This window comes from Chenopodium quinoa, unplaced genomic scaffold (genome assembly GCF_001683475.1).
Source record: "Chenopodium quinoa cultivar QQ74 unplaced genomic scaffold, ASM168347v1, whole genome shotgun sequence".
NCBI classification, from domain to species: Eukaryota; Viridiplantae; Streptophyta; class Magnoliopsida; order Caryophyllales; family Amaranthaceae; genus Chenopodium; species Chenopodium quinoa.
Window position 1 is genome coordinate 3,812,998 of NW_018745523.1, and position 72,089 is coordinate 3,885,086.

Sequence of the window (72,089 nt, forward strand, 5' to 3'; positions counted from 1 at the left end):
ATATTTTTATTTGTATTAGATGATGTCAAAAGTGAGAATTATTGTAACAAAAATTGAGGAAGTACTTAATTAACTAGTTGAGAATTATTTTATGCTTACTACATAACAAACTTGACAATTGTTAGTGAGATGCGAGCAGAGAAGCAGAGATAATTGTCAGCATATATAGTAGATAGCACATAAACCCACCACTTGCTCCTAGGAATTTGTCTTTTCACATTTTATAATTTTCATTTTTTTTTTCAATCAAATAATGTTAATTCAATAATATAGAATATCATGAAATATCATGATTATTATTTGTATTAGTATTATTCTTTTTCCCTCGGTCCCAAAATAATTGCTTAATTCTATTTTATTTGTAAGGCAAAAGCTAATTAGCGCCCCCGGGGCGTTAAATAAGAGAATTAAAGTGGAAATATTAGAGTAAAATTAACATTAATATAATTACACCGAATAACGTGTGATTTTGTCCTGCATTCCTAACTTAATACCATTTCAACCAATATAATTACTCCTTATCTAACGCTTTGGGGCGCTCGTTAGCAAGATTCAAAAATTAACAAATTAAATTACAAATGGGGTGGAGATTGGAGAAATACATCCGACACAAACCCACAATTAATCTTTATCATTAGTGTAATAAGGTATACCTTGTCATTATAATTAGGAAAATGATAAATGTAGCTTTTAGGTTGCATATATAAAAAAATTTTAAGTAAAAGTTTAAGAATTATTAGGCATTAATAATAATGATCGGTGTGATTTTGCATAGATTTTCTTAACTTCTGACATTTTAGAATATGATTTTAATGCTTATATGGATCTTGCTAACGAGCGTTTCGGGACGTTTGTGTCGGATGTATTTCTCCCATCTCCACCCCATTTGTAATTTAATTCGTTAATTTTTTGTGACTCATTCAGATTAATGAATTGCTTTTCTTATTATTATTAGAGGGGGAAAAAGCACAAATTGGGTAATTTTGAGGTGATTCACGTTTCGGGATTTGTTAAACATCGCCCACAAATTACTACATAAAGCCCACAAAATTCACTTGGTTTGACAATATTGCCCTTGACCTAAAAAAAACACTCACACTCTCATCGCTCATCTTCTTTCAACCTCTCTAAAAAAAAAAATTCAAACAACGGCAATGTCGAGGCGGCAAGGCAAGGAATTGGCGGCGGCGGCGGAGGGAAGGAGGTCCCAAGGAGGCAAGGTACAGTTTGTAATAAAAAAAAAAAAAAGGAAAAACCGCCGTGACGGAGGTGGGGCGCCCTGGCTGGACGCCCAGCCAGCGGTGGTGGCGCCAGCTGCAGACGCCGCCACCAATAGGCTGGCGCCTGGGCTGGACGCCATAGCCACGGTTGTGGCGTTTATTCAAGGCGCCGCAGCCGTGGCTGTGGCGTCCAGCCCAGGCGCTAGCCCACTGGTGGCGGCGTCTGCAGCTACCGCCACCACCGCTGGCTGGGCGTCCAGCCAAGGCGCCCCCCCCCCTTTTTTTTTATATATATTTGTTTTAAAATATTGTTTTTTTTTTTGTGTAATATATTTTTGAATTGTTTTTATATTTTGTTGTTTATTTTTATAATTTTTTTCAATTTTGTTGTATTTTTTCTATGTTTATATTTTGTTTACAATTATTTGTTTGTTTTTTTTGTACATTTTTATTTTTATTCTCTATTTTGATTTGTTTTTATATTTTTTTTTTGACTTTGATATTGTTTTTGGTTAGTTAATTTATTTTAAATTTTATTATTGATATTGTTTTTGGTTAGTTAATTTATTTTAATTGGGAATGAATTATTTATGTTTATATATATTCTTCCGTGTTGGTTTTATTTCCTTTATAAGTGTATTTTTTATTCTATTATTTTTATTTAATTGTTTTGTTAATTTCTTTATTATGTTAATTTGTTAGTATGTTTTTAGTTTATTTGATTTGGGTAGTGGTAGCTATTTTTCGTATAAATTTTTGTATGTTTATATATTTTAAAATTTTGTATAGAATTCACTGGGTCGTCATGGTGCGGGGAAGAATGTAGAGCTTCTTAGTAGAAGCTATTCAGTGGAGAGGTCGGGGCATAGACGTGTCAGATCCCGTGGTATTTCGGCCTCAGCTCGTAGAGAACGGATCCACCGTCGGGATGAGGATGACGATGACGATGATGATGCTGAGGAGGGTGACCAGGAGGAGGAGCAGGAGGAGGGCGCAGATGAGGATGAGGATGTGGACGATGGCAGTAGACCGTATGATGATTACGGTCCATTCAGTCAGAGGGTTGATGACATGTACGAGACACATATGGTGAAGGTGTGTAAGGGTAGGGGTGGTAGGTTTGTTAGTAGATCTGACACATCATCTGCGTCCACTGTATCTGGGGCAAGCAGGAAACGGTCGAGGGCCGGTAATGATTCTTGGGTTGTTAGGAGTGAGGTGCCCGGTGGGCCTGTTGACGGGAGTGTGATTCCTAGCTTTCTAGGACACATAGCTGCCCGTATTTGGGAGGACCAGGAGAGGCCTTCAGTTACGAGGTTGTTGAAATGTCATACCCGGGAAAAGACTTGTAGCTTTTTGCGTACATGGGCTGAGGCTTGGCCGGCGGAGAGCGAGATGTTCGAGCGACTGGAGGGCACTGGGGTGAATCACGTTCCTGCCACCATGCACGATAAGATTGACAGTACGCTGATCACGGCTTTCATTGAGCGATGGCAGCCGGATACAAACTCTTTCCACCTTCCGTTCGGTGAGATGACGATCATGTTACATGACGTCAAGGCCATTCTGGGGATTCGTGTTGAGGGTAAACGACTTTGTGTTGTGGCTGATGCGGATCAGGCAGATTTGCTGGCGGAGTTGTTGGCGGTGGACAGGGCTGCACTGTACACCGAGGCGCTAGGTGTTTGGGAACACGGAGGTGTGAAGATCGCATCAGTGTTGCAGCGGTGTTTGTACCCCAGTGCACGTAGGACGCACGACGCACAGCTGAGTGCTTATGTTTTTCTACTCCTCAGATGTACCTTGTTTCTGGATAAGAGCGGCGGAAACAAGCTCAGGCCACGCGACATAGTAGAGGCGTGTGACCCCGACAGTGTAGGCCAGTTTTCCTGGGGATCGGCTACGTTGGCGTATTTGTATCGCCAACTAGGATTTGCGAGTCGGGCTGACGCGACAGGTATCACTGGGTGTCTGACTCTATTGCAGACCTGGATATACGAGTACTTTCCTGCATTGCGACCACATCGTGACCCAGTTCCTATTGATGAGAGGATGCCGCGTGCTTGTGCGTGGAGTCCGCGCTCGGAGAAGAAGTCCGTTGACCGCCTCCGATCGATACGGTTATTACTGGACAGGCTGTCCCCCTTAGAGGTAACGTTTATAAATTGTTTCTACATTTTATTATTTGCACATATTATATTCATGTTTTTAAATTTTAAAACTATGTGCAGGTGAACTGGATGCCTTTCGGCCCGAACCCTAGTGTTAGGGTACCCAGGACCCTGTACACGGGACTCATTCAGTATCGTGAGATCGTCGAGGCGTACATGCCCTAGCGTTGTCTTCGCCAGCTTGGATTTGTCCAAGTTGTCCCTCCTCCCCCGGCATGCCCGATGAAGGCGGTCCGACCTGCATCGTCGAGGGACTACGTCGTGCAATGGCCGGATATCATGACCGGGACGTGGGACCAGTTTCCGATGGTGGCCCGCTTATGGACTGCGGAGTTGCAGCGGCCGCCCTCTGGGGTTCCTCCCATGTGTGACCATTACTACATGGAATGGTTCAACCGGTATTCGCACCCGAGGTTGATCGCAGATCTCGACCACAACGATGATGATTATGTGCCACCGCCTACTGCCATGGAAGCGGTATGTCTTATATTATATTTATCGTTGTCTTTTAATTAAGTTTTATATGTTGTTATTGTATTTCATCTTTTGTTTTTTTTTGTATGCAGTGGATGGGAAAGATAATGCAGGACGTACAGAAACTCTCTCTTGAGAAGGACAGCATGAGTGCAACAGGGAGAGCTGTTGTTGATAGTCTGGAACAGACCCTTGCGCAGTGGGAGTCGTCGTCGAGGAGGGATTACTGATGGTTTTGTCATTTCATTTATAGAGCACTTTAAACATTATCGTTTTAATTTATTAAATTGGACATTATGTTGTAAGTTTGTAACATTTTAGATTGTTCTTTTAGCTTCCAACTTAAACATATTATCATTGCTGTTTTTAAATTTTGATATAACCGTTCGTGCATCCGCGCAACTTACAATATAAGAGCAACGTACAAATAAGATTACAATATAAAAGATTAATGTTCTCATTAAAAGAGCAACGTACAAATAAGATTACAAATAAAGAATGTAAACATGAAAAACTAAAATGCAGCTAGGGTGTTCCATTCGTGGATCCGGTCGTGATATAGCGCATCCCAACCTTGTTAAGTCTATCGAACAGTGTATCCAAAGCAGCGGTCGATGAATCAATCCAGTCCTTGGTAGCTCTATGAGCGCTCTCAACTCTACATGTTGTAGTGTTCCCAAAATGAAGTACCTGGTTTGTCCAATATTTGACAAACTTTTCCCTGTGAGGGACCCATTGCTGCATCACATAGTCCACCAGTGCCGGACACCACTGGTACGAATCCCTGAAGTTAGCCAATGCTCGCTCATACGCTTCCTCTGTGGTAGCCTGTAGGATCTTCCGCCACTTACCATTCACCAATCTCTCTGCCATTTCCAAATTCTTGTTGAAAAGGTTGTAGGCTTTCACTTTCACGCAGTTGTTGATGTGCCATGTGCACAATAAGTGGTTTGATTCTGGAAACAGCTCTGCTATGGGGGCAAAGAGACCTCCCTCACAGTCGCTGACGATGGCTGCTGGATGAACATTAGGCCATCTCAAAATGCGATAACGGTCACATCTCAAAATGCGATCCATTCTACCATCCCGTTGATATTTATGAGTTACTACTACCAAGCAAAATCCAGCTGCAATTGCAACCTGTTTTGCCCAATCAATTGCCTGTTGAGCTTCTTCGAATGGACCATCATGTCCAAATATCCCACTGTAATCATTTCCGTCTCCACCATAATCCTGCATCAATTATATATTACAATAAATACATTTAACGGATAATACATTTAATTTCTATATTTACACAGAATTAACACAAAAAAAAGAATAATTATATATAATCAAACTTAATTTTTATAAAAACCCAATTCGAATTTTCAAACTAAATTTAAAAATATACCATTTCGAATTTTCAAACTTAATTTTAAAAAAACCTATTTCGAATTTTCAAAATTAATTTAAAAAAAACCCATTTCGAATTTTTTTAAAAAATCATTTTCGATTTTTTTTTTAAAAAAAAAAATAAAAAACAACAACAAAATCAAAAAAGAAAAAAAAAATTAATTTATAAGGGTGGCGTCTGCCAGGGCTGCCACATCCACTGGACTGGCGCCTGGCAGGGCCGCCTCAGCCAGTAGAGTGGTGCCTGGCCAGGACGCCAGTCTGGTGGTCTCGGCGTCTGGGCTGGACGCCACTCTGGTGGTTCTGGCGTCTGGCTTGGACGTCCAGGCTACGGTTTGGGCGTCCATCCTAGGCGCCGGAGCCACTCCGACGGTAAACCGTGAATTTTAACGGTGACTTACCTCGTTTTCCGTCGACGACGACGTACCTCCGGCGTCCCCCGCATCTCCGGCCTGCCCTCCTGTCTCCCCCGGCGAGCCAGTACGGCTCCACATTTTTTAAACCGAGATTATTTCAATTTTAGAAAATGGGCATAATGGTCACACCAAATCATATTTGTGGGCCTTATATGGTAATTTGCGGGCGATGTTTAACGATTCACGTTTCACATAGGAATGTAATTAAGATCCACCCCACATGCAAGCCATTACTATTGGTTACAGCTGATTTTGATTAGGTGACTTGTCTTAATTTGCAACTTTGGAAGAATTGCAACAGATTTTGTATATTTATAATTTTATAAATGCAATTTGTTGTTTACACGACCTCTCGACCTTCCAAATTATCAATAGTCAACTCTAAGAGTGTTTCTTATAAGGATGGGCCATAAAAGTGTCATTAGATTATTTGAGTTAGTCTAACTATTACTTTGAGTTAGTCTCATTAATAAAAGCATGTGACAATTCTTGTGCCACACCAAGGGTGTGTTCTCTTTGGCTCATCTTTAATCAATTCATTTCACTTCCTAATTTCCTTCTCATAAACAATTTATTTCAGCTCAGTTCAGTTCAGCTCATTTCAGCTCCAATTAGTTCAGTTCAATAAGACAGAACAGGCCCCAAGTGGTATATACAAGGACAATGATTTCGTGCAACTTTGTTAAATTGGGCCCTTAATTCAAAGGTACATATGGTTTTTATTAACTAAAATTCGTTATTAAATTATCAACTTAAATAATGACAAAATTGAAGATTAAATAATTGGTCAATAAATTTTCTCTTATGAATATTGAAAATTTTTCCTTTTTTAAAAAAATCCGTTCACAAAATATCATAATTTTAAGATCCCTTTTTAATTAGGGGCCTTGTATAATCGCCCACCTTTTATCAGCTCATAGCTAACTTTAAAACAAGTAAATTCTTCTCGAGTGAATTTACTATTAGAGGCCTTGGTAATTATTAATTATGTGTTGGTTGCTTCCTTTAATCATATTATGTCGGTTTTAAGATTCCTTCTACTATCTGTGATCGAGTGAATTCGCTTCTTGCTCGATTTTGGTGGAAATCTAACAAAGATTCCAAGGGTGTAGCCTTGGCATCTTCTGCGGCGATTCACCTCCCTAAGGGTCAAAGGGTGTGGGTATTCGTCATCTTCGTTCGTTTAATCTGGCCTTGCTAGCCAAGGAAACTTGGAGGCTTAGGCTCAATCCTCAGCTTTTAGCATCTCGGGTCCTCAAAGCTAAATACCCTTCCTTGTTTTCCTCTAACCCTTCTATTACTTGTCATCGTCCGTCCTGGGGTAGTCGTGGTTTGGCGGAAGGGGCTTTAGCTCTTCTCAAAGGGTTGGCTTGGAAAATAGGCTCAGGGGAAAATGTTCGCATTCTTCAACTGTTGGGTGCCTAATGTCAAAATTGTTTTTAAGGATTGTAACCCTGAACAGGATCGTCCGCTGTTAGTTGAGTTGTTACTGCCAGGATCAGGTGCGAGGGATGCATCTAAAGTTAGGCATTTCTTCCCTACTTCTGTAGCTTCGGTAATTCTTAGTTTGGAGAGACCGCTACAGAAGATTGACGACTTTGCGTATTGGAAATACACAAGGGATGGTTCCTTTTCTACTAAATCTGCCTACTCCTCTATCCTTGCTCAATCTCTACCCCTGTCTACAACTTCCATTCATTCTTCTTTGTGGAAGAGGTTATGGGGTTTTCCTGTGCTTCCAAAATGGAAATTACTGGCTTGGAAGGTCTTACATTATGAGCTTCCTACAGTTGAAGTTTTGATACGTAAAGGCGTTTCGGTTGATTCAGTGTGTGTATTTTGTCATGATTCATCAGAATCGGGGGCACATTTATTTCGGGATTGACCCTTCTCCAGGCGTCTGTGGGATTCTATTTCTTGGGGTTCACTTCCTAGACCTGATGATCCTCTTCCTTTTCATGTTTGGTTTACGGGTCTCATTTTAAGACATGCTAAAGCAAAAAATTGGCCTGATCTTGATTGTTTTTTCAGGATCTGTTGGGCAATCTGGTTAATAACCTGGAATAATATTAGGTTTCGTTCGGCGGTTTATTCTCCAGTGTATGTCTTGGAACTTGCTTTTGATTGGACTGATAGAAGTAGAAAGGCTTGTGATTTATTAGATTATTATGAGAAACTTCCTCCTGGGTTTACTTGTTCTTCGATAAGTCAGATTCTTTATGGCAATCTTCAAACGCTTCCTGTGATATTGTTGTGTGCTTTGATGGTGCTTGGGATTTTGAGAATCATAATGCAGTTACAGGGTGGTGTTTATGGGATCCCATTGGTTCTCAATATGTGGGGGGTGGTGCCTGGGCTTGCATGGCAAGCTCTGCGGTTCATGCTGAGTTGCAAGCTTGCCTTTGTGGTCTTAAACTTGCTTGTCATTGGGGCTTTACGAGAATTAGTCTTCTTACTGACGATCATTTCTTGGCTGCTTGTTGAGTCTGGCTCTTCTGATATTTCGGTAATATAGATTGTTCAGGAGATCAAGAAAACCTTATCTTCACTTTCTACTTGTCTTATTCGGAAGGTCTCACGGGATATCGGTGCATGAAGCTCATTCTCTTGTTGTTGCTGCTAGGTGTAGAGATTTACTTTATTTGTTTTCTAGTTTTTCTAGTTCTCTCTGTAAAAATAAAAAAAAAAATAAAAAAAAAGGAAATTCTCCCGCAACTAATCCCCAGCTAGTGTTGTGCTAATTTTCTATCCTTCCATACATTTCTTAGTCTTTCAAGCTCCACAAATTTTCAAGGTATCATCTTATTTAATGTCTAAGCTTTACCCCAAGTGAAATTAAAATGTGTTAATAGACCAACTCAACCAAAAATTTAAGTTGATTGATAGTTGAAGCTTTGCACAAAATATTTCACTTAAAAGTGGAGGTGGATGAGATTTGAACCTGTGACTTTTGTGTCACGTTGGCTCTGGTATCATGTTAAAGTATAGATTCAACCAAAAACTTAAACTGATGGTTGATACCCAATTCAGAATTGTGTTTTATCATCTATCAATATGTATCATTTAGTTTGTTTCACTAAATTTTCAAGGGTGTTGTTTGTAATTTAAGGTGGTTCCAACAATCTATCCAGGGCCAACAAGAGTAACGTACGGTTACTATTTTTTATGAATTTTATAATTTTAATTGAAGATAAGCTGGTATATAAGAGATATTATAACTAGTATTAACAATTTAACAACTTCGTTTGTGTAAGGGTCTTAAGCTCTTAATTAAATGACCCAGTAATAATGTGTAGCTTATGTTATGTTTTTTTACTTTGTGAACTCCTTCGGATTAACGTAAGATCGAGCTAATAAAAAAAGGTCAATTTTATCTTGTACTTTCCTTCAATATTATTTTGCAAAAAACATAAGCATATCTCTATAATCAGTAATATACTCTACACAGTACACACCAGCTTTATTTTATGATTTTATAGGTTTGAACTTTCATCAAGTACTTAATTTTTTAATTAACTAGATAGCCTAAAGTAATACTCCGTAAAAGAGAAAAGGAGGACATGTGACGAATTCCATTATCCATAAACTTGTGACGATTACTTTTGTACTTGCACACATTGATTCTAAATACAATTATACAAACATACAAAAGTATATGGTCTATGCTTCGTATAGAGCTACGGTTGATTACAAGTTGAGCTGTCAATTCGGGTAAACGGGTCGGGTTTGAGTCGGGTCAGGTTAATACGGGTTAATGTCATAACATATGCGGGTCGGGTTCGGGTTGGGTCATGCTTGAGTCAGGTCACGTCGGGTCATACATCTTATCGGGTTTGGGTCGGGTTAGTAAAAGGTCGGGTTACATTCGGGTCGGGTGAAAAATAGGTCGGGTTATATTCGGGTCTTTACGAGTTAGGGTCGTTCTCGGGTTCGAGTCGGGTTCGGTTCAAGCCAATTATTTACGAGTTATAATCAGGTCGGGTCATTCTCGGGTTCTAGTCGAGTTCGATTCAAGTCAATAATTTGCAGGTTATAATCAAGTCGGGTCATTTCCAAGTCAATAATATTAAGCTTTTTTTTAGTTATTTCATATGGCACAATGTCCATCTTGAATTTTAATTTCCTAGAAAACCATATGTCATATTTCTCAATTGTTTCGTCCCTGAAATTCGTCCCTAAAAACATGTTGTGAAACTAACCTCTTAAAATTCAAAGTGAAATATTGAAGGAATAGAGTTAGGATTCTATTTTCGTTCCAATACCAATATGAGATAACGACCTATACATATTGATTCAATAACAAGTCGGGTTGAATTTGGGTTGGGTTAATAACAAGTCGGGTTGATACGGGTCGGATTGATTCGAGTCGGGTTTGTAACAGGTCGGGTTGAAATTTGAGTCGGGTTTGTAGCAAGTCGGGTTAAATTCGGGTTGGGTTAGGAAAAGATCGGGTTGAATTTAGGTCGGATTAGGAACAGGTTGGGTTGAATTCGGATTTTAACGGGTTTGGGTCAATTTCAGTTCAGGTCAGGTTCGGTTCAGGTCAATAATTTACGGGTTACATTCGGGTCGGGTCGTCTCTAGGTTGGTTAATGTTCGGGTTCGGGTCTCAAATACTCGGGTCAACTAGGGTTGGTTTCAGGTCGGATTAGGTCGGGTTCGGGTCACCATTTTATTTGGGTTCGGACGGGTCGGTTAATAGGTCGGATTATGGTCGATATTTCGGGTCGGGTCAGCTTTTGACAGCTCTAATTACAACTTTCTTTGAGAAGTTGGGCCTAAAGGGTGCGCTATTGAATTGCACAATTTAAATTAAAGGATGGACTTAATGGACATTGAATTCCTAAAAGGGAATACGTGTCAACTAATAAAAAAAGGAGGTAAGTATTATTTTATTAGTTGACACATATTCCCTTTTAGGAAGTTTTTTTTTAGTTGACACGTTTTCTTTTTGAGTAAGTTTTATATCTTGCTTTTTAAAAGTGTTCTCCACTTGCTTTATCATTCTCTCTCACTCTCTCTCATCTCCTTAATATGTGTGCCTAAATTAAACGTGTCAACTAAATAAAAACGAGGAGGTAACTTTTATCAAACAAAAAATGCGTCATCTAGAAAGATCATAATTCATTATTGCAAAGATCATGATCGGATGGAGCCATTTATCTTCAATTACATATGAAAAGAACAAAACAAATATTATTAAGAACACGAAACATACTCTTTAAGTTAGAATTGTATGTTCTTTTTGAGTTTAAAGTTCTTTTAGTATATTTCTTTTGCGGCTATTTTACCAAATGCCACTGAGCACTTTAGAAACTCACCAAATGCCATCGGACTTTTTAGAATTCACCAAATGCCACTGAGTTTATAAAAAATTCACTGAGTGCCATTAATGACTAACGGCAGTTAACTCCGTTAGTCATTAAGGCTAATTATGCCACGTGGTGGCTTATAATTGGTTCATTTTATTAATAAAAAAATTTAAAAAAAATTAAACTCCAGGCACCACTCTTCCCACCGCACCACCGCCCCTACGCCAGCCCATCCCCTTAAACCACCATCCTCGGCACCCTAAAACCCCAAAATTGAAATCTCCAAAATCAAAGCCCTAAATTTTGATTTAAAGGTTTTCGATTTTGGGGTTTAAGCGAGGTAGTTCAAAGGGTGGAGATGGGAGGGGGAGGGCGGGTTTGGGTTCGCCGGAGCGGGGAAGGGGCTTCGAATTAAGGGAAATCGATATTGGGGGTTTAAGGTGTCGAAACCCTAGATTTCGATTTTTTGGGTTTTTAATTTAGGGATCCGGCGTGATGGTTGAAAGGGTGAAGCTAAGAGGGGATGAACTGATTTGGGTTCTCCGGCGTGGGGGGGGGGAATTTGGTCGTCGGCGGTGTGGAGGGGCGGGATTGTTGAGGGAGAAAGAGAGTTAGTGAATTGCGGTTGGGTTGCGTCGTCGGCGTGGGCTGGCTAGGCTGGGTTGCGTCGTTGGCGCAGGTTAGCTAGGCTGGGTTGCGTCGTCGCCGGTGCGGTTGTTCAGGGTTGGGTTGCGCCGCGGTGGGGACTGGCTGGAGGCGGAGATATGGTGGTGGCAGTGACAGGCGGTGGTTGGGGCTAGGTCATGGTGGGTGTTTTTTTTTAATAAAGTTTTTTATTAAGTAATTAATTTACTAATTTAATAAGCAACCAATCATAAGCCACCACGTGGCATAATTAGCCTTAATGACTAACGGAGTTAACTGTCGTTGGTCATTAATGGCACTCGGTGAATTTTTTATAAACTCGGTGGCATTTGGTGAATTCTGAAAAGTCCGATGGCATTTGGTGAATTTCTAAAGTGCTATGTGGCATTTGGTGAAATAGCCGTTTCTTTTATCAATGTATACTCCATATTATATACTTCTTTTGGTTTTTTTAGCTGTTACATACAGTTTGACTTTTATACTATTTTTTTTTTTTTTTTTTTTTTTTTTTTTTTTTTAAGAACCATAATGATTTATTCTTAAATAAAAATATAGTCATGTGGAATCTTGTTAGATTTGTCTCAATTTATACTATTTTATTATCAAATGTGTATAATTTTTACACATTGGTAATTAAAGATATTAACGATTGAAAACATGTATCGACAAACGTAAAAAGAAAAGTGTTGCAACTATAAAGAAACGGAGAAAGTATGTTCTTTGGGGTTTGGATTATTACATGATCCTATATATAATCAAACAGCGTAGTATTTATTTTTCGTGATTTTTAACTATTATACTACCTCTGTTTTTTAAAGTTACAACTTTGGGGTATTATTTGTGAAGTATAAATTAAATATTCCAAAATTGCAACTAAAAAATAATAAGAGGTAGCATACTCTTTTCATTACAATCTATGTAAGATTGATTAGACATACATGCCTTTTGAGGTTTAAACAGTATTTTCTTTATATTTGATAGATATTTTGTACTTCCTCCGTTCCTAAATTACATTCCTATTTCTGTCATTTATTCCTCACATAATAGAGAAAAACAGGAATGTAATTTATGGACGGAGGGAATAGCTTTTACTTTGAACTATATAAGGTAATGTAGTATCATTAGTATGTGTACACATTTTTCATTTCACATGCATTTTGAGTTCTTTGTATTTGTTAATGGCTCTTCATCAAGATATATATTTTCCATATTTTTGAAATATGATATGGCTTAGCCTTTTGTTTTTGGTTCCCTTCATTTTCAAAAACTCTCGCTCCTAATTACAATAAATTTGAGTTGTTGAACATATATTTGAAGAGTTTATTACAGATTTTGGTGACAATTAGGGTTTCAATATATGCAAATAGAAAAAATGGAATGGAATAGAGAACAAACAGATGTTGGTTTGGAATACATGTTTTCCTTTCCTTTCCTTTTTTTTTTTTTTTTGGGGGGGGGGATAAGGTGCCAATATTTATTTATTTATTTATTTTTTTTACAAAGGGAATTTCATGTTGTTAAATTAACTAATATTGCCTTTATAAATAAATGATATTGTACTCTCATTGATTCCAAAGACTTTTCCCCTTCTTATTTGTAACAAATTGATGACATAGGGAGATTAGTTGCACGGTTCGACGAAGAAGTTAAGCGTCGGAAGACTCATGATATCTACTAGTAATTCTATATATGGATCGGAGAAAATTCAATTATATTACTTGTAAAAGATTATATTTAGCTGTAATTCTGTAAATAGCTAATATAGTATCCAAATTCCAAATAAAAAGAACTTTTGGAAATGGAGAGAATATGTTCCATTGGGCATATAGTACACACTATGCCCGATTGGGTGTATAAATGAAGCTTTAATTTTTAGGAGTTGAATGTAAAGAGAGTGGGTGTTTAATAATTACATTCTCATAAAGCTTAGTTTCATGGCATTACAAGATAATAAGAATTTATGATTTTTGCATAGATCAAATACAGCAAAATATCTTAAATTCTTAATAGGTTTTTTTTTTTTCCTTTTTTTTTTTCCATTCTGTAATCAATTTTTTTAAAAATTTGCAACAAATTTTGTAAAATAATAAGAATATAGTAGCTGGATACATGTTCATTATAAGAGTAATATCAAATCCAACTACCCGGTTTATATTTAAGTAAAAATAATCGACATTTTATGAAAAACTACCTTATGAATTTTTTTATTTTTTTTTATTTTTTTTTTTTTTTTTTTTTTTTTTGCAAGAAACTACCTAATAAAAAATGTTGTAAGAAACTACCTTAGAAAAGGATAAGGGCATGTTCTCATTGACTGAACTGAACTGAACTGAACTGAACTGAACTGAACTGAATATTTTATAAGAGAAGGAAATTAGGATCTGAACTGAACTGAACTGAATTGAGCTGAACTCAACTGAACTCAACTGAACTCAACTGAATTTTAACGTAAGAGAACATGCCCTAAGTGTTGTAAGAGACTACCCTTGGTCGAAAAGTCATCGTTGAGGCGTTGATCATGTCACGTGTCAATTAAGAAAAATGGAGGGAAAGGGTGAATTAAAAGTCACGTGATTAGCACGTGATGTGGTTAACGCTGGAAAATGAAAGTCAATAGTGACTTTCTACCAATGATAGTCTCTTACATTATTTACCCTTTGTATTTTCTTACAACTTTTTTTAAATTAGGTAGTTTCTCGCAAAAAATGCGTTTTATAAGCTATTTCTTACAAAATGTCCAAAAATAATACTAAGTGTCTAACACTCTAACTAATAATTTGTGACCATTAGTTTAACATCATAAATAGAGTATATATCAACTTAATATGAATGTAAGATTTCTTCCGTTTTTAATTACATGTTATTCTTAATTTAATAATGATTGTTTTATTATTGGTAAATGGAAAAAAAAAACATAGTATATATTAAGAAATGTAGGGAATTCTTAAAATGTTTGTTTATGTATGGTATATGCCTTTATTGATATGATATAATTATTTTTAAGCTTTTATGAATAGTGTTTAGAGAATTATATCCTCTAATATGTTTAATACTTTTTTTTTTTTTGAAATATGTTTATTACTTATTTGTCCTCATTATTAATGTTAATTGTCATTTATTTAACTTTTACGAATAGTAAACAGACATTTATACCCTTAAAATATACCGATTTTTTTTTTTTTTTTTTTTTTTTTATTATTAAAACTTATTTCTCTCATTATGTTGTCTAACAACTTTAAAAGAGTTTTTGCATATGACTAGATATGTACATTAACCACCATAGCTAGTAGGTACTCGGATTTAACTAACAACAATTACGGAGTAGTTAATTTAAAAGTAGATAAACAAGTCAATGGGGGTAGCAACCTGAGCAGGTGTACTGTAGTGATTATTCCAATCAGCATAAATTTTTGTGCAACAATAATTTCCCATATGCAATTAACACTAGCAATTTTCAATCACGTTAAACCTTCTAAATTATGCTTTACAATACATGTCCTACCTTCTACCTGAATTTTCTTTCACTTCTCTTTTTCTTGTGTCTATTTAAAAATTTCATTTAATTATTAAAGGAGAGAATAATCATGTTGATAACGCAATGAAAATTAATAATAAATTGATTGGGTAGTTGGAAAAAAAATTGTCACGTTCAAGGTTGGCATGATGGAAACATACAAATTCACTTAAAAAAAGACAATAGGCAATAATCCATTGATTTATTTACAAGTTTGTGGAATTTGGAAAACTACAAGTGTAAATGATATTTCCTCTTAACTACTAGCAAAAGTTTCCATGTGTGCATGCATTTATTCATCATCTTATTGTCAATGAGTTTGGGGTGAATCTAGAATTGGACTTGCTTGTTTGTAATCTAGTTTTTCTCGGCTTCATCACGGGTTGCGTGTTAGTTCATTCATTAATCCGTAATCCAATACACTAGTAATATATACTTTGCTTTTGATGCATGAATAAGGAGGGCCCATTTATTGATGATTGCAAATTGCAACGGTGTAAATTTGACTATTTATATGAAATACATTGAAACTAATTCGACGTACCATAAACATGTATGGTTGCATATATTGGTGTATCATAAACTTATATCATGCAATATTGTAATAGGAGATCATTGTACATAGACTACATACCAATCATTACTACCAATCTACCACTAACTACTTAGATTCAGTTATACTTTACATATAACTAGATTAGATAATAAATTAGAAACATATACACTTAAGATACATTAACACAATCCATACTTTACATATAACTAGATTAGATAATAAATTAGAAACATATACACTTAAGATACATTAACACAATCCATAATCGATGCTAAATTTGAATGTTGCTTTTAAATGAATTCAACTCAATTAACATGTGAAACATTAAATTTATCTTGTTACCTAAACTAGCTAGTTCACAATTGAGGTGAATACAAGTACATATGATTCAAAAAATCCAATAATAATATATTTCTCAAATATAACTCGAATTAAATTCAATTATAATAGCCCATCTTCAACGCACACCTCTCTCTGCCTCCCTTAAAACGAACTTAGGGTCTATTCTCTTCAGCTTATTTTCAGTTCAGCTCCAATTAGTTTAGTTCAGTCCAGCTCAGTTCCTAATTTCATTTTCTCATAAAATATTCAGTTAAATTCAGTTCATTTCAACTTCAATCAGTTCAGTTCAATTTATTTTAGTTAGCTGTTCCAGCTGAAATACTTGGAATAATTCTAGTTTAGTAAATCAGACCCTATACAATGTGAAACTAATAGCTAACTAGAAATCTAGAATCAATAGTGACCGGCCATCATAAATACGAAGTATTATATCATATTTATAACTAAAATAAGTCTTCATTATACCATAGTATAAGTTACATTTTTAATTTTCCCGCGTTATAATGAATATGAATCTACAACAAACAGTTGAACCCCAAACTAAAAAGAGTTTTAACAGTCTTAAAACCTCGCCACTTGCCCTACCACAGCGTTACTACAAAGCTAAAGTGGGTCCCACATTACATTGCATAATTACATTCTAGATTTATTGCCCAATCACACGTGAACATCAGCCGTTTTGCCTACGTGGCTTCCTATCATTGGCTTAAGGGCTGACTTTCACATGCTATAATTTTTATTTTTAATTATTTTTTTACAATAATTAAAAAAAAAAAAAAAAAAAAAGAAGAGCACTGATAGAAAAGAGCTGTAAAATTGGGACCATCTGATCTTGTTGTTAGAGAAACTGTGATCTGATGATAATCTGAAAACTTCAAGTTAAGAGTATCAATCTCAATATTTTAGATTATCCTTTTTATGTTTTTTCTGGCAAAAAGGATCGGACATTTGAATCAGCTTCTTTGTTTGTTTGTTTTTTAATTTCAAGTATAATGGCAAATTGCGCAAACTTTGATATCAGATTGGATGAATTGCGTGAGACCAACGTGAGCATTTCTGATTGAGCTGTTATATATGAAGATGGAATTGCTAGAAACTTGTACATTTATGTGTTCAAAGGTCCGTGTATTATTATTGTTAAGAAAATAACTTATGTATGGATTTAGATCAAATTAGTTGTTTTACATTGAAAGTTTAAAAGAGAATGACTAATATGTAAGATTGATGAGTTAGTCCACTTATCACCAATTAGTTTAGGATATATGACCAGGAGTGCACCATACATATGGTGCACCTACTTATAAAAGAAAGGCGAAAATAACATATAAATGTTTGAAAAAGAACATATAAGTGTTTGACAAAGAACATGTTGTGTTTGACAAAGAACATGCATTACCAAAGAACATTAAGACATTACAAAGTGAATATGATAAAACTTTATTAAAATTTCATGAAAAATTACACATTAATAGATTTATTATTTTTTTTAATTTCTTTTTTTTTTTTTTACCAAAGATATAATTTCCCCAAAAATAGTTTTTTTTTCTCTCTAAAAATTCAACTTTCCATAATATTTTTAGTTTTCACTCTCAAAAATTATTTTCAACTAAAAATATTTCAAAATTTTATTTTCAAATTTTAAAATTCAAAATCACATATGTTAAAAGAACATAAGTTATCCTTGTATAATTTTTTTTTTTTTGGTGAAATACTCTTGTATAATGTAAAGAACATATAATTCAGATCTAAACAACACACTGATCAAACTCAAACAATATATGATAATAAAAATAATTTAAATATATATGATAACAATAAAAAAAAATACAATATGTGCGTCACTCATTACCTCAAGGAACGTATGAGCCAAATTCAAAGAACATCTTAGCCAAGTTCAAAGAACATACTTTGTATTATCGAAATTCAAAAAACATGTTTAATCAATATATATATATATATATATATATATATATATATATATATATATATATATATATATATATATATATATATATATATATGTTAAAGAACATAAGTATAAAAGAACATATTATCACACATATATAGGTATGTTCTTTGTCAAACATAAGTATATTCTTTGTCAAACACGTTATATTCTTTGTTCAACCAAATTATGTTATTTTTGCCTTTTTTCTTATTTATCGGGTGCACCATGCACATGGTGCACTCTGGTGTACTATCCTATTTTCAATAAATTTTTAATGACCGGTACATTACCCGGGCCAATAACTAGTTTATTTTAAAATGAAGTGGTACATTAAGATATATACTTGTGAGAAAACGGTTTTACCGTAGGTTTTATAAAGTTAAAATAAGACACAACTTTGGACCAAAAAAAAGTAAGAGCTTGGATATTATAAAACCAAGAAGACGTATTATAATTAGTCAATAATTGCTCCAAAAACTTGTGGTTGGTTTAGTTTGGTAGAACACAATCACGAATGTTTGACAATTGACAATTGGATTTGAGGTTTCATGTGGCTGTCAAAGTTTGACAAAAATAGAAATACTCATACTAGATGCCAATTTTATTGGTTGATCATCAAAAGATTTTCAGTTTATAATTTTAGGTCCTAATAATAAGGCCATGAAATCTTGAGTACGGTTACATACTTACATGTTGATGTCCCACTTTCATAAAATCATCATATGTAACAATACCTAAAAGGCAACTAAGCGATTCCACCACTTGTGCCTTGTTGCATGCACTTGTTCTTTTACGTTGGAAAAAAATCTTGAGATATAGATAGCATGATGGACATGCCTCCCGGGTTCGTACCTCATCATCTATAGTAAAGGTCCAGGCCGAATTTGATGTACTTTGAAAAAAATATTAGTGAAATACATTTTGAACCGATAATCATATAATGTAATTTAAATAGACAATATTATTGAATCCGAATATCTGATGAGAGGGAGTGTAATACATGGTGTGGCTGTTTTGTCGTAAAAGGAATTGAGGTTGAGAATAGGAGGGTTTTGATTATAAATTCATCACATGCATTTCTGTAATGAGAATGACTTTGACCTTCGAAAAATAACATTAAACTTTTTAGAGCACCCGGGTACATAAAACATCAGGTTTTAGAGGAACTTTTAATTACTTTTGGGTATAAATTGCTTTAGGGTAAAATGTTATTCTGTAATATTTGAAACGGCAGTATTTCAATTCCTCCGTTTCTAATCAGTTGTTGACTTTACTCCATGTGTACTTTCTACTTTATTACTATAGGTTTTAGTGGTGAAATCTAATTTTTATGAAAATAATTTTGTAATTATCAATAATCTTTTAAGAACACCTTGGCCTTATATAAAAAACGGGGCAGACAAATAAAGACAATGGGAGTATAAATTAACCACTTTCAATTCCCTTAAAAAAATTTACTTGATTCTTTTTTAATGCCCCTAGTAGTTAACAGTTGCTGATAGTATATGGTCCGATATGGATTAACCAATTAATTGATGCAAAGTATATGCGTATATAGCATTTCCTTGAAATTGGGACATAGTTCATAAATTGTGGTCCCTTACAATGAAGAGGAGCATGCATCTATATTGCAAAATTGAATCTGTTGACTTCAAGTCACTAATTAATTTGGATGAGACAAATGTAATAAGTTCCTACTTTGTATATGAATCAATATGATCATTTTTTTTTCTTATAAATTAGTGTAAATAAACAATTGAAGTTTAGTCATATGATAAATCCGGTCATCAAATTGGTGGATGAAAGATGAAAAAAAAATAGCAAACAAAAGAAAAGAGTTTTATTTAAACATAAATGATCTATTTTATTTTATATAAAATTATAAACATAATTAAGTTGCATCCCATTATATTTTAGCCCACCGTCTATAGGGTTAGATGGTCCAATATTCACATGCAACCACGCACCATATATGTGATATGGCATCAAGCATACACACGCAATGAAAAGGAAAGTCTACGAAAACTATCGTTTTGTATTGCTAAGCCTATAACACAATTCCATAACTACAATTTGATTGTTCTTTGTCGTTCTCAAACTAACATTATCAGCGGACGATTTGGACACTGCTTCACTTTCATATTCAATTACATTGTTGGAGTAATTGAAAGCCTCATCTAGCTAATCCATTTCATACAACAAATGGATTTCGACAAATGAAATAGACTTAACATGGTCAGATGCAGATGTAGAACGATTGATATTTTATTTTACGCCTAACCAAACATAGCACTTAGTTCTTCAGTCAATGGAAAATAAATCTAAAGTAGGTAACTCGACCTTGTAAAACTGAATACCAAAATTTAAACTATAAAGAGCGAGTATAAGCAATTGCCCAACCTTTTTTACCTAGGTTATAAAAATCGATTGCTTCTTTGTATTAGAACAAAAAAAAATATCGATTGCTCCTATATATGAACTAAAACTCATTAGAGGTTTAAAGGAATATGATGAAAATTGTCATATGAACTCATATCTATTCTCGTCTAATTAAAATAAAAGAAACTAAGACAAACCAATAATCTAAGGGAGAACTAATCAATAGTCATGACAAAATCCACATCTCTAATTTAATATCCTCATCTAGAATTCTATAGTATCTAATGGGACATCCTCTAATACAAAGTACATAGTGTATAAACTTTATTTTCTCAAACAACACCATGTATGTACTTTATTTTCTTAAACAACACCATGATTTGTCATTGACAAACAAATCTGCTACACGGTTACCTTCCCTATCCACATACACCATATCGACTATAAACTTTAAATACACAATCCAAATCATCATTTTCCGAGTAGGACAAAAGAGGAGCAACCGGCAAAGGCGATGTTGAGGCCCAACGGTACAAGAAACGGGGTATAAAGAAACGGGATGGGAGGGTGTAAATGAAGATAGAAGAGCTGGTGAAAGTGATGTATCTAAGAGTAGTAGAGTGAGTGGATGCGAGGTTTTTGGTTTAAGTTCCATGTACAATAATGGTACGTACTTGTCACCATCAAAATTTTACACACAAGACAAGGGAATTGGATCCCTACACAAGGCCACAGTTTATCTCTTGGCAGACTGATTCGTTACTTCCCCACCACCAAATTTAAGTACTAGTAGTTCCAACCTGTATCCGTGTGGTCTTCCTGCCGACCATTGCTGACATGGTCCGCAGATGCCATCTAGGACGCAATTTTTGTAACCGTCAAATCCCGACAACTATTTACTCCCTCTGTTTCTGAATAATTGTAGCAATTTAACTAGCAGAGTGGCATAATATATGCAATTTTGATGTTGAAAAAATGTACATTGTGATTGTTACAATTGTTAAAGCAATAAATTTGCTTTTAAGTAAGAAAATATAGTCAAAGTCAATGTATAAATAATGTAAAAGTAAACTGTTACAGCGGTGAATTCCTACTTTCTCTTTACTTGATCCTACTCTTTAGAGACGAATTAGTGGGGAATTATGAATAAAACTTGTACTTATTCATTTCCACTCTATCTAATAATTTTTCGGTTTAATTTTATTTGCAATAGTTTAACACTTTGTAACAATGCACATTTTCTATTTGATCATATTTAGTTGTGAACCTTGTGATTGGTATGTACTGTAAAAAAAAATAGTAAAGTGAAATCTTGTAATATTTAACTCAATGCATATTTTTAATAATATCAACTTTGTATAATATATAATATTAATCAAGTTGAAATAATGAATTGACAAACGTAAAAGTCAAACTGTTACAAGTAAAATAGAATGGATGAAATATTCTGTAATATGAAAATCTGTTTTAGAGGGTAAAGGTTTGAGACAAGTTAATCAAGAATTGAAATCTAATCTAATTTACTACATTTGCACCCAAAAAATCTTTACAATTTGTCAATTTTATAGTAGTTTATACTAGTAAAAATTTAGGGAAACAAATTTGCCAGACCAAGACACCTCATTATTATTTTGGTAAGTAGATCTGCCCTTTGATGGTCCAGCCTTTGAGTCTCGTTTCCAAGCACACCAAAAAACCATATTGTGAGTTGTGACAAGAACGAAAACAACACTCATTTACAATCTTGTAACCACATCCTTACGTGTATGGTGCATCTAAGCTCAACACACCATCATATGACAAGAACGAAAACAACACTAACCTGATGTCCAAGACAATACAAAACACCAATATTGTTATGTATAAAAAAATAGCCGACCAATTGGCCAATCATGTCACAATATATACAAACCAATCTCAATAATTTTGGATATTCAAATTTTATCGTTTTATTTAGCTATGCACCTTGCTCTTTTCATTGTGAAGTTCATCAAAGGGTTAATAAGTTTAGGTGAAAAGAACGAAGCTGAAGTCGCATGTATTCTTTTCCACACCACATACACTGGTGCAATAGCAGGCATCGAATTATATGTCGTATATCAATAATTTCTTGAACAATCTACGCTTTTAATCAAAAACATACCTCTTAAATTGTCATGAATAAATGTCATCCACATTGGAATGCAAACATATAACTTTTAGCATGAATAGGATAAGAAATGAGCTGATGATTTCCAGCTCTATGCTGGCTGATCATGGCTCATTGAAGCAAGTTGACTTATATCTCTTCTCTACAATTTTCTTTAATGTCTACAAGTTTCAGAATACTTGCAATAAGTTCAGGATTTAAATGTTAGGATCTAAGCCTAAATATCACAATCTACCGTTCATTAATACTCCTAGCATTTTGGAACTCTTTTAGATAATAATCATCTTTTATTTTCTTTCTTACATTTTTTCATAATCATGGATCAGTTATGTGCTACAGCCTATGTAAAGCGTCAATTAGGAGGGATTTGCAAGTTAGTGATAGATACTGCAATATTAGTGAATGCACCAGCTTGAAAACTGGTCAGCCACACATCCTACCTCTTAGCATGGCTTCGGCCTTCCTCACTTGTCTTGTTGGTCCTATGATGAAGACCTGCATACATATATTTGAGATCAGATTAACACCAAAACAACAATAATTTCATGTTTTTTGTATAACATTGACTCCCAAAGGCCACAACGTTTCACAACAATTATATTTAGCTCAAGTATCCACTACAAGAAGGGGTATGGGTATGGATACATGAACTCTTACATTCTAGCCAAAGTGCAAGGTTTTCACAGAAAGCTAAATACGCTATCAACTTGGGACGACATATTCAAGCAAAATAACAACAAACAGAATGCTTCACACATGTATTTCATATAAGGAGAGTAACCTTGGACACGTTATGAATCCCAAGCACTCATACAGAGTTTCTGCATCTTTAAATAGGAATTTCCCATGTCAATACTCTAGGACACATACCTGAGTCTGACGTTTGTATTCACGATGGAACATAATTAGAAAGAACAAAAAACTGTTGGGATGTTAGAGGAACGACAACAAGTTGTATGACTTATTTCTCAGAATACGGAGATCATATAGTTTTCACCTCTAAATTAATAAGAAGTGCCCAATACTAGTAAAATATGGGACGAGTTATGCATAATAAGCAGCTACATTCCCAATTGAATAGTTAAAGCTTTGGTGTTAAGATGGGTCTTACATCACTTATAGTACATTTCTAATGACTCCTATTGTTAGGCGCTTATTGATGTGCCATGACCTGCAGAGTGTTGATACTTTTAGCTCAGAATACACTTTAGCCCTCTTATAGTCCAACTCCGCCAACTTTGACCAGGCTTACCGTTATAAACCATCAGTTCCCTATATTTCCTTCGGAAAGCATTCCTGAGTTAAATTGTTTCTTTTGGTACAGTACATTACTTTTAAACTTCAAAATAATTTTATGCAGAGATACAAGGGGTCAAAAACCACCTTGATATCATTAAAATCAACAAAAAAAAACTCTAGCACAAAGGTAATGGAGAGGGAAGAGGGGGTATAGTACTAGACAGAGCCTCATCGGCATCAGGAATTCCCAACATTGTCATCCTTACAAGTGAGAGGTCAGCATTATACAATTATAAATTAGGCTAGATCTTCACATTATTGTGATACAGATGCCAGTACATTGTTCCTCAACTAGATTTAACAGGCCAAATTAAGTCTAGTCTAGTCCCAACTACAACACAAATCAACAGCATCAATATACAGTTATTCAAGAAATATACAGACTAATCTTTAAAAGTTTAAATATACAATGAGATGTACATCATATTTTAGGAGCCTTGAGCCCTAAAGCTTGCATTGCCAACAATATTCAATATTTGTGGCTCACTATCCATTTAATTTGCAGAGGTGAATGTTAGGTGCAACCGTTTCTCTTAGACAGCATTTGGGTACGAGTAAAACGTTTACCAAGAAAAGTAGCGTTCTTTCCTCAAAAAAAAAAAAAAAAAAAGAAAGAAAAAAGTAGTGTTCCGATATCCTATGTTGTATGAGAGTATTCGATCAAGTTAAGATCTTGATAAAAGTTCTAAAACCATATGACCTTACCATGAGAAAGCCACCTGGCTTCCCTTTTACAAGAACTGTTACATTTTTTATTTATTTATTTATTTTTTTTAAAAAAAAAGCTATTGAACATGCTAAAAGCATGAAGATGTATTATGTTGTGAGTTTGTGACAACCACAATTGCCTTGGATCAGATATGGCACTTCAACACTACAAGCTGACCATAACAATCACAAAGATTCACTAACCACTATAATCATCTGTAATTCAAACTCTATAACATTGCAAAAGAACTACATAGGGCTCAAAAAGGTATTTCAACTTGTAAAACAACAAAGTGGAATGTTTGTAATTTGTCAATCCATGATAGTTGTATAAATCTTAGACTAGTAGACTGTTGTGAGCACACACAAAAGAATTTTGCATATACTTGCAGACAAAATTATAAATGTAGAACATGAGAGAAGATTAATACTGAAGCTTACTTTGTCAGAAGGACCTCTGTCACCTCCAATGAAAATTTCTGCATTGCAAGCAATACATGAAGGAGCGTTTAGAATGAAAAAAGTAAAGAGACAAAAAAGAAAGAAAAAGAAAGATTTCAGTGAAAGCATGGAATTCATAAAAGAGAAGGATTATACTTGCACGATTCTTTTATGAACTGGATTGTAGCTCCCTTTTTTCCAATAATGCATCCCATTTTCCCGGATGGAACATCAATCACAGATAGTATCTCCTGCTCAGGAACTTTTCCACTTGGAAAAAAGTCACCTGACAAGAAATGGAATTTAAGTGAGACTGAATTTGTCATATTAGATTTCTTAGAATTTGAAGCTCATTAAAATTTTACCAAGGGGAAAACAACTAGTGGAATCAAGCAAAGTCAGTTCAATCCAACCAAAGAACCAATACACATTTCTTTTCGAGGAAAGAAATCACATCAAAGAAGAAAGTGACATTTCACAATGACCTGGACTACTCCCAGGAATCTTCCAACTAAAGGGAAAATACCACAATATACTCATATAAATGCAAGAACCCCCACATATATCAGTCTGAAGAGGCCAAGGAATAGCTCTATCTCAATCCGGTTACTATTCAAAGAATGAAAAGTAGATGCCTGTCTCCCTTAGTCCCCCCTTCTCCAAAGCCGTCAATACAAAGTTACAAACTGTCAAGGAGGCAGCAAATACGAAAATGTAAATATAGGAGACTTCTAATCTCACTATTGAGACTGATCTGAGAACACATATCAGTACAGCAAAAGTAAGGGTACAGTTGGTTAATAATTCTACAATATATCATCTGTAATGAGTTAATTCACAACAGTAAGACCTAATTTTATGGGACCACTGGCTCTACAAAAATTAAAAAGAAAAGAAAAAGGGAAAGAGAAATTTCCTAGCCCAATAATCACTCAGTAGCAGGTGGAGATGCTAAAGAAGATCTGCAGTTGTGAATCAGGCCTCGAGAGTAGCCCCATACAGCTTTAGTTAAGCAATGGCTCAAGGTCCCATTTGACATTTAACTCATTTCCTAAGACTTCACTTCTTTATTCTCAGGAAGCTTAAGAAGTCCAGCTCTTATTTTTCCAAATAGTTTCTGATAAGCCTCAAGTAGGTTGTGGGTTAACTAATGTCTCAGGACTCTCAGCTGCTGCATGTACTCTTAAGACAAGTATAGTTTCCATCCTATTTTCATGTTTTAACTGTGGTGGTCCAGGCTTAAGGGGATGTTATGTGATGGAATTGACTACGATCGAAGATGACATTGGATAGAGTGTAGTCAAGAGATATTCAATAGAAAACACTGACAACATAGAGGTAAAAAATGATTAGTCATGCCTCATTAAGTTTATGTTATAACCGGATTATACCAATAACCAATTGAGTAATTAGACAACAGACACTTGCATTAAAAAATGTAGATTATTACATGTAAATTACATATAGATGACCCAAACATAACATTTAAAGCTTGGCTAGTCTTCTGTTGAACAAATGAACAGTCCTCAAAACATGTTTAGGCCATTCATTTACTACATGAATGACATTTGACTGAGCTTATATTATGAGTTGTTCACAGCTGTATTGATCCATATACTTCAGTTATGTTAAATTCCTTCAGAAAACTCAGAAAATTACAGAGAATAGAGAGAAGAAGAGAGAGCTTGTTTTGATTTCTTGTGTGAAAAGTTAGAAAATGAATTACAAGCTGGAAAAAAAGAAACTATTACAATTTATATAGTATATTACATGACAAAAGCATGCTGAGAGAATATAACAAACTCAGGAGTTTGTTACAGAGAATAATCCAGAAGAAAAGTTAGTTATATCTAACTTTGGTGAGCTGGCAGTAGGATATTATGGTGGATATAGGAGCTTGTAATCAGATACTTCAATACCCCCCCGCAAGCTAGGGGTGGTGTCAAGCATACCTAGCTTGGAACACAGATAAAGATGTTGCTGGTTGGGAAGAGCCTTTGTAAACAAATCAGCTGGTTGTTCTGCAGAAGGTAAATAAGTAAGCTCCAATAAGCCTTCTAGCACCTTATCCCTGGTGAAATGACAGTCCAGTTCATTATGTTTAGTGCGTTCATGTTGAACTAGATTCTTGCCAATCTGAATAGCTGATTGATTATCACAACAAAGCTTCACAGGCTTCAAATTATCTATTCCAAGTTCTTGTAACAACCTGACAAGCCAAGTGACTTCATAAGCAGCTGCAGCCATTGCCCTGTATTCTGCCTCAGAAGAAGATTTAGAAGTTGTACCCTGCTTTTTAGACTTCCAAGAAACAGCAGACTTGCCTAAAAGCATGACATAGCCAGTTATAGATCGTCTGGTAGACACACATGAAGCCCAATCAGAGTCAGAAAAGGCTATGAGAGTGAGCTCATTATGAGCTTGCATTAAAATCCCTTGACCCAAAGTGTGAGCCACATATCTGAGAACATGATGCAGGCAGCTTGATGAGGCATTCTTGGTTGTTGCATGAATTGACTCAAAGTCTGCACAGCATAGGACAAGTCAGGCCTAGTGTGAGTCAAAAAATTTAGCTTCCCCACTAACTGTCTGTAAAGAGAAGGATCAGGACAAAACACCCTATCATGAGCCAGCTTCAGATTTTGTAGCAAAGGTGTTTTTGCAATTCTAGAAACATCAAAACCAGAATCAGCAATGAGTTCTTTGGAGAACTTCCTTTGTGTGAGAACAATGCCTTGAGACAAATAAGTAACTTCAATCCCCACAAAATAATGAAGTCTACCAAGATCCTTGATGCTGAAAACAAGATGCAAATGATTCTTCAAGGCATGAATAGCATCAGAATCAGTGCCAGTGATTATAATATCATCAACATACACAACAACAATGATGATATGAGACTGATCTTGCCTCAGAAAGAGAGAGTAATCATTCAAGGATTGAGTATAACCCTGAGATTGCAACTCAGCAGTGAGCCTAGCAAACCACTGTCTAGATGCCTGTTTTAATCCATATAGAGATTTCTTTAATTTGCAGACAAGGTTGTTAGGATTAGACAGTCCCTCTGGCATCTTCATATAGATATCTTCAGTTAACTCTCCATGAAGGAATGCATTGTTGATATCAAGTTGATGCAAAAACCAACCCTTAGAAGCTGCCAAGGCCAAAAGACATCTAATTGTAGTCATCTTCACCACAGGTGAAAAAGTTTCATCAAAGTCCACCCCAAAAATCTGAGTATAACCTTTGGCTACTAATCTTGCTTTTAATCTCTCAATAGATCCATCAGCTTTGAGTTTCACCTTAAAAACCCATTTGCAGCCTATAGCTTTCTTCCCCTTAGGAAGAACACAAAGATCCCATGTTCCATTTTTCTCCAAAGCTTCAATTTCTCTTTGCATAGCATCAATCCACCCCTGATGTTGAGAAGCCTCAAGAAAACTTGCTGGTTCTGTAATTAATGCTGTTTTGGTGATAAAAGCTTGAGTAGAGGAAGGAAGATCAGAATACTGAACAAGATTGCACCAATGACAGTGACTGAAGCAACAGTGATATAATCTTTGTGCCAGATAGGTGGTTTAACAGGTCTGTGTCTAACAGGTTGTAAAAATGCAGAGGTTGGAGTAGGTGATATGGGAGAAGGAGAAGATGAAGGTATAGGGGGAATATGTGGGATAGAATGAGCATCAGAGTCATTATCTGAATCTGATGAGAAAAGAAAGGGTTCAGGAATAGGTTGAACAGGATCAGGGTTGTGAGGAGTGGTAATTGGTAAGAAAATAAGGTGTTGTTTAGGAGTAGAAGAAAAATGGTAGGGAAAATGTTTTTCATGAAAATAAACATCTCTGCTTATGATTATTTTATTAGTGTCTAAACACATCAACTTATATGCTTTCTGATTGGGTGGATAACCAAGAAATATGCAAGGAGCAGCTCTTGAATCAAACTTGCTTCTGTTACTTTTCAAGGTAGAAGCATAACAAAGACATCCAAATATTCTCAAATGATTCAAGTTGGGTTTAGTTCCAAAAAGAAGCTCAAAAGGGGTGCTAAAAGCAATGGAACTCAGGGGCATTCTGTTGATTAAATGAGTAGCACATAGCAAACATTCTCCCCAAAGAAAAATAGGAACATTAGACTGAAAATAAAGAGCTCTGGCAGTTTCCAAAAGGTGTCTATGTTTTCTCTCTACCACACCATTTTGTTGTGGTGTGTCTGCACAACTTCTTTGGTGAACAATCCCAAACTTATTATAAAACTGTAAAATAGGACCTTCACATAATTCTTTAGCATTGTCAGACCTTATGCACTTAATAGAAGCACCAAAATGATTATGTATCATTATTGCAAAATTCTCAAGTACAGATATAGCTGTAGACTTGGACTTCATGAGAAATGTCCAAGTGTGTCTAGAAAAGTCATCAACTATTGTGAGAAATAGATTACAACCATCATGTGTATAAGCCTTATAAGGACCCCAAGTATCTATATGCAACAAATCAAAGCAGTGCAAAGACTTAGAATGACTGATGGGGAAAGGAATCCTAGTTTGCTTTGCCTTAGGACAAATCTGACAAATTGTGTCATGACCAGAACAACTAGACACATTGCTAAGTACATGATGGATTTTATTGAAGGGTAGATGACCTAATCTGAGATGCCACAGTTTTGCTTCTTCAGATTTATTATCAGACTGAACAGTGTCAGCTACAGAACCTTGAGCAATCTGCAAACTCTTATGCTCATTTCCAACAGTTTACCAAGAACCAGAATACTGTTCTGAGAAAGATCCTGAACCAAGCAAGTATCATGAGTAAATTTTATCTCACAATTCAGATCTTTACACAACTTGTGTGTACTAATCAGATTAAAAGTAAAGTCTGGAACATGTAATACATTTTGCAGCTCTATGCCATTATGAAATCTGACAGTACCAACATGTTAAATATTCACTTGTTTACCATTAGCAACTGTGATAGTGTTTGGCATTTTAGTGAATTTATCATAAGAAGTAAACAAATCAATATTGCAGCAAATATGATCCATAGCCCCTGAATCAATAATCCACTTAGAATTAGAGCAAGAAAGCAGACATGTACCTGCCATGTGAGCTGAACTGTATGTTGAATGCACAAGATTCTGTGCATTCACAGATTCAGCAGGAGCAGTATTCTGAAAATCTCCTTGAGTATGCATCACTTGCATCATTCTGCTGTAATCCTTAGAAGAGATATGAGCTGTTTCAATAGGCTTCTCAGAACCATCATCAGCTTCATCACTATACACAATAGCAGCTATCCTTCTTCCTTTGCCTTTATAAGCAGCATTATTAGGTGGATAACCATGAACTTTGTAGCATATTTCAACCGTATGACCAGACATTTTGCAATATTCACAGAATAATGTAGAGAATTTTCTGACAGGTGCACCTCTACCAAAACCAGAATTATTAGAACCAGTCTGAGAAGATTGAGAAAACCGATTCCATGTGTTAAAATTCTGTGGTCTAAAAGAAGCTGAACTATTATTCTGATAAGAATTAGGTCTTCTATTATCCACTGCAAAAGCCATGTTGTTTGCAAAATTCTGAGTGTCTGATAACAAACTTACTTGCCTTTGCTTCGGTAATGGCTGCATCATTAAGATATTTGTCCTGACATTAGTATATTTACCATCCAACTTCATCAATAGCTGAATTAACCTCTCCTCTTGCTGTTGTTTCAGAAACTTTTGAGTTAAATTGCAAGTACAATTGTTGCATGAACATACAGGAACAGGATTGATACCAGAAATCTGATCCCAAACAGCTTTAATTTCAGTGAAAAATTCAGCTACACTACTTGAACCTTGTGACAAATCACTCAAGGTCTGTTGTAGTGAATATAATTGAGCACCTAACTCTGTGAATAACGATCCTCAAGATCTTTCCAGATTTCTCTAGCAGTACTAAAATAAAGAACACTTCTAGCAATACCAGAATCAAGAGAATTCAGAATGTAAGCAATAATCATTGCATTACATCTATCCCAAGCTTGAGATTCAAGCAAATCAGAAGGTCTAGGTAAGGTTCCATCAATGAAACCGAGTTTATTCTTAGCAGCAAAAGCAATTATCATGCCTCTCTGCCATTCATTATAGCTATCACCATTGAATTTAATAGAAACAAGAGGATTCGAAGGATTTTCAGAAGGATGTAAGAAATATACACTAGCAGGATTTGAATTCAGAGAATGAACATTTCCAGAATTTGCAGCCATAATTGAAAAACATCGCCAGAAAAATTGAAATCCAGAACTAGTAATCAAATTGAAAAATCAATCACCAGAAAAATTGAAAACCTAAATAAGGAAGATGAGAAACAAAATCTGAAAGAAGAGAAATCAAACCAGATTTGCAGCGAATCATCAATCGATCGATTGCTCTGATACCATGTTAAATTCCTTCAGAAAACTCAGAAAATTACAGAGAATAGAGAGAAGAAGAGAGAGCTTGTTTTGATTTCTTGTGTGAAAAGTTAGAAAATGAATTACAAGCTGGAAAAAAAGAAACTATTACAATTTATATAGTATATTACATGACAAAAGCATGCTGAGAGAATATAACAAACTCAGGAGTTTGTTACAGAGAAGAATCCAGAAGAAAAGTTAGTTATATCTAACTTTGGTGAGCTGGCAGTAGGATATTATGGTGGATATAGGAGCTTGTAATCAGATACTTCAATAAGTTAAAAGCCACAATTATGGTTTACTAGTAGCATATGTCTTGATGCCCAAAAATCATGGACAGATACACAAATCAAGTTTTTGAAAATTTGTACAAATTATGAATTTGATATTCAAACAGTTTATAGATCACTAAGTATGTCAATAGTACGAGTCTAGAGCAAACCTGCAACAGAAGGGATAGATGGCCAATCTGCATATCTATTGTTGACAATGCAGAAACAGCGACAGTGTAATACACCTCGAACTGCAAGTTTCCACAGGGATTGTTCATTCAGTTGCTCCATTATCATATGGTATACATAGAGAAGGAAGCGAACATCATCTACAGCAGAATTAATCATCTGTTCTGTAAAGGGCCTGTACGTCCAGTACATGGGATCCTGCACAAGCCAGTCCAGAACATCTCAATTTTCTATGAAGCTCATTCACATAAACAGCTATAATGTAAAACAAGGCGATTCAGAAGAATTACAACTAAGAAGCTGGCAAGCTATAACGTACAAAAAATGAGCTTCATAGCTGCTATAGTTTCCAATACGTCACAAGAACTTCACAATGGACACTGACAGGCATTTAGTTATTTCAGTTCATGTTCAACTTTTAGTCAATTGTTCATGACATAATTAGAGATTCCATTGTCAAATATCACTCTTACTATGATTTTAATAATTAACCCCCACTCTAGACACCAGAAAGTTCAAGCAAGCAAAAATCTTCTTGCCATGAGCTCATGACTTCATGAGTTCTAAGAACATTAACACCATGTTTGAAAGGAAGATACAAGGGAAAGAGAAGAAAGAAAAGTGAGGGATACATTTTACCTTATTTTAAGCAAGGGAAGGGAATGAAAGGAAATGCAGGGATCCATTTTAGTTCCCATTTTAATAAACTAAATCCCTCCATTGTTGGAGAGATTTGGAAGGAAAATGGAAGCTCACTCTTTCCCTTCCATTCCCTAACCTCCAATTTTCTTACCTCTTTATTCTTCACCTCTCTTTTTCCCCTAATTATCAAAACATAGAGTAATGATAATCCTTCCACATGAACAACAGCAGTATAAAACCAACTCCTACCTAATACTGACCTGTATTAGGAGGGTGCGTATTTCTTTCTTTTCCAGATAAGATATCCCTGCGATTAAGTACAAAGATCAAGCACAAATAAACAAAACTGACACATTATGAGACCAACCTTTCATAACATTGTCTTGCCAAGCACAAAAACATGTTCACCATTATATTCTGCAGAGATATAATATAAATTTACAAGAACAAGTTAAAAGGAAAAGGAGCAAAAATGACTAAATCCAGAAGTGAAGCAACTAGTGTGACTAAATGTTTACTTGCAGCATATTGGAAGTCAAAGTTTTAAAATGGTATACTTTTCTACTTAGATATGCCAAATAAACTAAATTTGAGTTGAAAGCTTTGACCGCATTAGATAGCAATTTAATCCAAACACCTCACTATACAACAACAACAACAAAGCCTTAGTCCCAAAATGATTTGGGGTCGGCTAACATGAATTGTCCTAAGGAACCTTCCAATATAAAAAAGGGACATAGCAAGTTAAGCAGTTGAAAGACTTTGAAAAAAGGTGAGTAAAGTGAGAAACAGAAAGAGCATCTAAGAAAAATAAAGAGAGTTTAAAAGAGAACAAAAAAATAAAATTCAAGAAAGTTTTAAAGGGTAGTTAAAACGTTTAATATAAATAATATAAAGGATTGAGTAAACTTTAGCAAAGGAAATCAATATAGTTCATAGAACACTAATGGGGTAAAATTATAAAAGTAAGTACTAAGATAAATTTAAAAGGTATATATATAATCATGACACTTCGTTGACGTGAATTTTCTAACTCCACACCGCCCTATCCAACGCCATATTTTCCTCAATCCCCCCAATGTACTCATTTCACTCTCAATCACCCTCTTCCAAGTTTTCTTAGGTCCTCCCCTACCTGTTACAATCCCAACACTTGCAATTCTCCAAGCCACCTTACCAGAGAGTCACTTTGTCTCCTTCTTACATGGCCAAACCATCTTAAGCAATTCTCCCTCATCTTGTACTCGATCGACATAACCCATACTTTCTTCATAATTATCTTATTTTTCAACTGATCCTTTCTTGAATGGCCTGACATCCATTGCAACATACGCCTCTCCGCTACATTCATCTTATGCACATGGCGATGCTTTACGGCCTTACATTTTGTACCATATAACAAGCCTCTTCCACTTTAACTAACGCGGTTTGATCCGATGAGCTACATCTCCATCCACTTCTGTATCCTTTTGGATAGTAGATCCCACATATCAAAAGACCTCATAACCTAGGACAATTTACACCTCACACAAAAAATTCTATATTTTTATTCAAGTAGCAGAAATTTTGTTCTATTTGAAGCAATAAGCATAGAAATTAGATACATTAATACCTTCTCATTGCAAGCCTGCAAGGTGCCTTCATTAATATTTTTTATAAGATGACATTCCTGTTCTATACAAGGTTGGTTCCTTATAACGATTCATGTTAGCCGACCTCAAATTATTATGGTTGTTGTTGTTGTTTGGCATACTTTATTCCAGGCTTAAAATTTTCTAATTGCATTAATTACAAATGCCAAGCACCATATATGCAACCTCATCATTTTTAAATCCCTTTGACATGCTTTATTTCTAGGCTTTGAGTATTATTCAGGCTTAAAAATTTCTAATTGCATTAATTCCAAATGCCAAGCAGTATACATGCAACCTTATCCACATCTTAAACTTTGGAGGTCAGTTCCTTAGGTGGTCCTTAAAATATATTCCTAATTCCTCTCATTGTTACTCCTAAAAGTTCTTTTTTTCATGTAAATTAAACATAAAGATAAGAGAATGGTGCCACTCTAGCACGTGAGGTATTAACCCCTCAATCACTATATTACAGAAACTGAATGGAGCTGAGCGGAGCTGAACTAAAATAGTAAAATGAACTGAGCTTAATAGAGATGAACTAAAATGAACTTAAAAGAGCAGAATGGAGCTAAAATTTAGAAAAATTAGTCCAAAAGAACAGGGCCTTAATATTAAAGAAGAAAGGCATTTGATATAATTTAAAGCAATGATCAAATTACATTTCTTAGCCTTACCACAAAAGCGATGATCAGCAAGCAGGCCAATGAAGGAAATGCAATCATCTAACGGTTGTGCCAAACCTTCTTGTTCTTGAACAAGGGCATATGCAATCTGTGCGGAGCAGAATCAGATGTATTAAAGAACAATAGTCTACTAATCAAAACACCATAAACACCTCAGATTACAAGTTGATCAGCTCAAAGCAACAAGATCTTCATTGACGACAGAATCCAACATGCATTGTTTAACTAAAAGATAAATATGAGTATGCTAATGTAGGTAGATAGACAGATGATAAACACAAAGAAATTTAAAAATAATTAGAAGATAGTTGACCCTCCAACCCTCTACTCTTCTATAAATCCTTTTTGACAGGTACTCTAAAAAAGTAGAAATCAACGACAGAGACAGGCATTTAATTTCTAGTTGTGTGCTATGAAACAAGATTTTTTTTAAAAAAATTTAAATGTCGAACAACAAAGTACCTAAACTTGGATCTGATCAAGCTATATCAAATATCTTAAAATCAAAACTAACAACGATAATTATAACCATGCATGCAGTGTAAGGCTGTGGACTAACCAACTATAGACTTAGATATCCAAGGAACTTATATCCGTAATTAAGAAAAGAAAAGGCCTCAAAAGGGTTAGTGATAAGTATAATAACCTTAATAAGATTTGTCTGTAATACATTATGTTGAAGATAGAATTACTTGACACTGACCTGTGTATCCACTACATTATATAGCTTGATGCCAAACTGATGATATAATGCCTGCAAGGCAAGGATAAAAGTTAGTCAGCTGAGAGACATAATGACTAGCAGTAACGAGACATCTAATCTGTAAATCAAGTTTTGGGACCTCACTGTCTCGTTTGCAATCATGAATAACTTTGGTGACATAGGCAGACTCAATAGCTGGTTTACAAGCATTTATTAGCTCCTTGCCTCCTACGGTAACATCCACAATATATATGGCGTTTGATGTGGCAATCTGGAAGGTAAAAATTGATAGTATTTAGTTAATTTTACCTGAACATCAGCTGGCACAGGAAGCTAAATACCATGGAACCATTAGTTTTGTAATCATATTTACCAAATAAAGCTATCCAATCACTGTATAAAAAAAAAAAAAAAAAAAAAAAAAGGAACTCCAATTTGGTTGAATCATGCAGTATGATTCAATCACTGCAAGATTTATCCAGTGATTACTCCCTTAATAATTTAATGCGATTAGCAAGAATGGCAAGCCTAAATCGTATTGGAATAGAATGTTTCTAGAATCATGTACAGTACTTAAAGATTAGCTCTGCATAAAACAGATACAAATTCTATATCACAAAAAAAGTTTTTCAAGGAACTTGATAAAGCTTATACTTTAAATTTTGAAAAATGAATGACAAAGAGAACCTGTATAATGCAAAGAGCTCCATGATGCGAGAGATTTACACCTTCACAATCGAATCCAATAACCAACTGCCTATCAGGAGACGGATGCAAAAGCTCCTTGGGAAGTTGAGATGCATGGGTGACAATATAAATCGGAACTGGTAATGTGAAGGTGTCATGAATTTTACCATTCCCTACAAGTAGAAGAGAATAAGCTGGCAAGTTTTAGCAAATGTTATGTCATGCGCAGTGCTTAATCGATATAGAATGGTTTATCAGCAGAAAAAGAGACAAAATGAAATAAGGTGGCATAAAGACCTTGGATAGAAGTGTGTTGCAACATATTTGAGATTTTGGAATCAAAATCTTTATGAACACACTCATGATCACAATATAATAATAATTTTTTCCTAGGTTAGGACTCTACATATTACCTTAGTACTTGACTCAAACATGAGTAGGACATTCCAACCCTTAATTCTGGGCCAAAATCAAGAAAATTAATCACACCATAGTTGAGTTGGACACTTGGACACGTACTCATGTCAAACATGAGAGCACTAGTCGAAGCAGCAGGGATATTTTGTTATATATTTGGTGGTTCCATCGTGAATTAGAAGGGGATCAGAGGGGGCAGCTTAAGAATAGCAAATTTAGAAGGTTTGTGAAGTTCTTTATAGGGTGACTTTACCCAAACAAGAAAGGGAGGTGAAAAGTTCAAGTTCCCAGAGTTAACATAAAATATGGCCTCAGTGAAAATATCTATCAGCATGGAAAGGGGGGGGGGGGGTGCAAATCTGAAAGGCAAAGTACCAATTATGCATACATGATACGGTGACTTCTGAAACAACATAAGATAGATCAAAATTTGGGAGGCACAGAAAGAGCAAAATTGTTCAACTTCCTGTACTTTATTAAATAGTAATTATTGTATTGAAAAAAAAAAAAAAAAAAAAAAAAAAAAAAACTATCGCTCCCTTAAGATTATAGTATTTTCCAACATTGGAAATATATAATTCACTAAGAGGGGTAAAGAAAAGAAATCCTTTCATTTCCCTTCAAAAATTTCATATTCGCACAAAGAAAAATATATTATTTACCTTCAACTCCCTCCATTTCGGCATTTCTCTCTAATTTCCAAATCCATTCTAAAACAAATATTTTGTCCTTTTATTTTTACCTATTTCATTTAGCACGATTGTCAACGCATAACTTTAACCATCAATATTGGTAATTCTCAATAAACAAAAATGATTACTACCTTTGTTTCGTATTATGTGCAACATTCATCAAATATGGTTGCTACACAATATGTACAACAACTATTTTCTATCATTTTTTAAATTGTCATTTGTCTCTATCTCTCTTCTCATCACATACATCTTTATCTTTCTCTCTCCATTCAACACTCACAAACAAATTTTGCCTAAGAGTTTCTGCAAGCTCATTTGTTTTACATAATATGAAACAGAGGTAGTAATCCTCCGTTTTTCTAAGTTATACGCACTTGGATTTTATGCGGTCTCCAATGTACTACTGTGACCATTAATAACTTTAGTTGTACATTAGTAAAAATTACGAGTATATAAAATTAATATATTGAAAATTCATAACAATACAAATCTAATAAGATCCAACTTGATAATGCTTTTTCTTATATACACACAATTAGGCAGGGTCAAAATTTTAAAAATTTGACATTATGAATAGTCTGGAAAAAGCAGGTAATATATGTTAATGATTATATTAATTTAGTCGATTCTAACTGGAATTCACACATGATTATGTCTTCCCTAACACGTAAAATCACGAAAGATGGTTGAAGGAGGGTGTGTGAACATTGCAAAGTCAAACTAAGTCGGTTAATACATGTGCAAGCTCGATATATAAAAGATATAAGTATTAAAGGTTGAATTACTAATGAAAATATAACTCACTTTCACTTCCCTACATTTCCAATCCTTCATTAGAGTTCTTGAGGATTCCATTTCCAAAAAAAAAAAAAAAAAAAATCCCGAAATGAGTTCGTTCAAGAATACTTCCATCTTAGTAAAGGACTACTCAGTAGTCATTGAAAATATATTTAAGGTGTAACGCTTGCATACATCTAAATAATTTCTCATCAAACCTCCAATTGATGATCATTGTTATGGTTTTTATAACATTTAGTCTAGTCATAATAAAATTATACACCAACAACTAATAATCAAGTAGATATAAGGGGAAGGGCATGAGATGCAGCAACTTTTATCAAGATATTATTAATTGAGACAATTCTAAGTGGAATCCACATGATTATGTTTTTTCTAACGCGTAAATCACAAAAGATGGTTTAAGGAGAGTGTGAATATTGCTGGAAGTAAAAAAAAAAAAAAAAAAAAAGTTGAGTTACTAATGAAAATAAATAACTCACTTTTAATTCCCTCTATTTCCAATCATTCATTAGAGTTCTTGAGGATTCAAAAAAAAAAAAAAAAAATTCCCGAAATTAATTCGTTCAAGAAATTAGATACTACCATCCTAGTTAAAGTACTAGTAATCATTGAATATATATATTAGGTGTAAAGATTTGCATGCATCTAATTAATTTCTCATCAAACCCCAAATCAAAGATCATTGCTATGATTTTTATAACATCTACTTTAGTTAAATAATAAAATGATACACCATCAATTAATAATCAAGTAGATCCAAGGGCATGTAGATGCATCATTGCAGCAACTTTTACCAAGCTATTCATTCAATCATTCGAAATTCCATTGTTGTTCACAGATCATATCCTAAATTTAGGTGAGAAACTTCTAGACCAAAGCAGATAGTATCTCAAACCCCACAAAATCCCAAAATCAACGAAAAATTAGCCGAAAATCCGTGCTTAAGAACACATAAAAATGCAGATAATTGACAAACATAGCATAATCAAAGCAGATAATTCATCAATTACCAGAAAAAAAAATGCAAAAACCTAGAAAAATTATATAAAGAAGCATAAACCCAGAAATAATTTACAATTACAAAATAAGCTAAAAACAGAGAAATAGCAAAATTCAGACTAAAAAACAATAAAAATAAAGGGAAGAAATGAAAAAAAAATTGGTTGAAATAACCTGAATATGCTGGTAGAGGAAGGCCAGTAGTGTGTGGGGAAGGAAGGGGCGCCATTACAGAGTAAATTTGCGACAGTGAAGCATAGCAAGCTACCAGTGCAAGTGCCCAACAGTTAGGACAACTTATAAATTTGAAACACAAATATTTTTTTTTTTGGAAAAATTGATTCTAAGAATCTCATTCGCTATTAATAATTCCGTCTTTTGATTATTATTTAATAATCCCATTTCTATAGGTGATTTTCTTCTATTGGTCCCTAAATTATTGATATCCGATTTTGATAAGTGAATATGCTACGTGCCACTTTGTAGTTTGTAATGGGTAGAAAATTTTAAATTATAAAAAAGAAAAAAATACAAAAGAAAAAATAATAATAATAATAATAATAATAATAATAATTAAATGTCTAATGTATAAAGTATTAGCATTAAATTAAATTTGAAAATTGAAAAATTTGTATTGGAATTGGGTAAATATTTTTATTGTAAATATGATTAGTTGCATCGATAATATGCAAATATATTAATAAGTCGGGATAATTGGATGAAAAGTATATACTACCTCCGTTACATTTTATTTGCAACGGTTAGACATTTTCCCTCTCTACTTTATATCAAATCGTTGCAAATAATATGTAACGGATGTAGTATATATAAGAGAAATGTTTTTTTTAAATAAAAAATTTGCAAATTGCGGCCATTTAAATTTTTTTTTTTTTTTTTGCAAATTGCAGCCCAAAAGTTCGTATAAATTGTAAATTGCAGCCCAATTCAACTTTTTCATCGGTTAACATGTCAAAAAATCTTCGTTTATGGTTTTAGGGGTCATTTTATATCTTAAGGATCCGAATTGAGCTCGGAATTAGCAAAAAAATAATGTAAGTGTCTCATTTTTACAGTTTCCCACAAATCGATATATTTTTTACGCAAAACGAGGCACTTATGTTATTTTTTTTGCTAATTTTGAGCTCAATTTGGACTCTTAAGGTCTAAAATGGCCCCTAAAACCGTAACCGAAGATTTTTTGACATGTAAATCGATGTAAAAGTTGAATTGGGCTGCAATTTACAATTTATACGAACTTTTGGGCTGCAATTTGCAAAAAAAAAAAAAATTAAATGGCTGCAATTTGCAAAATATGATCTTTAAATGGCTGCAATTTGCAAATTTTCCAAAAAAAAAAAGAAATAATTGAAAAGTTTAACAAAATACTTAGATATTGCATTTCCATCCCTTTTTTTTACATGTGATCAAGAGTTTGAAATTATATGATAGCAAATTTTTTTGGGTGTTCCACCCTTTGGGCTAATTCAAAGTCAGGGCTCATTTTTGAATGGTTAGGCTCTATTCCCCTCTCAATTGTTGTTTCAGGAGATCGAACACGCAATGCTCCCAAGTGCAATCTCAATCACCACTACACCAATAACCAATTGGTATGCTATAGCAATTTATCATGATGCATAAAATTTCTCAACCACAATTTGAAATTATGTGATATCAATTTATAATATTCTTTGATAAACGGGTATGGGCCACACCCGATACAACTGTCCACTTTATACGACCAAGAAGGTTCCACCTCAAAACCATATGACAATTAGGGGAGTGACCCTTTAGCCTTATAAAGTGGACACATCTTTCTTATTTCTTCAATGTGGGATACACTTCCCAATACAAACTCTTACTTATAAACTAAACCAATGTGGGATAATACATCACTCACATGCGGGTTTTCTCATGGGCTTAACACTCCCCCTCACATGTGAGTTGTCCATAATATTGGCCTAGATCACAACACAACTTCACCTGGCTCTAAAACCATGATAAACGGGTCTAGGCCACACCCGATACAACTGTCCACTTTATACGACCAAGGAGGTTCCACCTCAAAACCATATGGCAATGAGGGGAGTGGCCCCTTAGCCTTATGTTGCCCTTGATGTTTTGATGATAACACAAGTCAAATAAGTGGGCTAATGATTTCTGTGATTCTTGTGGTTTATTTATAAGTTGCAGGAAACACTCAAGGCAAAGGAACACGAGGAGCTAAAAATAAAAGAGATCAGTTGCAGAGTTCCTATGAAGGAACTAAAGCTTCGGAGCAGAAGCTAAGGAAAGAAGACTCGGAGCAGAGACTTCTTAGAGAAAATAAAGTCTGAAATATTTTCTATTTTAGGTTTTATGTAAGTGAAAATTAATTAGGGATTAATGCTTAGTGGAATGCGTTTAAAAAGATAAGTATTATTGGCTTGCTAAAAAATAGGATAGTTTGTTTGGAAAAATATCTTTTCTGATTTTATCTTTTAAAGTTGATATTTTTATTTTCAGAAAAATATCTTTGAAAAGCTAACTCCCTAAACTTGCGCAACTGATTGTTGATTCAATCTTCACCACTTACGAATACACTGCTTCCTTGAGGCTCAACGTGCCCTGGTTTTTAGGACATGATTGAAATATTTGGAAGTGGTAGAGAGTAGTGGCGTTGATATGCAGCAGTGGTGGCGTAAGTAGTGGGAGGTGTGGAGTTTTCACCAAGCAATGTTTTCTTATAAATATCGAAGTTATTTTCTGGATAACTTCACCTTGCTCAAATACTTTTATCTTTCTTTCTTGTTTTCAAAAGATTCAAGAGTCGCATTCCACTTAAGTGTTTTTCTTAATTACTTTCACTAGAGTTTTATATTTGAGTTGTATTTTGGGAATTGGGAGTTTGAGTGAAATCTAAGAGAATTCAGTAAAGAAAGAGAGAGAAGAGAATAGAGAAGAGAAGAGTGGCAAGTAGTGGGACTTGTTGCTGGGAACTTCAAGTTCATAGAGGAACTTGAAGATTGATTCTGTAGTTAGTAATAGGTTGTTTGCCCTGTTATAGTGAAGAATCTTTCCTAAAATCCCAAGTGGTCGTGGTTTTTCCTCTTGTTAGGGCTAAGAGGCTTTCCACGTAAAATCTCTCTGTGTTTACTTTGAGTTCCTGTAGCTTAGTTATTTCAATTCCACAAAAAGTTAGCTCAATTCTCACCATCTACAATTCACCCCCCCTCTTGTAATATTCTTCTAAAGTAACACCTTATAAAGTGGACGCGTCTTTCTTATTTCTTCAATGTGGAATACACTTCCCAATACAAACTCTTACTAAATCGACCTTTGCCTCATTGACCCAAAATAATTCCACCTTTTAATTATTTATTATAACGGTATAATATGAATTGTTCAAATTCCGAACCCCCCTAATGGTATAGTATGAATTGTTCAAATCTTGAACTGGTAGTTCATGATTTCTCCTTACTTTCATTGCAAAATAAAATATAATTATACAACAACTTTTAATTTGCGTTCGACTGGCCATACTATGTGGCCACCTAGCTAACACTTGAATAACCTCTCGAATAACCCTTGGCTGAGGAACTCGAGTAAACCCTGACCGATTAACTCAAGTAACCCTTGATCGAACCCCTTAAGTTACCCTTGGCTAAATAACCCCATACCAAACCCCTTAAGTAACGCCTGACTGAGTAACCCCTGACCGAACCCCTCAAATAACCCCTGACTAAGTAACTTGAGTAATTCCTAACTGAATAACTCGGTAACTCCGTCTACACAGGGTGACCAGCAACATATAAAAATTTGTAATAATCACTAGTGGAAAAAATCTTATTCGTAACAGGCTATTTGTAACAGGCAAAGCTTTGCCCGTTACAATTAAGATATTCGTAACAGGCAAAATAGTTCCGTTATGAATACTTATTTATTCGTAACAGGCAAAATAGTGTCCGTTACGAATACGTATGTATTTGTAACGGATAAATTAGTGTCTGTTACGAATAAATAAGTATTCGTAACGGACACTATTTTGCCCATTACGAATACTATATTACACGTAACAGGCGTATTGTGACCGATACAAATGCCCAAACTTGGCCAACTGATGAGAGCTTTTTAGGGTTTCACCTAAAGCCATCATTCACCTCTTTCTCTCTCATCAGTCCCTTAATCCCTCTCTCTCTCCTCTCCTCGTTCTCCTCCTCGTCATTCACCTCTTTCTCTCATTTCAAACTCAAGCCCTTTCTCCTCTTCTTGAATTGATTTCTGGGCATTTTAGATAGTGAGGTAAGAAGTCCTTCAATTGTTTTTTCCTCTTCTTGAATTGATTTCTGGGCATCTAATTGTTTAAGTTATTGAATTTGTTCTTGTGAATTCTAATTTGCTTTATTTTTTTCTACACGCAATTTTTATTTGATTCATTTTTGACATTTATATGGTTCGATTATCCTTTGTATATATGTCTAAACGAATAATAAATCTAAAAAAAAATGTTCTTCAATTGAACTAGTAATACATGCAATCAGTAATGTATTTAGTTTATCTTTGTCTATTAATACCTGATTGCTGAATTTTTTTGTAATTATTTTTGTTTATAGAGAGAATTAAGAAACCTGATATGGCATATTGATTAATTCTAGGATTCTTCAGCTCTTTTTACCGAAATCGATCAATTTATCCCCAATTCGTTCATTTTTATTGGTAACTTATGGGTTGTTGGTATAATCTCTGTTAATCTGTTGTTGAAGTGAGAATTTAGGTTTTGGTTATTGATTCTGTATGCAAGGTTCTTTCATTTCTTCATTATTTGGTGTTTTAATCTGCAATTGGTGAATGTTGGTGATTTTTAGTTGATGTTTTCTACCTGATAAGGTTACATGCACTCAGAAATTTTTGTATACTGCAATGGCCTCTTCATGTTAGGTTTTGTTTTACGCAACCTCTACAATGCCGGCTTATTACTAATTTCGAAGTACTCGATTTATTACATACGAGAGGGGCTGCCAAGGATCCTACCCGGGCCATGGGCTTGTTAAAATCGTCTGAATTCAAGGATGATACTGAATGTGCCTAGAAAGTAATTTCGAAGTGAGATCTCATCTGATTGATCTTAACATTGCCAATGTCTAGTACTGTTGGCCTTGTGATACCCTGCAAAGGTATGAATCTCAGCCTCGTCGTGTTAACTACAAAATTTCATCTCCACTTTGTTGATTTATTATTGGTTTGTTGTATAGCTGCTGTAGCATGGGAGGCCGGGAAAAGCCGTTGGTGATAGAGCAAGTAGAGGTTGCTCCACCACAGACCTTGGAAGTCAGAGTTAAGATCAAGTACACTACACATTGCCGTACTGACTTTTACTTTTGGGAAGCTAAGGTATATCTTATTCGCCTACCATTCTATTTTCATTCCATACTAGTTTGTATCCCTTGAGGTTTCTGAACTATGTTTTTAAAGAGCTGAAAACTCCAAATATTCTCTATATTCTGCTGGGCAGTACTGCTACACAATTGTTTCCTCGCATTTTTGGCCATAAAACAGCTGGGTATGTGCATATATTCTCAACTAGAGTTGATAAAAGCAGAGCTAGAGCTAATGATATCCTATCTTGGTTTACCAACTCATATATTTTTGCTGTTTCGTGATATTAACTGTGGTTTATAACTAGAACTCCTTAATCTACAAATGCAAGTTTTTTCATGATCTTATTTGAGCCAAGCTATACAGTGATTAGCCTAGCTCATTTAAATCTCAAGTCAAGTTCACTTACTTTCCAGCTATAATGAGTGAAAAGATATGCAGAGTATCTAGTTGATAAGCTTCTATTTAAACTTTGACATAATTGTTGAAAGCATAGGATCCCATAACAATAATTTCTCGATCTTTTCGAATTTAACTTGGAGAAATTACTGAATGTGCCTAGAACAATAATTTCACAAATAGGTTTGAGGTTTCCCTTGAGGATTTCTTGTCACCTGTTTACCTTAGATTATTGTTATTTTCTGGTCCATCAATAACTAACCCTTGTCCCCAGGGGGTTCTTGATTGTCATGCTCTTAATTTTTATTTAGGGGGTGTCAGGGGATATGTATTGGATATGAGCTACTTCTCTTCTTAAGTAGTCTTTATAAGTCCAATACAATCCATTTTTATTTTTTTATAAATATTTCATGATTATCGAAGTAACTTATCTTATCGTTTGGCCTACAGCTTGGAGTAGACACTGTCCCAATTCTTGTTGGACCAGTCTCCTACTTGTTGTTGTCCAAGCCTGCTAAGGGTGACTTAACTTGTATCTCAAACATATAAATTTATGTTGCCTAATAAAGACGTTTGACTAACTTAGTTGTTCTTTGCTTGTAGACAAGCTTGTGGTCTCCACTTCCTGCTCACTTCTTCACACTACTGTTGATCTTGTTAACGAGACTTAAAGCTTGATGATGAAATCAACCCATTTGTGTCTCCCCAAAACCAAAACCAGTGATGAGTACCTTTCACGTTGAATCATAATCGAATGAGGTGAAAGTGTGAAAAGTCTAGCGTTGCGGATAGTTTTAATTTCTTTTCTCTTCTCCCTGTTTTTGAAAACTTATTTTAAGAAAACAGCCAATCCAGTTTGGTTGGTCCATGATATGGGTCCAATTGTAGTGTAGTTGGATGGGGCTTGACAAGAGCTTTCCAACGATATATTATAAGCCCAATTCCGATGAATATTGAGAAAGTTATGACCAATTTACTAAACTGGGCCTGGTTTGAACCTTATATGCGGCCCAATGATCTAAAGGAGGACCTAATATGATTTATCATTCCTAATGAAATTAGAAATGGTTTTAGTCTTCTAGATTCTTCTAGAAGGTTCTTTTCATTCCTAATTCAATTAGCATTGATAAATTGACTTTCGTTGAGTTTTCAGAGTTTTAATTAAAATCAAAGAGCATTTTTGAGGAAAATATACGATTTTATCCTCCTGTACGGCAAAATATATATGATTTTAGAAAAACGCATCAAAAACAGGTTTGGCGCCCAACGCCAGCCATTGGCGCCTGGAACCAAGCCTGGCGCTAAGGCTGGCGCCTGGCGCCAATTAGCTGGTGCTGGCGCCAGCTCTGTTTTTCGTGCGCCAATACTCTGCTTCGTTAATTTTATCTTTTTGGCTGATTTTCTCTATAAATAACGACGTAAAAACTCCGTTTTCATTCACCTACAACCAGTTTTCATTCGCAGACATTAATTCTCTCATTCTCTCTTAATCATTCATCATTCATTCTTTGTCTTTCTCTTTTCTAAACTAGCTTTTGCAAACAAAATTCCTCATTCACAAGATTAGAAACACCTATCCATATTCGAAGTTGCCTTCGCCCTAGACGTGAAAGGTTTAATTTCTGAGGGTTTGGTCCCAAATCTCTATTTCAATTATTTAATTTAATTATTTGTTTATTATTTTCCTTGAAGTTACTAACGTGTGTATTTTGTTATTAGAAAGAGATACGAGGCATCAAAGTAAGTGCTTTAATGGTTTTAATTGATATTATGATGTAGAAATCATGTTTAAATTGTTATTATGATATTCCTAGTATCATGTTTAGGGAAAAGTTATAATATCAAATATGCTTATTATGATTCCTGCGACGCTTCATATGTTCTTCCTAATATTTATGATTGTTAGTATCATGTTAGGGTTAGAGATTTGATTTTTATTGCTTAGTAACCTGCTAGGGTTGGTTATTAATCTTGTTAGTATCATGCCTAGGATCTTGCTATTATTATGCTTTAATATTAACATGAACATGATTATCATCATAATTGTTATAATTCATGATGATTATGAATATTATTATTATTATTATTATTTTGATGATGATTATTTTATTTATGACGATTATTATTATGATTATTATTATCTTTATTATGATTATAATTTTATTGTCATGATTTTATTATTATTATTATGATTATTATAATGATCGATTATTATTATGTTTCTTGATGCTTATTTTTTTTTATTGCTTGATCACACCTTTTATGCATGTTTAAAGGGAATTTATACTTGTAATCACGCTTAATAAGATAATTAATAATCTTGTTAGGGTTAATTTGATTATAATTCAAGTGATCGCCAATAATAGGTTTATTTGTGCATTAATATTCAACCAACATAGATAAACAGGTTTAGGGTTAATCCTAATGATTGCATGTTAGTCAGAAAGCGCACATGAATACGATCAGAATAAAGTAGAGGCCTATTATTAGGGCAAGTTCAATCTCTTTTAGGTTGGATTTGTAACTTCATCCCCAAACCCTTATTTGGTTCTAGACCTTATGGAGTTGACGATCTCTTGGATCGTTAAGGGGTGTAACCTTCACCCTGTGAACGATTTACAAGTTCCTAAAACTTGTTGGCGACTCTTTTGCTCTATCTTCTTCCCTTTTGGACGCCACCGTACTTTAGTGTATGATCACAGTGGGGTTCAAGCTAGGGGTTAACGCTTGAAATTTATTCCCTATAGTTTTTGGCGACTCCACTGGGGAGGATTTCTTTTTTAATTCTTGAATTTGTTTCGGCAATGATTTAGAATGAGTTGACGAGACTCGAAACGTTCTAAGTATTTCATGTGCGTAATTTTGATTAACATTATTGTCATATGCATAAAAAAGATCTCATTGGAAAGACCATCCGTAATGAGTTAAAAACATAGGATTTTACACGTAGGAAATTTGAGAAATATCTTTCACAACTGGGACCGAAATAACACCGCGCGAAACTGGAAAATTTTATCGAGCACAGAAAGCTGCTGAGGCATGTGGGAAGTAGCGCCAATGACCAGAGCATTGGCACAAGCATTTTAACCGTAGCGCCAGACGCCAGTATTGGCGCCAGGCGCTACAGTTAAAAGCTGGCGCCAGTCTCTGATTGCTGGCGCCAATTTCCCCCAATACCGAGCCAGAAATATGCGTTCTAATTTCGACCGGTCTTTCGTATTGTTTGCTCGATCCTACTTCCTGATTGAATTTTTTCTCACCTTTCCGAAACCCATATGTGTTCTACATATGGACATAACCCTCTGGGAATTCATGCTCCATCTACCTGATTGAACGCTCCATGCAACAAAGGATACATCTGAGATTGTTGAATTCACCAAACCATGGAAGCGAGTTTTTTCTAAAACTCGCGGTGTCCCATCCACTCGCGCCAACCCTTCACGGTAAGGCTTCCGCGCGGTGCATCCGGACAATTAACCATGGACCCTCTATTGACTAAACCATATCCCGAACTTTAGAGAACTAGAGCCATGGTTAGGTTGCAAACTCATTGCATCATATTGTGCCTACTTGACTAATTGTGCATTATTTGTTGTGCATACTCTATGTGATTTTTCCTAATCGTTTGTTTGACTTGTGTTAAGACTAAATAAACTGATTAATGACTAAAGGAATTTGTTTAATTAATTAATTAATTAATTAATTTGAGCTAATAAATAAACATAAAATCGAGTCATAGTTCCTTTAAGTCAACTCGGATTTTTATTCCCGTATACTGCACAAGCGTCAACTTGTTTTTGTCATAGCCGGAGTTCTAGGAAGTACTACGAGTCGTCCAGCCTATGGATCTGAAGCCCCGTGTTTTATCTTTAATTTGGAGTTTGTTTCATCCAAATCAGAGTCACAGATAAAAAGTTATGACTAAAATACCACAGTCGGTCCAGTTTAATGCATATACGTGAAGTCTTAACTTAGTCTTTGTGTGAGTCTAGTCACATAGTCTAGCCACATGGTCATGACACGAGTCTTAACATGTCACCTACACTCACTAGTCTTAGTACACACTTTGAGTACACATCACCATGACCATATCTTAGGTCCATGCATGAGTCGGTCTTTTTCGTCATTTGAGTTGGGGGTACACTCTATTCCTAATTCTCCATATCCCTCCATCTACATCTAAATATTCTTCACGTTCTATTCTAATCTTTCTTCATTTCCTCCATCCATTGCATGTTGAATAAAGTTTGAGTCAAATAATTAACAATGAATATCCCCAAATTCCTTTTCCACAGTACTTGGTCGAGGAGAGAAGGGCGATTAATCAAGGACAACCTCTTTATTCAAGTCTCACTTTTTGATAAACCGATTCGTCAAAAGAGGAAGGCTAAGAAGATAATGGCAACTCAAGAGGAAGTCAATGAGATTATGAACCAATTGGTTACCGTGACTAAGGCATTGAAGGCTTTAACCCTCAAAATCAATGACCCTATGAAGCAACAACAAATGGAGCTCATGCAAGAGAGCTTGAGCAAGCTATCTAGTGATTACAAGTTTCAAGGTATTAGTTCACCAGGGGTCTTGGTGGAAAAATAACTTCTTCCGCATAAGTTCAATGCCAACGACATCCTAAAATTCAAGGCAACATATAATCCTTATCTTCACTTAAGAGCCTTTGAAACTATGATGAACATTAAGGGGATTGATAAGAAAGTCTTTCATTCCTTGTTTTCCTTATCTCTTGAAACCGTTTGTCAACAATGGTTCTTCTCTCTAGACAAAGAGAAAACCTTTACCTGGGAATCGATGGTAAACGCTTTCATTGATAGGTATAAATGCAATATCCAAATCGAAACTGATTATAGACAACTTGAAATGCTAAGACAAAAAGAGAATGAAGGCTTTACTTTTTTCTTCAATAAGTGGAGGGAAACTTCCGCTAAGATGATTGAGGTCCCCACCGAAAAAGAGTCTGTGAGGATGTTTATCAAGAATCTCCAAGAAAAGTATTCAAAGCACTTAAAATATCAGCACAACTTGAATACTTTCAGAGCCGTCTATGAAATAGGTATCGAGATCGAAGACGACCTCGCAAAGCAAAAAGCTACTAACAATAGTAACCACGGTGGCTGGAAAGGAAAGAAGAACGACAATCCTTCTTCTTCCGAAAACGCCCACTCTAGTAACAATGTTAGTACCTTTGATCTCAGTGAATTTTTAGCCATGGATAACCAAGGATCTAAGAAGCAACTAAGGACTGACTTCACCCCCATTGGGATGAGCTACGATACTGCCTTCGATTGACTCCATGCCAAGGGACTCATTACTCCCATTGGACCTATTCAAGATCCCGCACCTGAAAAGAGATTGCCTAGTTGGAATCCAGACGAACACTGCAAGTACCATCAAGGTAGGGGTCATACTACTGAGAGCTGTTGGAAGCTAAAGGAGGCTATCCAACATTTGATTGATAATAACAAGCTTCCCATGCCTCCAGTTAACAAGAAGAGCGAGTGATGATAAAGGAAACAACACAAGACAAGAGGAGAGCTTCAACGACAAGATTTCGCAACCTCTTTTTTCTATTTCTTTTTTGTTTACCCTTTTCCCTAATAATTCTAGCATAGGCACCTTTTTATTCTCCTTAGATTTATTTTGTAGGATCATTATATATTTTCTTTTTTTGATAAAATGAGCATTTATTTCCTTATATATGATCATTTCATTATATTGCATTAAAAAAAAATCCATGTCGAATTAAGCACAAGGTATACCAATGATTTAAGGCACCCCTTGTAGCCGCATTATATTACCTTTCACCCTTCAATTATACATCCTTTTTTGGTAAACCACTTTGAGCCTCGTGTAACGATAGACCCTTCTTTTTTCAACCTACATTTACCTAACCTTGGGATGGGATGGTGTGTAACTTATGCAATTCTAAAAAAAAAAAAAGTTGAGTAATTCAAAAGATTAAAATAGCAAAAATAGAAAAAAATAAATAAAAGTGTACAAAAGGGCAAGTGTTCCAATGTCTTCGATATGAACATGTCTCAGATTGCGTCTCTTATCGAGTGCTCGGTACCGTGCCTGAGAAACATGAATGCCAAGTGAGTGATAGACCGCATGATCGGGATTGCCCACACTTATAAAAATAAAATAGATGCTAAAACAAAAAAAAGAGCTAAAAAAGAGTAGAAACTCAAGCATAAATACAAAGATTCAAAAGCAAGGTTGCACACCTTGGGGGCTTATCTAGGGTCTTGAGCCTTTATCTTCTTCTATAACCTTTAGCCTAACCACGTTACAACCCTTAAAAGACCTTTTTGAGGTATACACACTTGTGCGAGGTTCGGCTAGAGCTACGTTCGACCTGATTCCTAACGGATACATAGGCAACCTCACATCGAGGTGCGGCCGCAATAAAAATGCATTCACATTCACACACTTACACCATGATCATATCAAGGGATCTCCAATGCTCATCCCTTTTCACGTAGAGCTAGACTTGGGGGCTTGATCCCTACATTGTTAGCTTACCTAGCCTAAGAGTCACCACCATTTGACTCTTTTAACATATCTTTTCACACACTTAGCCCTTGCGGCCTAACTTTAGTGTCACTATCACACATTGCACACACACATGACCAAATATACTTCCCTTAGGAACCCTTTGTCATGAAATCTTAACGCTGAAGCATGCTTCGTCGAAATTACTCAGTGCATCACGAAGTATGAAATTCTTAGCCTCCGTGCCTAAGTTACCCAAATACTTTCATCATGGAGTCAACAGTTGAGATAGCCTACGATGGATTAATCCTTGCACCTTGAGAAATAGTATCAAATGACATTTGACTAAGCTCATTCAACATGCATCTTCAAACTTCGATTCTTTTTTCGCGTCTTTCTTTTTCGGGAGAAAGTCGGTACCCTCCACAAAAATGACGAAATTTTTTTGCTTTTTTGCATTTTCGAGTCACACGATCACATTACAATGCACACACGGGTCATGAGTCACACGTGTCATTTCACTTTGAGTCAAGTCAACCTCGATTCAGTCAATCATATCGAGTCAAGTTTATACCTTGAGTCGTGTCAAGTCGATGAATCAAGCAATGCTAAACCTTAGGTCAACCCTATGATGATTAAAGAAATTGGCAAAGTTCTATAGTAAAAAATAAATACAGGTGCAGCAGAATAGGGAAGACCCTATCACAGCGTCTGACGACAGAATCAATTCTAAGCGCTAGATCTTTTCAGCAGCGACAGAGATCGAAGCTTCTCAGAAAGGTGATTTCGACCTCAGAACAACAATTTCGGGTTCCTTGGTATGCCACTTAGCCCCTATAAGCAATTTGACATGATTGAGTAGTCGATTTGATTACAAACGCAAATAAGTGATCGACCTGATGAAAGATCGTCTCACTTAGCTTAAAGCGCCTAAGAATTGGCTCATCACGGAAACACCGACATACTGGTTTTAGCGGAAGCAAAGTTCAAGCGATCTTTAAAGATCGACAAGTGTTAGTCTTCGGTAATTTTCTTCGGAATATTATCGCAACAACGGAGGATGACTTCAAGTAAAGTTATTTTCGACGACATTCGCTAAGATTGTGGAAGTTGTCACCAAAGATTTGAGAAGATAGCACGAGATGGGCGGTCTTCGACGACATTCGCTAAGATTGTGGAGGTTGTCACTAAGATTTGAGAAGATAGCACGAGATGGGCGGTCTTCGACGGCATTCGCTAAGATTGTGGAGGTTGTCACCCAAGATTTGAGAAGATAGCACGAGATGGGCGGTCTTCGACGGCGTTTGCTAAAATTGTGGAGGTTGTCACCAAGATATGAGAAGAGCGGTTCATGATGAGGCGGTCTTCGACGACTTTTGCTATGATTGGAAAAATTGTCCCTATGATTCAAGAAAAGGCTCGAGATATAGCAACATTGATCGACGGCGTTCCCTAGATTGCGGAAGATTGTCAAAACAAGCAGCAAGGTGGCGTTCCCTAGCTTGTGGAGAGTTGTCACAAACAACTAAGGATTGCTTCAAGAGAAGCAATCTTCGATAGTATTCCCATGGACGTGGAATATTATCAAAGCGGAGGAGGATCGTTTCAGGCAAAGCAATCTTCTATATTGGAAGCAGTTACAGGCGTAGCGGTTTTCAATCGGGATGGAATTCTCTAGCTTGCAGGAGGTCATCAAAACAACAGTAAAGCGACAGCAAATCGGTTACTTTCAGAGACGTGTGCTCGACGGTGAAATATACGTGTTTCTTAACTCTTTTATCTGTTTAACTAACGCTAGTTTGCAGGTATCGGCGTTACAAGAATGATTTAGGATCGCAGAACGTTTTGAATCATTCTCCGTCCCTATCGCTACTTTGAATTTCGTTTTCAAAACTTGCGTTTCTCCAAACTCAGTCAAAATGGGGGCTTCTGTAGACACCCATTTGTGTCTCCCCAAAACCAAACCCAGTGATGAGTACCTTTCACGTCGAATCATAATCGAATGAGGTGAAAGTGTGAAAAGTCTAGCGTTGCGGATAATTTTAATTTCTTTTCTCTTCTCCCTGTTTTTAAAAACTTATTTTAAGAAAACAGACAATCCAGTTTGGTTGGGCCATGATATGGGTCCAATAGTAGTGTAGTTGGATGGGGATTGACAAGAGCTTTCCAACGATATATTATAAGCCCAATTCCGATGAATATTGAGGAAGTTATGGCCAATTTACTAAACTGGTCCCGGTTTGAACCTTATATGCGGCCCAATGATCTAGAGGAGGGCCTAATATGATTTATCATTCCTAATGCAATTAGGAATGGTTTTAGTCTTCTAGATTCTTCTAGAAGGTTCTTTTCATTCCTAATTCAATTAGCATTGATAAATTGACTTTCGTTGAGTTTTCAGAGTTTTAATTAAAATCAAAGAGCATTTTTGAGGAAAATATACGATTTTATCCTCCTGTACGGCAAAATATATCTGATTTTAGAAAAACGCGTCAAAAACAGGTTTGGCGTCCAACGCCAGCCATTGGCGCCTGGAACCAAGCCTGGCGCTAAGGCTGGCGCCTGGCGCCAATTAGCTGGTGCTGGCGCCAGCTCTGTTTTTCGTGCGCCAATACTCTGCTTCGTTAATTTTATCTTTTTGGCTGATTTTCACTATAAATAACGACGTAAAAACTCCGTTTTCATTCACCTACAACCAGTTTTCATTCGCAATCATTAATTCTCTCATTCTCTCTTAATCATTCATCATTCATTCTTTCTCTTTCTCTTTTCTAAACTAGCTTTTGCAAACAAAATTTCGCATTCGCAAATCTTAGAAACACCTAGCCATATTTGAAGTTGCCTTCGCCCTAGACGTGAAAGGTTTAATTCCTGAGGGTTTGTCCCAAATCTCTATTTCAATTATTTAATTTAATTGTTTGTTTATTATTTTCCTTGAAGTTACTAACGTGTGTATTTTGTTATTAGAAAGAGATACGAGGCATCAAAGTTAGTGCTTTAATGGTTTTAATTGATATTATGATGTAGAAATCATGTTTAAATTGTTATTATGATATTCCTAGTATCATGTTTAGGGAAAAGTTATAATATCAAATATGCTTATTATGATTCCTGCGACGCTTCATATGTTCTTCCTAATATTTATGATTGTTAGTATCATGTTAGGGTTAGAGATTTGATTTTTATTGCTTAGTGACATGCTAGAGTTGGTTATTAATTGATGTGTCTATTTTATATAGTATTTTACCCCGTCCCTTGGTCATAATTAGTAGTGTTTTTGGCTCTTTAGAGCCACTTTTATTACTAATTGGTGTTTTCTAGTGTTTAGTTTTACTAATTGGATTTTTATTACTTTTATTAATTTTTCTGAGACTTTATCTCTCTAACTCTTTTCTCTCTCCTCTTAAACTTTTAGTATTATTTTCTCTCTATATAACTCTTGGTTTAATTCCAGTAATTTATTCTCTTTCTTTGATCATGTCTCCTCTAATTGTCCTGATTAGTTTAGTTTTAATTATGTGTGAGTAGTTTTATTTCTAGGGTTTAAGGGGATCCATGAATATTATGAAGGGGTAATTTATTGTTGTTAATTATCTATGCTAGATTAATTTCCTGTTGATTGATTTAATGCTCTGTGACTAGACTAGGCCTATATTTTTTGCATGAGTTTGACAATATTGATTCGAGATTCGAGAGATGAGAATTGATTTTTAGGTCTAGTTTCATTAGGCAAGTTAATTTATAAATAGTTAAGTCGAGATTCGAGAGATGAGATTTAATACCGGTAGATTAATTCTATGATTGTAATACATAGCGAAATCCCTTTTACAATCTGGTTAATTGATGCATTGATGATTGACTATTATTGATTTTTGGTATTGCATGATAATTTATTATTGAATTGTTTTAATGCTTTACAATTACGGCTTGTAAAAGTATAGCAATATTGAATTGATGAATCGAGCAGATGTTAATTTGATATTAAAGGATATTTGCAATAAGAACTCAGATCTAGTAAATTGCAAGAGCCTGTTAGATCTATGTTGATTAATAAATTGCGAGAGCCTGTTAATCATGTTTTTATGCAATGTCAATAATTGATTACTATGTTTTACCCTGGAGTATTATTTATTGGTGAACCTATGCCCTAGATCCTTTTATATATTGTTTTCTCCCTATTCTCAATCTTGGTAGTTTAGTTTCTTATTTAAATGTAAATATTGGTTACTTCATAATCTAGATTACTTTAGTTAATTAGGAATAGAAAGACTTGTTTCCCTGTGGAGATCGACCCTACTTCCCTATCTGCCTTAGTTAGAGGACTTAGGAATTATTTTTGATTAGGGGATACGACTTTAACTGTCAAAATTTGGCGTCGTTGCCGGGGAAACGGTTTTATTTTTATTTCTTATTATTATTAGAGTCTAGATTATTTGTAATTTAATTTTTTTATTATTATTTTTAAAATTTTAAATTTTAAATTTTTTTTATGAGTTGAAAATATCCATGCTTATGTCACTACAAGAATTATATAATTTTTATGCAGCACCTAACTACTGTAGTTGTCAACGTCTTTGTCATGAAAATCCTGAATGCCCTTATAGTGAGTTTTTTGTGCGTGCTCCTAATGATTTTAGAGTCTTTCCATATACATATGATCATATTCGGAAATGATTAGTTGCTAATGAAAGTTATTGGAAGGCTCTTGATGAAAAAGTATATGGACACTATAATAATGTGAATGTTATTGAGGATGAAGAACCATCGCTTGCAGAATTTGTGGTTGAAACATCATTGGTTGACGAACCGGTGATTGAAAAATCATTAGTTGTAGAAACGGTGGTTGAAAACTCCTTTGTTGATGATGAGGTTATTCGTAAGGGTGGAATTTTCAAGTCATTATTGGATGATAAGGACAATGACTACCTCCATGTACGTTCTATTAAATCTAAATTTTTAACGGAGGAAGTAGAAGGTTGTGGTGTATTTTCATCCCCCTCTTTTTATTTTTACTTCTACCTTGAGTTCTCTTTATGTGCTCCTAACTTTTTCTTTGTAGGGATAAATGTGCTTGCTATTAAGCCCTCTATAGTGCTTAATGAAATGTTTGCAGGAGCGTTGATAAGTTACTCAAGGCATTGAATTCTTCCGATTGAGAGAAGGAGTATGGTCGAGCGGGACCTTGATAAACTAGCGCTTTGCGGAAGGCAACCCGTATTTTGTTGATTTTATTTAGTTTTTTTTATTTGTTTGTGTGTTTTCTTTTTGTTTTGTTTTAGAGAGGTAGAGGAGAGTATATCTTATATTTGTGGGAGTGTGATTTTGTGCAGAGATACTAGAAAAGTCGAGAAAATACCGAAGGGCTAAAGGAATCCCGGGGCAATTAGCAGAAGCAAGCTGCCCCGTCAAATCAGTAGCACGGGCCCGATCGGGCAGAGCTCGCCTGATCGGGCGCGCGTACGCGTCAGCAAACTTTGTCAACTTCGACATGCCATAACTTTTGCGTTTCTTATCCGATTTTTGCGTGTGACCTGTCGTTGGAAAGATCTTCAAGTCTAGTTTCCAATTCAATTAGAATCACTGTATTTTCATTTATATATAAAAAGTTATGATCAGAATAGTGCACCTGACTCAAATTTGAAATTTTTCCCACTAACACTTTGTTTCTTTCTTGCCCAATTTTGTTCCAAAGAGATGCATTTCAATCCTCGAGGATTTGGTGACATTGATGTGGTGATGATGAAGAGTAGTCACCTTGACTACTAGCTTCCCTTTAAGACAATGAGGACATTGTCTAATTTAGCTTGGGGGGAGGTTCTCGTGTGCGCTTGGTATATCTTTCACTCTCTCTCTCTCTCTTCTCTTTTTATTTTTATTTTTCTTAGTATAGATTTTATTACTTTCTTAGGTTAATTTTGTTCCAATGAATTGTAAATTATGCTTCCCTGTGCCCCTTACTTGAGAAAAATTGTTTTGATTCCTGGTATTTGATGATAAGCATTGTGGATTAGTTGATCATGATTTGATGTTTGATTGCCTTGAATCCTTGACATGCGTCAATGTTGTCCAACTACTTGTGAATATAGTGCTTGACTAGTTGATTTGGTAAGGAATGTGTGATAGTTCCATAGTTCCTGGTATGTCAATGAATTTGAGTATTGGTTTGCAACTATTAGTAATATTTATATGACTCATTATTATGCACATTGAGGAGGACGAAGACATTTGTTCTTTTAGGTAGCCTCCAGATATTGTAGATACATTTGTTCCCTTCTTGCTACCCATGTTGTTGCTTGAATTTTTGTTGTTTATCAGCCGCATTACAAGCCTATTTTGCCCCATTGGTTACTAGTCCCAAGCTTGGCTTGGGGGAGCTATTAGTGAGTGAGGTGAGGGAGTTTGTAGAGTGCTTATTATTTGCACAATTTGGGTGGGTTTTGAGAAGTTGTTTTGTTGTTGATCATGTTTATTTTTGATGAGTTTTAGAGTTAAATTTCTTGAAAAAAATAAAGCATGATATTATGAAAAAAAAAGAGAAGTTCAAAGAAAAAAAATGTGAAAAAAATAAGTGAACTTCGAAAGAAAAAAAAATGTTCAAATGTTCTAGTTGGAGGTTGATTAAAAGAAAAATAATAGAGCTTCAATGAAAAAATATTCAAGTTTGAAAATAAAGTTTGTTTATTCACTCTACTTCTTCATTATTATATCTTATGAGTGAAATTGTAAGAGTTGAGATTATTTATTATGATTGGAGTATATTTGGTTGATGTTAGAGTTGGTTATGTAGGAGATTTATGATCATTATTTATTTTGATCATGGGTTTTATTAGGATATGGCTCCTTTAAGCATAGCTTTTCTCTCACTTATTCCCAAATTTATCCTACCCTTTACCCTAACCTTACATTACAAGCTTTAAAGACCTTCCGACCTTTGTGCGTAGAATTGTATGAATGTGAAAGTGTTGTTTATCAATGCAAGTTATGAGTTTGCATATTTCGAGTCGACTAGTAGGATTGAGCGTTTATTGTTTTATACACACGAGAGTGTGAGTTGGGAGGGCATTGTTCACATAAAGGGGTTGGATGGAGAGCGATCGAGTACATCTTTTACTCGCCACAAAAATGAGAGTTGAGTGCGTGAGCACTAGTCTTGAATTCTATATGCTCTTGTGGTTTGCTCTGTGTGACAATTGTTAGGGAAGATTGGTAATTAGATGGATTTGATTGGTTGATTTTGAAACATGTTTATTTGATTTACCCTGGATCGTTTGTGCTTGATTTTTACTTTTGGGGTGAAGCATATTTATTTTTCATTGATGAGATCTTTGCTTAGGGACAAGCAAAGGTTTGGCTTGGGGGAGTTTGATGTGTCTATTTTGGTCATAATTAGTAGTGTTTTTGGCTCTTTAGAGCCACTTTTATTACTAATTGGTGTTTTCTAGTGTTTTCGTAGATTTGGTTGACTTTTGCAGGGATTTATACTTTTGGAGTATTTTCCCGAGATATTTTGGAGCAATCACGAACATTGGAGAAGCACGACCATATTTTATAGCCCAGGGCCGGTTAGAGCCATCGAACCGGTGATTAAGGGCTCGGTATAGGTGATACCGGGGCATTTGGACCGAGTATTCAAGACCGGAAGAGGAAACCCAGATTGGCCCGAAGAATTGGAGCCCAATCGTAGTCCAAATAGTGGCCCAAGTGAGCCGCCTGGCCAAAGAGGCTGGCGCCCGAAGGCGCGCCCGGCCGGGCGGGAGAAGCTAAGGTTGGCGCCCGGTGACGCGCCCGGCCGGGCGGGAGATTAGTACTAGGGAGCAAAAAGGCGCGCCCGATCGGGCGCGTGTATTCATTAAGGGACGATTAGCGTCGTTTAAGTTTGTTTTAGTTTAGGATTCTTACGGAGTATAAATACTTCTCCGTAAAACGAATTTAGTACTTTCTTTACCTTCTTTTTACTCTTTATTAATTTTTCTGATACTTTCTCTCTCCTCTTAAACTCTTAATATTGTTTTCTCTCTATATAACTCTTGGTTTAATTCCAGTAATTTATTCTCTTTCTTTGATCATGTCTCCTCTAATTGTCTTGATTAGTTAAGTTTTAATTATGTGTGAGTAGTTTTATTTCTAGGGTTTAAGGGGATCCATGAATAATATGAAGGGGTAATTTATTGTTGTTAATTATCAATGCTAGATTAATTTCCTATTGATTGATTTAATGCTCTGTGACTAGACTAGGCCTATCTTTTATGCATGAGTTTGATAATATTGATTCGAGATTCGAGAGATGAGAATTGATGTTTAGGTCTAGTTTCAATAGGCAAGTTAATTTATAAATGGTTAAGTCGAGATTCGAGAGATGAGATTTAATACCGGTAGATTAATTCTGTGATTGTAATACGTAGCGAAAGCCCTTTACAATCTAGTTAATTGATGCATTGATGATTGACTATTATTGATTTTTGGTATTGCATGATAATTTCTTATTGAATTGTTTTAACGCTTTACAATTACGGCTTGTAAAAGTATAGCAATATTGAATTGATGAATCGAGCAGATGTTAATTTGATATTAAAGGCTATTTTCAATAAGAACTTAGATCTAGTAAATTGCGAGAGCCTGTTAGATCTATGTTGATTAATAAATTGCGAGAGCCTGTTAATCATGTTATTTATGCAATATCAATAATCGATTACTATGTTTTACCCTGGAGTATTATTTATTGGTGAACCTATGCCCTAGATCCTTTTATATATTGTTTTCTCCCTATTCTCAATCATAGTAGTTTAGTTTCTTATTCAAATATAAATATTGGTTACTTCATAATCTAGATTAGTTTAGTTAATTAGGAATAGAAAGACTTGTTTCCCTGTGGAGATCGACCCTACTTCCTTATCTGCTTTAGTTAGAGGACTTAGGAATTATTTTTGATTAGGGGATACGACTTTACCCTGTCATTAATCTTGTTAGTATCATGCCTAGGATCTTGCTATTATTATGCTTTAATATTAACATGAACATGATTATGATCATAATTGTTATAATTCATGATGATTATGAATATTATTATTATTATTATTATTTTGATGATGATTATTTTATTTATGACTATTATTATTATGATTATTATTATCTTTATTATGATTATAATTTTATTGTCATGATTTTATTATTATTATTATGATTATTATAATGATTGATTATTATTATGTTGCTTGATGCTTATTTATTTTTTATTGCTTGATCACACCTTTTATGCATGTTTAAGGGGAATTTGTACTTGTAATCACGCTTAATAAGATAATTAATAATCTTGTTAGGGTTAATTTGTTATAATTCAAGTGATCGCCAATAATAGGTTTATTTGTGCATTAATATTCAAACAACATAGATAAACAGGTTTAGGGTTAATCCTAATGATTGCATGTTAGTCAGAAAGCGCACATGAATATGATCAGAATAAAGTAGAGGTCTATTATTAGGGCAGGTTCAATCTCTTTTAGGTTGGATTTGTACCTTCATCCCCGAACCCTTATTTGGTTCTAGACCTTATGGAGTTGACGATCTCTTGGATCGTTAAGGGGTGTAACCTTCACCCTGTGAACGGTTTACAAGTTCCTAAAACTTGTTGGCGACTCTTTTGCTCTATCTTCTTCCCTTTTGGACGCCAATGTACTTTAGTGTATGATCACAGTGGGGTTCAAGATAGGTGTTAGCGCTTGAAATTTATTCCCTACAGTTTTTGGTGACTCCACTGGGGAGGATTTCTATTTTAATTCCTGAATTTGTTTCGGCAATGATTTAGAATGAGTGGATGAGACTCGAAACGTTCTAAGTATTTCATGTGCGTAATTTTGATTAACATTATTGTCATATGCATAAAAAAGATCTCATTGGAAAGACCATCCGTAATGAGTTAAAAACATAGGATTTTACGCGTAGGAAATTTGAGAAATATCTTTCACAACTGGGACCGAAATAACACCGCGCGAAACTGGAAAATTTTATCGAGCACAGAAAGCTGCTGAGGCATGTGGGAAGTAGCGCCAATGACCAGAGCATTGGCACAAGCATTTTAACCGTAGCGCCAGACGCCAGTATTGGCGCCAGGCGCTACAGTTAAAAGCTGGCGCCAGTCTCTGATTGCTGGCGCCAATTTCCCCCAATACCGAGCCAGAAATATGCGTTCTAATTTCGACCGGTTTTTCGTATTGTTTGCTCGATCCTACTTCCTGATTGAATTTTTTCTCACCTTTCCGAAACCCATATGTGTTCTACATATGGACATAACCCTCTGGGAATTCATGCTCCATCTACCTGATTGAACGCTCCGTGCAACAAAGGATACATCCGAGATTGTTGAATTCACCAAACCATGGAAGCGAGTTTTTTCTAAAACTCGCGGTGTCCCATCCACTCGCGCCAACCCTTCACGGTTAGGCTTCCGCGCGGTGCATCCGGACAATTAACCATGGACCCTCTATTGACTAAACCATATCCCGAACTTTAGAGAACTAGAGCCATGGTTAGGTTGCAAACTCATTGCATCATATTGTGCCTACTTGACTAATTGTGCATTATTTGTTGTGCATACTCTATGTGATTTTTCCTAATCGTTTGTTTGACTTGTGTTAAGACTAAATAAACTGATTATTGACTAAAGAAATTTGTTTAATTAATTAATTAATTTGAGCTAATAAATAAACATAAAATCGAGTCATAGTTCCTTTAAGTCAACTCGGATTTTTATTCCCGTATACTGCACAAGCGTCAACGTGTTTTGGTCATAGACGGAGTTCTAGGAAGAACTACGAGTTTTCCAGCCTATGGATCTGTAGCCCCGTATTTTATCTTTAATTTGGAGTTTGTTTCATCCAAATCAGAGTCACAGATAAAAAGTTATGACTAAAATACCACAGTCGGTCCAGTTTAATGCATATACGTGAAGTCTTAACTTAGTCTTTGCTTGAGTCTAGTCACATAGTCTAGCCACATGGTCATGACACGAGTCTTAACATGTCACCTACACTCACTAGTCTTAGCACACACTTTGAGTACACATCACCATGACCATATCTTAGGTCCATGCATGAGTTGGTCTTTTCCGTCATTTGAGTTGGGGGTACACTCTATTTCTAATTCTCCATATCCCTCCATCTACATCTAAATATTCTTCACGTTCTATTCCAATCTTAGGTTAAGCACTTAGGTTAACTAGTAACTACTACTCCAGGCCTATTCCAGTACCTTTTTTTTTGTTTTACTTTACAAATCTAATACGTAGTTTGTTGAAGTTTCATTTACAATATTTTTAAATACATGTATCAAGGTTACCTAATTAAAATTAAGTAATTCAATTTAGATTATGAATTGAACTACTATCATGTATTAACCTTTAGAAAATATTGTGTGCTTTATACATAATGAAAAATATGATCATGTTGGATCTTGTTAGATTTGTCACGATGTGTGTTTTCAAAATATCATCCTTTTATAATTTTTGATTATCAGTAATTAAAAATATTAATGGTTTAATATGTGAATTGGCTAACGTGACTAAAGAAGCGTGTCAACTAAAAAGATATTGAGAAAGTATAACTCAATGATATAATTTTATTATGTAATTGATTAAATTAATATTATTTTTTCTAGGCTGAAATATGAAGAGGAAAACAATCAACCTTTTTTTTTTTTTATAATGAAATCATATATGCATATATTATGATAATATGATTTATCGGGTATTATTTTTACTTTATTAGTTAGGCCACCCCTTTGAAATTTTTCTGGTTACGCCACTAACCAAATTCAAAGGAAAATTTAAGAGCGACATTATCCATGTGAGTATATTCATATAGGGAGAGAAAAATAGAGTACGAGAATTGTTAAAATAATAGGGTCCAAGACCACAAGGTGAGATAAGAGCATAGGCGGATCTAGGGGGGTGGCCTACCCGGGGCTTGCCCCCCTATGCCCAGATTTTGATTTATATAAATAAAAAATCTTGTGTACAATATATAAATTTTGTAGTTGGTTTAGTTGGTTAGTTACTTGATGTAAAGATGTGGGAAGGTCAAGGGTTCAATTCCCCTTGTTTGTACATTTTTTTTTCGTGTAGATTTCTTGTACTCATATTTCTTTATGGCTTTATTAATTGAAATACTTTATAACTTCGGCTCAGTCTATAAATAAATTCTGGATCTGCCCTTGGATAAGAGATTATACGTGATACTTTCTCCATTCTATTAATATTGCAAGAAGGATGAAATTACACATCCCTAAGCATGTTTTATATGCTAAATATCTATCATTGCAAAAGAATAAAAATTATAAAAAGTTGATATTGTGAAAGTATTTTATGAAACAAATCCAACAAGATCTCACATGACTATATTTTACTTAACATATAATTCATTTTATATGGTCAAACAAGAGTGATGAATAGTGTGATGAATAGAACGAAGGAAGTAATTGTTAACTACTCCGTAAATACTAGTAAAAGATTTCCATTGAGTAGTAATCTATCTATACTATATATTAAAAGGCGTTCCTTAAAACGTCGATGTGCCACGTCATTCCTTTTTTTGGTTGCGCCACGTCATCTTCCCAACATCTCATGATGCACCAACATTACTCCATATAAAAACGTAAGAATAGGGAGGATCAGACCCTTTGGCCCGGTACTTTTTAGCTTTTGGGCAAAGCAGAGAAGAGAAGAGTAGATTTCAGCAGAGCAGAGTAGATTTCAGCAGAGCAGAGCAGATTATTACTACTACTACTACTACTACTACTATTACCACCACTACTACTACCACTACTACCACTACCACTACCACTACTACTACTACCACTACTACCACCACTACTACTACTACCACCACCACTACCGCCACCACCACCACCACCACCACCGCTACTACTACTACGACTATCTCATTATTATTATAACTGTTAAATACTATTATTAAATATTAATTATTATTATAATAATTATAATTATAATAATTATTATTAAATATTAATTATCATTTTTATAATTATTATAAAAAAATATTAATAATTATTTTTATTATTAATAATTTAGTAATATCTATAAATATTAGTTATTATCTTTAAATATTAATTTTTATCATGAAAAATAAATTATTAATCAATAATTAATATTATTAATAATAAGTATTATTATTATTATTACTATTATTATATTATTATTAAATATTTATTATTATTATTATTGTTCGCCTTCTCTTTGCTCTGGACAAGAGCGCTAGTGGACACGGGGACCCAAATGATATGGGAATCCTTAACCAAAAAATCCTGGCAGGTGGAAAAGAATTGAGTATCGTAGACAACATGGCTATCGCAGGTAGACAGGACCTTACCCTATTCTCGAACCCTCCGCGGCTAATTCGAATTGAAGGGTGATAGAAAATTGGTCCCGTACGTGGAGCTTCCGCCTCATACGGCTCCTCGGACTCGTTGGGAAGAAAGATGGAGTGCGGTCGTCAATATTGATTATTATTATAATTATTAAATATTAATTTTTAATAATAATATTATTATTATTAAATACTAATTATTTATTATTATTACTATAAAATATTAATTTTTTAATAATATTATAAAATATTAAATATTTATTATTATTATTAAATATTAATTTTTAATATTATTTATTAATTATTTATTGTAATTATAAATTATTAGTTATTATTATATTATTAAATGTTTATTATTTCACTCTTGTACACTTTTCCTTGCTTCTTTCATTCTTCCATAGCTCCCTTATTTCCTCTTCTTGTCTCCAACTTCTTTTCTTCTTTGTCCAAAAGCTTCAAAGTGCCATATTTATACCTAAATATGCACCAAAACACTAGCAAACCCGTGAAGCATATGATACACAAAAAAATGCATAAAAATAGAGTAATTAGTGAACTAAGCATTGATTTCCCACAATTCTAAGGCTCAAAATCACTTTAAAATCATACAGAATAACAAGTTATCACATCCCCCCAAGCTAAGCTTTTGCTCGTCCTCGAGAAAAACAATAATGTCAAACCAAAGAAGGGAAGTAACGTGCTAGAATCTAAACAAGGAGGGGCAACAAGGAGAATGCATATACACACTAATCCGTATGGTAGCCACCACTATCACTTTAAGCGCAAGTGAGAAGCAATTTAAACCTCTAAGTCGCCCTAGAGGACGAGTTTTTATCTCGTGAGGGTTTCCAATGAGCTTGCCCCACAACTCACGTAATCCACAACACATCGTCAAAAATCACACAATTTCAATTTTTCGCCCAAGTCAACTCATCGGGATATGAGACACAAGCAAGACAAGTGAACAACTTTCAAGAATTACCAATCATACAAATGTACACATGAGTTGGGGGTAGAGAGGAGAACTAAACAAGGTTGCACTAGGATACTTCCTTTGGCCTTTTACTAGTTCATTAGAACACACCTAGATATTCCAAAGTTGTAACAAGCCCTCTTTCGGTTATAAAATCTCAAAATGCTAGTCCACCTCCCAAAATGCACACCCAAGGCCCCTTAACTACACTCTAACTCGGGAATTTCATAAGAAACAACAATGCAAACAAGGTGTGGGAGGCATCCACGAGTTGACCTCTAAAGAAGAGAAATTTTTTTTTTTAGAAGTTTTGGGGTAGTTTTTGTTCTCCCCTTTTTTTATGCTCTTCTTTTTTTTTTTCAATTTTCAATGCCCTCGCCTCTTTTAACTGTGAGCGGCTCTTTCTTTATTGAGAACGTGTGGCTTATTACGCCACTTATTACACATGATACAAGTAGAACCAATTCCCTAATAGAGTTTCATTTCGGGGAGGAAAGGGGACACATCAAGGGCACAAGGGACCACAAATTTATTCAAACATATCCTACTTGAGCAAATTAGACAATATCTTATACTAGGCGTGCAATTGAGCATTCATTGGCTTTCATTTCATATACTCCAATGCAATCAAGATTAATAGACCTCTAAATGACCCCAACTCGTGCACACACTCTTCTAAAAAAACTTTTACTCATCACTCAAGAGTCAAGCAAGCATTACATATAATCGTCATTTGAGTCTCACCCTTGGCAATTTTTTTTATTTTTTAATTTTTTTAAAGTTATATTAAAGAAAAATAAAGAAGACCATGAATATCCAAATGTACAACTATGAACGAATTCAAGCATCAAACTAACAATCAACCCCCCTTCATGAAAGTGTGAAGCTACCCCCCCCCCCCCAAGCTTAGACGAAGCGTTGTCCTCAATGCTTTGAAGAGATAATCAAGGGGGAGGGAGGGAGGGAAGGGAACACAATCAATCTCAACAAGTACCTCTAATCCAACATCCATAACTATAACAAAAAACCACAACAATAAAATCTAGCCCCAAACCAAACTCTTTAACAAGCAACCAATGAATGGAAAAAATTATTATAAAATCAATAGCTTGAGAAGGGATGAAGAGAGGAAGAGATATTACTCAATTTGATGCAAAATTCTTCATAAATTCTTCAAAACTTTGTAGAGTATGTTGCGTCTTTCCAATGTAGCAAAAACTCCAAAATTCTTGTGAATTTGAGACTATATGATGTAATTTGGAATGGAGTGATAAAGAGTACCTAATTGAGAATCATTTCATAAAGCTCGTTAGTTCAAATCATCAAACAATTAAAATCCATGCACATCGTTATTCAAAAATAAATAAATAAAAAATAAAAAAATTGCCTTTCTTTTCGGTCTTTGGCTAGACCTTAGCTAGTAAGTAATTTGACAAACTCCTAAGGAGCTTATCATATGCACTTGAGCACATTTCACAAATTGCAACCATAAAAATAAGAAGAAAATTTAAAGAGAAGAAGAAAAGGATATACATTAATCTACAAAGTTTCCTAAAATAAAAATGAGAAGATCTAAAAAAGGTCCTAGATTGAAAAGAAGAAGGAAAAATAAAAGTATAACTATCAACAAAACACTTTATTGGAGATTCATTTGGTAAATCAAAAACCATATTTACATCAAATTCACCCAATTGAGTATCGTTGGTTAGAAATTGATCATGTAAATCATAGAATGAAGTACAAAGAGGCCCATGTGAAGTGAACTTGGGATGAGAAGTGGGGAAAAGGCTTGGAAATGAGACAATAATATCAAGAGTTTTTGAGAAAGGGACATGAGGCTCAAAAAAAGAATGGTCAATTGGTAAAGACTCAACAATCACCTCACTCTCAACTCTGTGGTCCTCAAAAGAGGGACTTTCCTCCACTTCATAACTTTTATCCTTACTTTCCCAAAATTTATCATGAATATCTAGGCTACTATTTCCAAATTGATAATTATCCTCAACACCTCTTGAATAATCATCAATATAATCAAATTGAAGAATACCATCAACATTATATTTGGACTTTAGTAGACTTATATCATTAGTGGAATTCAACAAACAATCATCAACTTTGTCATTATTCATAATTAAAGGTACATTAGGCTCATTATACAAATTGATGATATTTGGAAAAATAGGGTCATCAACCAAAGGTTTTTCAAGAAGAGGTTTCTCAAAATTTTCATTTTCATTCATTTGAACCCTAGAAGCTTCACTAAGATGATTCATGGATGTACAATTGCTCTTTATGTCCATTAGATTCTTAGAAATCTCTTCACAACCCTCCAAAAAACATTCTAGAGCGATCTCTAAAGAAGACTTGGGTTCTTGAGGATGGGAGAAATTTCGAAAATCACAATGAGAAGAGGTGTCAACATTATGCACATTAGCCACATCATAAGGAGTACATGACATAAAATTGGAATCCAAGAAAAAAGTTGGGGAATTTTGACAATTTGCATCACCAAAACTCGAAACATTAGAATCCAAAACATTATCATCACATTCTTCAAAATGAGTTCGCACCATTAAAATGGTCATACATCTCATGATTAGCCATCTCCCAATCATAAGTATCTTTAGCTAGCCATTCAAACATACTCCAATTCTCATTAATGGTTTTAGACATAAATTGACCTTCGGACATAGATTCAACAACAACTCGCATTTCATCATTTAAACCTTCAAAAATTACTTCACAAATATCCACCTTTAAAAGTCTATGACCATAATTATAACCAACATAATCATTAACCCTATGGTAATATCTCCAAAATGTTTCATTCTCGTATTGGGAAAGGGAAAAAATTGCCATTTATTTCAATGGAAGAAACCCCAAAATAAAATATAAAAAAGAAAAAGAAAAGGGAAAAAAATATATGTACAAAGACTTAGACTCATCAAATCAATAATTAGACAATGTCAACCGAAGTCCCCGGCAACGGCGCCAAAATTTGATAAGCTGTCGTCGAGCCTACCAAAGATAAAAACCTAACTTGGTCTGTCTAATGGGTAGAAAGGGTAAGTAAGGGTCGATCCCACAAGGACTAAGGGGAGCACTAACAAATATCGATTTGTGATAAGCTAAGTCAAGTCTTTTTGGGTTATGAGTTATGAAGAAAAACTACAAACAATAATAAAGAGGATCTCGGAAAGGTATCCACCAATTAAGTCGTTCACAAACTACAATTTAACATACAAGACATGGCAATTTGGGGATAAATTAGGGGAAGTCATCTAAGGCACCCAACTACTCTCTCAAGCTAGAGGGATTACTTGAATCATGAATACAACCTACTCTCGTGGTTACAAAGCATAAAACAAGTGTTAAAGCATAATCACGATGACATAAACATTCCCTTGATCGAAAATTCCTATTCTCATGGCATTTCGGGTCAATCAAGCATAAGGGAGCTAACTCAAGTTCATCTCTCGATCCTTCGTTGAGAAAGCTTAGATAAATAGTTCTAGCAATGGCCACTTACAAGAACTAACAATGAAACCACTTAAGCTCAACTAATTAACATCCCACATTAGCTAAATCAACACATACAAACAAGTATTTGTGAATTCATCAATGATTTCAACAATCCCAAGTAAAAGAACTACTCACAAATCATAATAAATTGCAAAACTAAAGGAATTAACAACTAAGAACATGAAACAAACACTAATCTAACATAAACAAGTAATTAAGGATGAAAAGATACAAAAATAAGTAAATAGAATAACAAAATAGGAGAGAGAGTAAGAAATTCTCATTGATATTGCAAGGAGTATCCAAATCTTCAAGTCTCCTTCCTTCAATTCTTCATATTCCAAGCTTTCAACAAGATTTTCTCACTTTCTCTCTCTAGAAAATGAGAGTTTCTCTCTCTAAAAACCCTAACCTAAGCTAAAAATAAACTAAGAAGATCCCCTCCCTTACAAATGAAGCTAAAGGGATATTATATAACCCCCAAGTAAAAGGACGGAGAAACCAAGAATCGGCCCGTCTACAGGTCGGCACGGACGTGCCAAAGGTTGCACGGACGTGCAGACCTGTTAAAATGAGAACAATAGCTACTGCCTGACCTTGCACGGACGTGCATGAATTGGCACGGACGTGCATGAATTGGCACGGACGTGCATGAAACAACTTCATTTCGGAAGGTCATAACTTCTTCATTACTCATTGGAATAAGGCATGTAAGCAGTCGTTGGATAGCTCTTGAGATGAACTTTAATCTCCAATTTGAATCACTTCAAAAACTTGAGTAGAAAAAACTTTATAGTCATTTGAAGTTGACCTTAGTGAAAAAATCCTTCCAAAACCCTTCCAAATGCTCTTATTTCACTCTTGTACACTTTTCCTTGCTTCTTTCATTCTTTCATAGCTCCCTTATTTCCTCTTCTTGTCTCCAACTTCTTTTCTTCTTTGTCCAAAAGATTCAAAGTGCCATATTTATACCTAAATATGCACCAAAACACTAGCAAACCCGTGAAGCATATGATACACAAAAAATGCATTAGTGAACTAAGCATTGATTTCCCACAATTCTAAGGCTCAAAATCACTTCAAAATCATACAAAATAACAAGTTATCAAACGCCCGGGCTACTAACTAGTAAAATTTCAAATAAAAGTATAACTCTGAAATAATGAATATGAAAAGTGGGTGAAAATCAAAATGGTCAAGACAAATACTATCGATAAAGATGACATTATTGTGAGAAGGATAAGAAAGATGCATATACAAGAATTTTGATATTTTTTTGGAAAAATATACTTTAAGAATACCAATTATGGACGATTTACTTTTAATAATCCCAACTAAGGTTTATTATCTAATAGTCTCAACTATACTAAGTGTTTGCTTTCAATAGTTCCAACCGGTCAACACCAAGTCAACGACATGTTATAACCGGTTACCATGACACGTGTCAACACGTGAATGATCCAAAATTTTTAAAAAATTAAAAAAAATACCCTTGATGTATTGTTTCCCACCTTAACCTCCACCACTCCAACTCCTAACATACACCGCACTCACAACCACCATCACCTACAACAACTGCCGCTACACACCAAACCACCACCACCACCACCAACAACAGCATCGTCTCAACCCTACCACCGAAATTAGTCGGTTGGGCCACTTCAAATTCCACCGCATCATCACAACAACAACTATGAAGCGGCGCATCATCATAACAACAACTGTGAAGCAGCTGCCGCAATTCCAGCCACCATCTTCACCAGTAGAATTCGACGAAAACATCTTATCAATAGCAAAGATCAACGAGACGCCCCTTTCTCGACCTTTCTTCCTTTTGCCTCCTCCGTCTCCCAAACACCCCCATTTGACGAGCGACTGGAGTTTCGAGGACTAAGAAACCCTTGACAGGGTTTGACGTGCGACGTGAGTTTTGGGGATTGAGAATGTCAAACGGCAAGTTTCAGGTGTGGGAAGGGATGCTCGGCTGTTTTGGGGGGTGGGGGATTAGGGAGGTGGGAGGTCGCCGGCTGCCTGTTTTCGGTGGGTTAGGGGTTGGCTTAAGGTTTCACGGTGGGGGAGGGGGTGGCTGACAATGGTTTTTTTTCCTAATAATTTTTAAAATTTTATAATATTAAACCAATCACGTGCTGACATGTGGCTTTAAAAAAAAGTTACCCTATCAGCAGCTCACCGGTCATTGGGACTATTGGAGGTAAAGAGACCCCATAGTTGGGATTATTAGATAATAAGCCTTACTTGGAATTATTAAAAGTAAATCACCTATCAGAATGGTCAAGACAAATACTATCGATAAAGATGACATTATTGTGAGAAGGGTAAGAAAAGTTTTTGATATATATATATATTTTTTATTGGTGTTTAGAAGCAAGGACAAATGATGTAAATCGATCTCAAGATCTCTTGGCAGCAGGAGGAGAGCTCTTATCGCATGAAGCAATGAACTATCCCTCATTCTCCCAAAGTCTTTAATATGGATGTTCATATCTTTTAAACTAGTTAATTATGTTTTTTTTTTCTTCCCAAACTAAATATTTTCTGTACGAGTACAAAAAATGAGACATCTTACACATTGAAACCTTTTGATCTCATTTGGCTTAAAAAAATCAAAACTAGTATATAGTACTTCATATTTTTAATAGTTTGTCAAATTGTAATGGACCCTTAAAATGTATGGCAGCAAGTAATTTAATCTCCCTTGTTAGTTGTTACACATGCTTTATAATTAAGAAATAAAAATCTTTCTTATAAAAAAATAATTCTCCATTTAATGCATCACTTAAAAAATATAAAACAAAAATA

General features: G+C 35.1%; 1 protein-coding gene and 1 long non-coding RNA gene across 6 annotated transcripts; one reads left to right on the top strand and one right to left on the bottom strand.

Moving 5' to 3' along the window:
- Nucleotides 1–21,801: 21,801 nt before the first annotated feature.
- Nucleotides 21,802–39,663, bottom strand: LOC110715366 (piRNA biogenesis protein EXD1-like). 5 transcript variants are annotated; one of them, XR_002510293.1, is made up of 11 exons: nucleotides 39,312–39,658; nucleotides 36,226–36,398; nucleotides 35,678–35,809; nucleotides 35,539–35,589; nucleotides 34,827–34,923; nucleotides 32,779–32,825; nucleotides 31,858–32,074; nucleotides 25,126–25,255; nucleotides 24,970–25,007; nucleotides 22,962–23,016; nucleotides 22,129–22,194 (listed from the first exon to the last, which is right to left on the bottom strand). XR_002510293.1 is itself a non-coding variant. In XM_021893935.1 (10 exons), the coding sequence occupies exons 1-9, from the start codon at nucleotides 39,364–39,366 to the stop codon at nucleotides 24,989–24,991; spliced, it is 921 nt and encodes a 306-aa protein (XP_021749627.1). In that variant the 5' UTR covers nucleotides 39,367–39,658; the 3' UTR covers nucleotides 22,498–23,016; nucleotides 24,970–24,988. The 5 variants fall into 5 exon arrangements, 4 of the variants coding, with proteins under 4 accessions (XP_021749628.1, XP_021749627.1, XP_021749630.1 ...); XM_021893935.1 differs by lacking the exon at nucleotides 22,129–22,194 and having other exon boundaries at nucleotides 22,498–23,016; XM_021893936.1 differs by lacking the exons at nucleotides 24,970–25,007; nucleotides 25,126–25,255 and having other exon boundaries at nucleotides 21,802–22,194; nucleotides 39,312–39,663.
- A 3,564-nt stretch (nucleotides 39,664–43,227) lies between these two features.
- On the top strand, nucleotides 43,228–45,641 carry LOC110715486. The gene is made up of 5 exons (XR_002510310.1): nucleotides 43,228–43,415; nucleotides 44,052–44,287; nucleotides 44,366–44,504; nucleotides 45,339–45,408; nucleotides 45,492–45,641. It is a non-coding gene; the product is annotated as an uncharacterized LOC110715486 (long non-coding RNA).
- The last annotated feature ends 26,448 nt before the right edge of the window (nucleotides 45,642–72,089 follow it).

What these genes read in the sequence shown, in the direction of transcription:
- LOC110715366 (XM_021893935.1), bottom strand. Translation starts at nt 39,366, where the DNA reads ATGGCGCCCCTTCCTTCCCCACACACTACTGGCCTTCCTCTACCAGCA. An exon ending in GAGCTCTTTGCATTATACAG is followed by an intron (nt 35,810 to 36,225) that starts GTTCTCTTTGTC and finishes TTTACCTTCCAG; the next exon opens with ATTGCCACATCAAACGCCAT. An exon ending in ATCTATCCCTTCTGTTGCAG is followed by an intron (nt 25,256 to 31,857) that starts GTTTGCTCTAGA and finishes ATTTCTTGTCAG; the next exon opens with GTGACTTTTTTCCAAGTGGA.